The 72,089-nt window shown below is 35.6% G+C and overlaps 3 protein-coding genes across 5 annotated transcripts; 1 reads left to right on the top strand and 2 right to left on the bottom strand.

Annotated features, from left to right (window-relative positions):
• The first annotated feature begins 19,541 nt into the window (after positions 1 to 19,541).
• LOC139892212 (small ribosomal subunit protein uS7m) lies at positions 19,542 to 22,973 on the top strand. 3 transcript variants are annotated; one of them, XM_071875255.1, is made up of 3 exons: positions 19,542 to 19,733; positions 19,892 to 20,502; positions 22,564 to 22,973. In XM_071875255.1, exon 2 carries the CDS (start codon positions 19,905 to 19,907, stop codon positions 20,496 to 20,498), a length of 594 nt encoding a protein of 197 aa, XP_071731356.1. In that variant the 5' UTR covers positions 19,542 to 19,733; positions 19,892 to 19,904; the 3' UTR covers positions 20,499 to 20,502; positions 22,564 to 22,973. The 3 variants fall into 3 exon arrangements, with proteins under 3 accessions (XP_071731356.1, XP_071731355.1, XP_071731354.1); XM_071875254.1 differs by having other exon boundaries at positions 19,545 to 19,733; positions 19,895 to 20,530; XM_071875253.1 differs by having other exon boundaries at positions 19,545 to 19,733; positions 19,892 to 20,530.
• Positions 22,974 to 23,299: 326 nt separating this feature from the next.
• LOC139889089 (uncharacterized) lies at positions 23,300 to 25,276 on the bottom strand. Its single transcript, XM_071872059.1, has 6 exons — positions 25,141 to 25,276; positions 24,692 to 24,847; positions 24,018 to 24,092; positions 23,799 to 23,924; positions 23,615 to 23,710; positions 23,300 to 23,507 (listed from the first exon to the last, which is right to left on the bottom strand). Exons 1-6 carry the CDS (start codon positions 25,274 to 25,276, stop codon positions 23,431 to 23,433), a joined length of 666 nt encoding a protein of 221 aa, XP_071728160.1. The 3' UTR covers positions 23,300 to 23,430.
• A 6,259-nt stretch (positions 25,277 to 31,535) lies between these two features.
• LOC139892211 (cycloartenol Synthase-like) lies at positions 31,536 to 40,069 on the bottom strand. The gene is made up of 19 exons (XM_071875252.1): positions 40,014 to 40,069; positions 39,620 to 39,828; positions 38,287 to 38,472; positions 38,012 to 38,101; positions 37,711 to 37,905; positions 37,527 to 37,611; positions 37,222 to 37,388; positions 35,752 to 35,940; positions 34,518 to 34,631; positions 34,205 to 34,327; positions 33,982 to 34,104; positions 33,802 to 33,900; positions 33,557 to 33,613; positions 33,283 to 33,329; positions 33,056 to 33,199; positions 32,784 to 32,961; positions 32,599 to 32,679; positions 32,344 to 32,427; positions 31,536 to 32,000 (listed from the first exon to the last, which is right to left on the bottom strand). Exons 2-19 carry the CDS (start codon positions 39,815 to 39,817, stop codon positions 31,884 to 31,886), a joined length of 2,277 nt encoding a protein of 758 aa, XP_071731353.1. The 5' UTR covers positions 39,818 to 39,828; positions 40,014 to 40,069; the 3' UTR covers positions 31,536 to 31,883.
• Between the last annotated feature and the right edge of the window lie 32,020 nt (positions 40,070 to 72,089).

Genomic DNA, 72,089 nt, shown 5'->3' with positions numbered 1-72,089 from the left:
GTATTGAAGTCTTTCAAAAGTGTATAAATACATATTAAAACACTACATGTATATACATTTTAACTGAGTCGTTAAGTCATCGTTAGTCGTTACATGTAAGTGTTGTTTTGAAACCTTTCGGTTAACGATCTTGATAAATGTTGTTAACCCAATGTTTATAATATCAAATGAGATTTTAAATTATTATATTATCATGATATTATCATGTATGAATATCTCTTAATATGATATATATACATTAAATGTCTTTACAACGATAATCGTTACATATATGTCTCGTTTAAAAATCATTAAGTTAGTAGTCTTGTTTTTACATATGTAGTTCATTGTTAATATACTTAATGATATGTTTACTTATCATAGTATCATGGTAACTATATATATATATCCATATATATGTCATCATATAGTTTTTACAAGTTTTAACGTTCGTGAATCACCGGTCAACTTGGGTGGTCAATTGTCTATATGAAACACATTTCAATTAATCAAGTCTTAACAAGTTTGATTGCTTAACATGTTGGAAACATTTAATCATGTAAATATCAATCTCAATTAATATATATAAACATGGAAAATTTCGGGTCACTACAGACCCCGCCAGGGGTTGCCACCCCTTGGACCCCGCTTATTGGGGGCGCTGCCCCCGAACCCCCGTCATAATCAAGATAAGTTCAAACAAGTGTGCACTCCACACTTCCCCAAACTTGTTCGATATTTATCAAGATTATTTTGGTTACAAATTAATCCCATTACACTTAAATCATATTGGTGACATAAATCACAACACATTATAGATTGTAAGTATATATGTCAAAGAACGTTACATATAGTTATCGTTTTGAAAACTTAAGTTAGTGGTCTCAAAGTATACTTATAACTCATTGTTGTTAGTTCACAATGAAATGTTAAACCATCCTTAAATCATGTTAAATATGTATTGATATGTACATATACATAATCGTATAATTATCGTGTGTTATATAGTTCGTGATATCATCGGTCAAATTGGACGGTCAAACGTTGTGTAAAACTCTTTTCAAAAATATAAGTCTCGACAGTTTGGATTGCTTATCATGTTGGTAAGGTTTAATTTATGTAAATATTAATCTCATAAGTATAGAACGATCGGAAAATTCCGGGTCGTTACATTTGATTCTTCGAAATTTAAGGAAATTAAGATTTCCTTTGATTAAATGCGTAATCTGTCTCGATTGCTATGTCTGATATTTCGCTATAAATTGACCTCTTCCGTTTCATTTATTTTCACCACTCCTATAATCTTCTTTCTTATTTCATACTTTCAAAAGATTGTGAAAATGCTTCATCCAGTTCTGATTCTTGATATACTCCTAACTTTCATATCTGTCATTCTTCTTTTTCATTTACCACCAGAGGAAGTTATTTTCTTCTACCACTACCTTGGGGTTATATTATTTTTCATTCTCCTATGTCTTTATATTGCTATACACATTGATATACACGGTTTGTAATATATGTGTTGTTGTCAGGCTTTATATTTTTCCCTTATATTTAGGAGCTCCATTCTTTCGTTTTTCCTTCCCGACTTCAAGTCAAGCGAATAATGGTCCATAATTCATAGGTATGGAGTTTTGGATGAACATAGTTAATGTTTTGAGAAGGTAATCGTAATGGCACGATCTTGATTTGTCAAATTACCAGAATATCCGGAAAGATAGAACTATCAAGAAGATATGTTCTTATTATGTTTGGAGATTGGGTAGAATGTAAGAGTCGTGTAACATGGCACATGATGACGGTATGGAATGTGAATCATCATGTTTCATTAGAAACTCAGCATGACTTACTGTAATATAATTACGTTGATCAAGTGTCATTATATTATACTAACTCATGCTTCAGCTCCCAACACCACTTCAAAAATATTCATATTTTAAACTCGAAGGTTTCAAAATTTAGAAACTAAAATAGTTTCTTTTATGATGTTACACAGATATCGCAAGGAGAAAATTGATTTCTGATAAGAATGATTATGGAATTATCTCCAGAAATATGGAGGATATTTATAATAAAAGATACGATGATATCTTAGAATCATAGTGTGATGAAGAAATTCATTCACTATAATGTAGAGAAATTTAAGGAGTAAGGTATTTGCTAAAGACTTCATCAAAAACAGAATCATCAGGATTCTTACATACAGAGTTTGGTCCTTGTATTTGTCCTTGGTCTCCTTTATGCTCTGCTCAATCCGTTTTTTCAGTACCAAACTTTCTATTTTTCTGTGCTTTTCCAACACACTTCTCTTTATCATTAAACTTTTGACTGTTAAAGTCGTTTACAGTTTTTGCTGCTTCATCAGCATTTTTCCAAAATTTGGAGGACTATTTTCACAGTTTGGGGTATTTTTAAGAAACTTCACATTCAAAGTATGCGAGTCTAGGAGATAGACATTATATGTATATATATATAACTGTTGGCATAGAATTACTGCGAGATTCAAAATACTGATTGCTAATTCCCGGTAGTTGGTATGGCCATTCTTGCTACAAGATGCGGATGAGTATTTGTTAGGGTTTCAATGAATAATTATAGTGACTATTCGGAGAGACTTAAGTCACAGATTAATGAAGTTGCTGGTACGTTTACTGATAATGTGGTGGAATATAAACGGTTCCCCGGTAACAATAAAAGAGCACGCATATATATCAAGGTTATAATAAGGCTAATCTGAAAAGTCGAAGTTGACTGGTTGGAAGTGTGGTAAAACTGGATACTTTGAAAAGAGATTTCAAGATTATTTTCGGTAAAAACAACGCTAAAGGATCTTGCACAGTTTTGAAGTCAAAGTATAGCTTTGAAAGATGTAGAGATCTAATAATGATGTCACTGGTTAAATCTTGACTTGGATTCTGTTCTGTCAGAATATGTAATTTGAATTCGAATAAGAATGGTTTTTCAGATTTCTATGAACGAATGTATAGCGTTGTGAAAGTAGTGTAGTTAATGATTATTGAATAATCGAATGATGTACTGTGTAACATATTAATTGTGAACTCAAATATTTCTCAGGTATTACCTACCCGTTAAAAAAATTTCACAATTAATACTTTGTACAAAGAATTTTCATTACGGTCTTTATGAAAATATAGGTATGTATATTTTCTTCAGATGTAATACAGATTTAATGGGTTAATATCGTTTTAACCTCATTTAATTTTCGGATGGAATTAGAAATGAATAATCTCTTATAGCATTAGAGATTACATAATCTTTGCGGAGTATTTCACTAATGTAATCAATACTTCATTGTTTATTGATATCCATTGGTGAAGGATGTTGATGTTCGTTGATTTCTTGCAAACTTCGCAAGGTGCGAATGATGTTTTTCTAGAAAGTTTTGGATATATCGAAAGTGTAAAATCAAACATGTGATTGAATAATAAACTTGGTTTGTTATGGAATGAAATTCTTTGAGTTAAAATAGAGATTGTAGTTAACGATGGTTAAGTTGTTAACGAAGGATGTACATTATAGCATTTTAGTAATATGAATTAACCGAGTACTATTTACCCCTTAAAATTCATACGTAATAGCTTAGTACGAAAAGATTCATTTTGATTTCAAAATTCATATATATAAAATATACATATAATTTCTTCAGGGGAAATGAGTTAATACTTCGTAACTCGTTGATACGATATACGCGTTGTTGATTAGTGATGATGTTTGCGGTGATTATGAATCTGGCGGAGCTTGTGGTTGTTGTAGATGCTGCTGATGCTGATGATGCTGATGGTACTGACGGTGCTGCTGCTAACAGATCTAGCTTGTAAATCGTGCACCATTCCGATCAGGGTTTCTAATCTCCCTTCTATCTTCTCTACTTGTCTGATTTATGGTTAGAACTAGGATAAATAATCTATAAGATTTTAGAGATTACATAATCGCCGTTGGATATTTCTCCGATGAAGTTATGAATCCATACTTCATCGTTTGTTGTTGTTGGTACACCTTGGTATCTATGGTGCGTATGATGTTGATATCCGAGGTACAGATTGTGATGTTGAGGCGTGTGATGGGGATATTATTGTTGGTGGTGGTAATGGTACTGTTGGTGTTGTTATCGGTGGTACTGTTTATGTTGCTGGTGCTGCTGCCGGTGTTTGTAATCCTTGCACCATATTCTCCAAAGCCACTACCCGAGCACGAAGCTCGTTGACTTCTTCTATTATACTGGGATGATTGGCGGTTCGGACAAGCAGATGAATAATATTTACAATATTGGATATTACATAGTCGTTGTGAGCAGTTCTGGAAATAAGGGTGAAAATGGTGTTACGAACGGGTTCGCCGGTAAGTGCTTCAGGTTCTTCGCCAAGAGGTGAATGTGGTGGATGGAAGGGATCACCTTCTTCTTGTCTCCAATGATTAAGTAGATTACGAACCCATCCCCAATTCATCCAGAATAGATGATGGCTAATTGGTTGATCCATTCCGGTTACACTGTCTTCGGAATTCAGGTGAATATCCATATCGAAATAGCTGTCAGAGTTTAAGGAATTTGAACTAGATACGGGATCCATCTTGTATAATTAGGGAGATGATTTTTGATATGAATTAGATTATAGAACTTAGTTTGGTATTCTTCAATACATAATTTACATATGTATATATAATACCAAATTTCATAAATCACGGAGAAATTTTCGGAAGATGTTAGGAAAATTTACAGTAACAGATACGCTAAGATATGAATTTTGTCTATACACTATTCATGCTATCAATGCAGTAAAACGTGTCTAGACTAGGAATGATAAGTAGGTAATTTCTGACAAAAAATGATAAGCAAAACTTTTGACATGCAAACACGGTCGAAGTCCAGACTTACTAATGCATCCTAACAACTATCAGTTAGACACACTCATGCAAGACCTGGTTCACTAGGACCAACGCTCTGATACCAACTGTGACGATCGCTCCAAATCTATATGGACAATACGTCATTCATTGATTTCATTGCGAGGTATTTGACCTCTATATGATACGTTTTGTAAACATTGCATTCTTTTGAAAAGGCACACCATAAATGAATATTTAAATCAAATGTTTTCGACATCTGATGATTTCTACATATAAATAATCACCGTAAATAATAGTTTACAATAGTACTTCCGTTGACAATGCAGTCAAAATAAGATACATGATGATGATTTGGTGAATGCAACGTTTCCTTGAAAAATATGCCATGTACGACTCCATGCACATAGTTTGTCTAACATATAAGCAAACAGCCGAAGACTTCTAGGAAACCTGAGAATAAACATGCTAACAAGTGTCAGCACAAAGGTTGGTGAGTTCATAGTTTTAGTGTTTCGCATAATCTGTATATAAAGGTGGATCACAAGATTTCAGTTGTTTCATCCGAAACGTTTATCAAAATATTCTACAAAATTGAGCACCCTGGTAACTAAACTTAACGTATATATAATTTGTACCCTTTGTATAATCATCTTAATAATACATTCAAACTAACGTGTACGCTTCTCAAATAGCATACGTCCGTTAAAAGGCTAGTGCTCTAGCTCGGACGGGGATATCAAGCCCTATGGATCCATATACTACTACTCGCGCCCACCAGTTCTTATAACTGGCAGTTACTAGTTACCAAAGCTAAGGGATTTTCGGTTCAAACTCAGTGTAGAATTTAGTATGTACTTGTATCCATTGCGTTTAAAATAAAGTGCATGTATTCTCAGCCCAAAATATAGATTGCAAAAGCAATTAAAAAAGGAGCAAATGAAACTCACCTTAGCAGCATATAAAGTCGTTCACCAAAATGTGACTGAAACTCGGAATACCAAATATCCGTAGATCTCAACCTAGAGAGCATATGTTGGTCAATAAATGTCTACCAAGCTAGGTCTGGTCATAGTGTATCATAATCCTAATGCTCGAGATCGACATACAAAAGTTATCCAAAGTTGTTTCAAAAAGTCAATTTTGACAATAGTTCAACAAAATGAGACGTGCTTTATATAAGAATTCATTTACTCGGCTGGTAATATTTAAAAATCCATTTTATCAATCTCGTAAACAAGTTGTTTAAATCTTAATTGCAGATTCAAAAGTAATTTCAATTAACGTCAATCATAATTCAGTTGATCATATCTTTTAATCCGTTCATCGAAACTATTCGATATCTAAATGAAAAGTTATTGATTTTTCGTTAGCTTTCCAAAAACATGTATATTGTAGCGACCCGACCAAATCGTCATTGACGGCGCCGTCTACTTAGGTCCCGTTACGTGGTCATAAGTCTTTAAAACAACGTTTGACCAAAAGATATGTCGCATTCATTTCAAATGTAAAGGTTGTTCAAGTTTTACAAGAATAGTTCCACCACAAGTTACGATACAAAGTTTTAAGTACAAATGAAACTTATGCGACACAATTTTAAAAGTATCCAAAAGACGCTCCATGTATGCATGTATACTCGACATCCAATGCAAGTATCAAAATAATGAGCGGAAGCATGTATCATGTATCGTTCAAGGACCTGAGAAAAACATAGAAATCTGTCAACGAAAACGTTGGTGAAATCATAGGTTTAAGTAAGTAAGTACAAGTGAACCACAAGATTTGCATCAAAGAAATAATAGTAATACATTCCAAAAGTTTGTTTCACGAGCACCCAATTATCAAAGCTTAACATTCCATCCATTGTATACCCCATCCATAGTGCTAGAACAAACACTGATTCTCGAAAATATATTTCATCCGTAGACGGTAGCGAACCGTCAAAGATGAGGGTTGTCAACCCATATGGCCATATAACATAAGTTCTCGCTTACACCCGGCAAGTGTAACTAATGATAATCGAATTGAGGATTTTTGTTCTAAACTCGTATGTAGAATGTTTGTTTTCCCGTTCTTGTGTTCACTTAGTTCAAAAGAATCGTTTATGTTTTCTCATCCCAAATATAAGTTCAAAAAGAGTAAAAGTAGGACTATGATCTCACCTTTGATTGCAAGAGTGAAATAGTACTTCAACAAGTAAACATGCAAAGAACAATGCTAGTCTCGACCTAAACAATTAGGTTGTATCAATAACGATAGTCATGAAGGGTCAAAGATGTTCAATTAGTCCTATGGCTCGTTACGACTCGATTATTTAGCATGTGAAATCAAATTGTCAAGTTTCATGCAAGATACAAGTATATAAACAAGTTAGGAAGATTGCATAATTAATTGGTTAAGTTTGACAAAAAGTCAAACTTTGGTCGGTCAAAGTCAACGAAAAAGTCAACACGTTCGGGTCGTGTCCCGAACTATTTTTCTGAGGTTTTTAATCATGTATGAGCATGTTAGGACAAGTTACATGTGAATCGGAGGTGCGTAGCATAGCAAACATTATTCAAAAATTGACCAAGTTGGACAGACCGAAATGGCGCGCCGCGCGGGTATATGGCGCGCCGCGCCATTACCTGTGCAGAGAATTCTGGCAGTTTTTAAGTTTTATGCACGAACCTAACTTCAAACAATCACCATTTATGATCCGCAAACAATCAAGACAAGTATCTTATACCGTTGGGAAGGTAATTTGACGAGGAAAACAACTAAACACATTTCATCAATCAATCTACCTATTACAACAACCAAAACCGCATCTAATGCTTAACATTAACCGCATACAAGTTCATAAATGCAATTCAATGATTCGGGCAACCAATTTACATGAATGATATGCCGTTTCGAAGGTAATCAAGCATACAATCCAACTAAACACTTACCAATAATAATCCATGGCATTCAATGCATCAAAAGTCCATTTCAAGTTCATCAAACCCTAACCCAAATTCACCAAAATCAATAATCAAGTTCATGAAGTTTTCTAAGGCAACCTACACATCAAATTGAAGCTAGTGATACAAGGAACACAATTAAAACATGAACTTTTAACATCTAACAACATATGATCATCCAAAATTCAAGAACAACACACCAAAATTCAAGTTCATGCTAGTTACACTAAAACAACGAGATCGAGCATATAAATCATATATTCATGTTAGACTTGAGCCATAGACACTAATTAACACTTTTATAAGTTAAAAACATCAAGAACACAAAATCTAGTAATTTTAGAAAGTTACCCAAATGAGATGAAGTTGGTACCAAAATGAAGAGGATGAAGAGAGGATCACGAATATGTAACTTATTTGGTTGCTAGCTCCCTAATCCGGATTTAGATGATGAATGAATGAATTTGGAAATTGGGTGTGTTCTTGCTAGAGAGAAAGAGAGAGAGTGTGAGAGATGGTTGAATGGTGGTAATTGGGGTAGACTAGGTGACCTAGTCAACTAGTTTGCCCCGTGTCAATTTTAGTCCCTCGAGTTTGTAGTCGGGTGCGGAAAATACCTAAACGAGATAATTTAAAACGCGTATCAACGGGAGATGTTATAAACATATAACGGACTTTATATTAGTATAACGGAAAAGTAAATGGAAAAAGGCGGGATGTTACATTACCTACTCCTTAAAAGAAATTTCATCCCGAAATTTATGTAGGCGTAGTAGTCGTTGTTTCTTCCTCGAGATCTTGCGTTTCCGAATTCACGAATAGATGAGGATACTTCCTTTGCATTTAATCTTGTCTTTCCCAAGTAAACTCGGGTCCTCTTTTGGCATTCCAACGAACCTTGACAATCGGGATTCGGCTTTGTTTCAATGTCTTGACGGAGGTGTCCACAATTTCAACCGGTTCCTCCACAAAATGAAGTTTGTCATCAATAGTAAGTTCTTCGAGAGGAATGACGATACCGGGTTCGGCAAGACACTTTTTCAAGTTAGATACATGGAAGGTAGGATGAACGGAGTTCAATTGAGGCAGAAGATCTAAACGATAAGCAACGGTTCCAATACGCTCCAAGATTTCGAAAGGACCAATATACAGCGGATTTAGCTTCCCGCGTTTCCCAAAACGGATTACACCCTTCCAAGGTGCGACTTTTAACATTACTCGGTCACCGACTTGAAATTCAAGATCGTTGCGTCGTTTGTCGGTATAGCTCTTTTGACGACTTCGGGCCGTCCTAAGCCTATCTCGGATTTGAACGATTTTCTCGGTGGTTTCGTGAATGAGTTCGGGTCCGGTGATTTGCACGTCGCCTACCTCGGCCCAACAAAGAGGTGAACGACATTTGCGGCCATATAGTGCTTCAAAAGGTGCGGCTTTAATACTCGCGTGATAACTATTGTTGTAAGAGAACTCGGCGAGAGGTAAGTGCTTGTCCCAAGCTTTTTCGAAATCAACCACGCAAGCTCGTAACATGTCCTCTAAGGTTTGAATTGTACGTTCGCTTTGTCCATCGGTTTGAGGATGATATGCGGTGCTCATGTCTAAACGCGTTCCCAACGCTTCTTGCAATGTACGCCAAAATCTAGAAACGAAACGACCATCTCGGTCGGAGATAATCGATAAAGGTACACCGTGTCGGGCTACGATCTCCTTAATGTAAAGTTGTGCAAGTTTCTCCATTTTGTCCGTTTCTTTCATGGCAAGGAAGTGTGCGGATTTGGTGAGACGGTCAACAATAACCCAAATGGTATCATAACCGCCCGTCGTTTTTGGTAGTTTGGTGATAAAATCCATCGTTATCCTTTCCCACTTCCATTGCGGGATCTCGGGTTGTCGAAGTAGTCCGGACGGTCTTTGGTGTTCGGCTTTGACTTTGGAACATGTCAAACACTTGGAAACATAAGTAGCTACGTCCCTTTTGATGTTCGGCCACCAATATAGTTGTTTAAGGTCGTGGTACATCTTATTGGCACCGGGGTGAATCGAGTATCGTGACTTATGGGCTTCATCTAAAATAAGGCTTCGTAGATCCCCATAACTAGGCACCTAAATTCTTCCGGCGAAATATCGGAGTCCGGTTTCTTTAACTTCGAATCGAGAGGTGAGGACGTTCAAGTGTTCGAGAGAGATGTTTTCATCCTTGAGAGCCTCATCTTGGGCTACCCGAATTTGGCTATTAAGGTTGGTGTGAATGGTGATGTTTAAAGCTCGGACACGGAGAGGCACCGCTCTTTCTTTTCGACTTAAGGCATCGGCTACTACGTTTGCCTTCCCGGGATGGTAACGAAGCTCGCAATCGTAATCGTTCAAAGTTTCAATCCACCGTCGTTGTCTCATGTTTAGTTGCTTTTGATCGAAGATGTGTTGAAGGCTTTTGTGATCGGTGAAGATAGTACTCTTGGTTCCATAAAGATAGTGTCTCCACATTTTAAGTGCAAAGACAACAGCTCCGAGTTCGAGATCATGTGTCGTATAGTTTCGTTCGTGAATTTTGAGTTGTCGAGAAGCATAAGCAATGACTTTCGTTCGTTGCATCAATACACACCCAAAACCATGTTTCGAGGCATCACAATATACAACAAAGTCATCATTGCCTTCGGGAAGTGACAAGATAGGAGCGGTGGTTAGCTTCGTTTTCAAGATTTGAAACGCGGATTCTTGTTCGGTCGCCCAAATGAATTTCTTTCCCTTGTGAGTCAATGCGGTTAGAGGACGTGTAACCAAAGAGAAATTTTCGATGAATCTACGATAGTACCCGGCGAGACCCAAGAATTGACGAATGTGAGTAGGAGTAGTAGGAGTCTCCCATTTACTAATAGCTTCGATTTTCGTTGGATCGACTTTAATACCTTGGTCACTTACAACATGACCAAGAAATTGAACTTCCTTTAACCAAAATTCACACTTGGAGAATTTGGCATAGAGTTGTTCTTGTCTTAAAAGTTCAAGCACAAGTCGGAGGTGTTCCTCGTGTTCTTCTTCGCTTTTTGAATAGACTAAAATATCATCGATGAACACGATAACGAATTTGTCAAGATACGGTTTGCACACGCGGTTCATAAGATCCATGAACACCGCCGGTGCGTTAGTGAGACCAAATGGCATTACAAGAAATTCATAACTACCATAGCGAGTTCGGAAAGCGGTTTTGGAGACATCTTCCCCCTTAACCCTTAATTGATGATAACCCGAGCGGAGATCGATTTTCGAATATACACAAGACCCTTGTAGTTGATCAAAGAGGTCATCGATGCGAGGAAGAGGATATCGGTTCTTAACCGTCAATTTATTTAGTTCACGATAATCAATGCACATTCGTAGGGATCCGTCTTTCTTTTTAACAAACAAAATCGGAGCGTCCCAAGGTGAATGGCTAGGTTGGATAAAACCACGATCAAGTAGTTCTTGGATTTGACTTTGCAATTCTTGCATTTCAGATGGAGCGAGTCTATATGGTGCACGTGCTACGGGTGCGGCTCCCGGAATAAGATCGATTTGGAATTCAACCGGTCGATGAGGCGGAAGACCCGGCAATTCGTCGGGAAATACATCGGTATAGTCACTAACAATTGGCACATCATCGATGTGCTTCTCATCGGACTCGACTTTCTTAACGTGAGCAAGGATCGCAAAACAACCCTTACGGAGTAGTTTTCTAACTTTAATACACGAAACGAGGTTGAGTCCGGTGCAACTCTTATCGCCATAGACGATCAAAGGTTCACCATTCTCGATAGGAATTCGGATTGCGTTAAGATCACAAAGAATGTGAGATTTCGTTTTGACTAACCAATTCATACCGATTATTACATCAAAGCTTCCTAGTTCCATGGGTATCAAGTCAATTTCAAATTCCTTACCCAAAATGTTCAAAGTACACCCCCGGTAATATGTGTCGGCACTTAAGAGTTTTCCGTCGGCCACTTCGATGGAATAAGTAGTATCTAAAGGGTGTGGTGGAGTGCAAAGGGTAGGAGCTAAAGTCTTGGACACAAAACATTTATCGGCACCCGAATCGAATAAGCAAGTAACATAAGAGTTGTTGAGAAGAAACGTACCCGTGACTAGTTCATTGTCATCTCGGGCTTCCTCGGTGTTGATGTTAAAGGCTCGGCCTCGGTTGTTGGGGTTATCTTTCTTCTTTGGGCATGCATTTCTATAATGACCTGTTTGACCACATTCGAAACAAGTGCCCGTCTTTGGTGCATTGGGCCACTTTCGAGCGACGGGAGTGGCACTTTTACAATCGTTGGCCTTATGACCAACTCCTTGGCACCGGTGGCAAATTAACTTACTACATTCGCCAAAGTGATGTTTGTTGCATTTGTTGCAAAGAGGTAGGTTCCCGGCATAACCTTTCTTGCCGTCGGAGGTGTAAGGCTTCTTAGCAAAGTTGTTGTTGCTTGATTGGGAGGGTTCCCACTTTCTTTTGTTGCCGCCCGATTTATCCTCGGCCTTAGGTGCCGGAACTACGATTTCGTCAACCGTTTCAATTAGTTGGCGAGCCATGTTCATAGCGGCTTGATGAGTAGTGGGTTTGGATGACATCACCCCTTGTTTGATGCTTTTTGGAAGACCGAGCATGTAGAGCTCAATCCTTTGAGATTCGGGGTTAACAAGATTAGGACACATCAAGGATAGTTCGGCGAAGCGTTGATTATAAGCTTTAAGATCGTTTCCGACCGCTTTCAAAGCTCTTAGTTCTTCCTCAAGCTTTCGGGTTTCTTCGCGCGGAAAATATTCAACAATCATCTTTTCCTTTAGATCGGCCCAAGAGAGGGCATGAGCTTCATCGGTACCCACCGATTGAACATAGGTGTTCCACCATGTTAGAGCAATTCCGGAGAAAGTGTGAGTGGAGTATTTGACCTTGTCTTGATCCCGGCAACCGCTTATGCTAAAGACGGCCTCGGTTTGTTCAAACCAACGAGTAAGCACAACCGGTCCCCCGGTTCCTTCATAAGTGTGGGGTTTGCACCCCATGAAAGCTTTGTAGGAGCACCCTTCGCTAGAGTTACCGGCTCCTTGGTTGTTGTTGTTGTTGTTGTGGTTGTTATTATTATTGTTGTTGGATGAGTGACCGGCCATGGCCGCATCTACGGCGGTGGCTATCATCCGTTCGAGAGCTTGTTCGGGAGTTTCATTGCGGCGTACACGACGAGGAGCCATTGTTCCTTCAAGACACAAGAATATCATTGATTAGTATTCTCAATAATACTAACCGTGATATAGAATAAAGATAAAGAGAAGTTTTTCCTCGACTCGCCTTAAATTCTTTATGCCATAATGTCGGAACGTTCATATGAGTCACCGTAATATAATCCCGGAAATTATATTACCCTGATTCATATGTGCATTCGACATTATTCTATAAAGTCAAGGTGGCGTGTCAATAAAATTAAACAACGTGAGATTAAGATGAACTAAGAGTAGATATGAGTAGAAGCGTTCGAGTATAAATGCACAAGTAGTCAAGTAATTCCTACTTCAAGTCTATATGCCGGTTGTAGTCTAGACTCATCAATGTACCCTATGACTCGAGGTTGACACCAATGAACTCTAAATCCCTACAACCAACGCTCTGATACCATCTGTAGCGACCCGACCAAATCGTCATTGACGGCGCCGTCTACTTAGGTCCCGTTACGTGGTCATAAGTCTTTAAAACAACGTTTGACCAAAAGATATGTCGCATTCATTTCAAATGTAAAGGTTGTTCAAGTTTTACAAGAATAGTTCCACCACAAGTTACGATACAAAGTTTTAAGTACAAATGAAACTTATGCGACACAATTTTAAAAGTATCCAAAAGACGCTCCATGTATGCATGTATACTCGACATCCAATGCAAGTATCAAAATAATGAGCGGAAGCATGTATCATGTATCGTTCAAGGACCTGAGAAAAACATAGAAATCTGTCAACGAAAACGTTGGTGAAATCATAGGTTTAAGTAAGTAAGTACAAGTGAACCACAAGATTTGCATCAAAGAAATAATAGTAATACATTCCAAAAGTTTGTTTCACGAGCACCCAATTATCAAAGCTTAACATTCCATCCATTGTATACCCCATCCATAGTGCTAGAACAAACACTGATTCTCGAAAATATATTTCATCCGTAGACGGTAGCGAACCGTCAAAGATGAGGGTTGTCAACCCATATGGCCATATAACATAAGTTCTCGCTTACACCCGGCAAGTGTAACTAATGATAATCGAATTGAGGATTTTTGTTCTAAACTCGTATGTAGAATGTTTGTTTTCCCGTTCTTGTGTTCACTTAGTTCAAAAGAATCGTTTATGTTTTCTCATCCCAAATATAAGTTCAAAAAGGGTAAAAGTGGGACTATGATCTCACCTTTGATTGCAAGAGTGAAATAGTACTTCAACAAGTAAACGTGCAAAGAACAATGCTAGTCTCGACCTAAACAATTAGGTTGTATCAATAACGATAGTCACGAAGGGTCAAAGATGTTCAATTAGTCCTATGGCTCGTTACGACTCGATTATTTAGCATGTGAAATCAAATTGTCAAGTTTCATGCAAGATACAAGTATATAAACAAGTTAGGAAGATTGCATAATTAATTGGTTAAGTTTGACAAAAAGTCAAACTTTGGTCGGTCAAAGTCAACGAAAAAGTCAACACGTTCGGGTCGTGTCCCGAACTATTTTTCTGAGGTTTTTAATCATGTATGAGCATGTTAGGACAAGTTACATGTGAATCGGAGGTGCGTAGCATAGCAAACATTATTCAAAAATTGACCAAGTTGGACAGACCGAAATGGCGCGCCGCGCGGGTATATGGCGCGCCGCGCCATTACCTGTGCAGAGAATTCTGGCAGTTTTTAAGTTTTATGCACGAACCTAACTTCAAACAATCACCATTTATGATCCGCAAACAATCAAGACAAGTATCTTATACCGTTGGGAAGGTAATTTGACGAGGAAAACAACTAAACACATTTCATCAATCAATCTACCTATTACAACAACCAAAACCGCATCTAATGCTTAACATTAACCGCATACAAGTTCATAAATGCAATTCAATGATTCGGGCAACCAATTTACATGAATGATATGCCGTTTCGAAGGTAATCAAGCATACAATCCAACTAAACACTTACCAATAATAATCCATGGCATTCAATGCATCAAAAGTCCATTTCAAGTTCATCAAACCCTAACCCAAATTCACCAAAATCAATAATCAAGTTCATGAAGTTTTCTAAGGCAACCTACACATCAAATTGAAGCTAGTGATACAAGGAACACAATTAGAACATGAACTTTTAACATCTAACAACATATGATCATCCAAAATTCAAGAACAACACACCAAAATTCAAGTTCATGCTAGTTACACTAAAACAACGAGATCGAGCATATAAATCATATATTCATGTTAGACTTGAGCCATAGACACTAATTAACACTTTTATAAGTTAAAAACATCAAGAACACAAAATCTAGTGATTTTAGAAAGTTACCCAAATGAGATGAAGTTGGTACCAAAATGAAGAGGATGAAGAGAGGATCACGAATATGTAACTTATTTGGTTGCTAGCTCCCTAATCCGGATTTAGATGATGAATGAATGAATTTGGAAATTGGGTGTGTTCTTGCTAGAGAGAAAGAGAGAGAGAGTGAGAGATGGTTGAATGGTGGTAATTGGGGTAGACTAGGTGACCTAGTCAACTAGTTTGCCCCGTGTCAATTTTAGTCCCTCGAGTTTGTAGTCGGGTGCGGAAAATACCTAAACGAGATAATTTAAAACGCGTATCAACGGGAGATGTTATAAACATATAACGGACTTTATATTAGTATAACGGAAAAGTAAATGGAAAAAGGCGGGATGTTACATATATCATATACCTTTTACTAGTAATATATGTATTTAATTCGTGATTCATTATAAACTGTTTAACGATGAAATTTAGTATACAAGCATGCATAAACATATATACTCGAGCACTAGACATGGATACACTATTAATATATAGAAGATAAGATATGAATGCTCACGTATCAATATTGTGATTCAATATTGCAGGAAAGTACGTAGACGCAACAGAGATGATAAACATTAGGTTTGATTTGCAAACAATACCCATGAACCTCCATAGTTATAACCCATAATTTCTTTAGCTCTATCCCGCTCGAAAACCCATTTCAAAAGTGACCCGCTCATGGCCTCATCGTAATATTTTATGTATATTACTAATACTACTAATAATAATATTAAGATTAATAATAATATTAATCTTAATAATAATAATAATAATAATAATAATTATAATAATAATAATAATAATAATAATAATAATAATAATAATAATAATAATAATAATATAAATAATAATATAAATAATAATAATAAGATTACAGAGGGAGTGATATATGTGTGTGAATTATTAAACTGAACTCGCGAGCTTTTATAATGTTTTCTGAATCTGATGCCCATGCGATCGCATGGGTTTTATGCCTATTTCTCATGCGATCGCATGGCCCCAAAATCCAGCTCACAATTTTTTAACTTTTAGCTTGTCGACATATTTTTATATAATATATATATAATATATTTAATTTAAATAATTAATTATATATTATATTAAATTCACGTGCATAGTTGACTTGTAATTTTTGTTCCGATAAGTCGTACGTCATCACTCGACTCATGTCCCGGTTCTGGTTTCTCGATCGCATTTTTGTACGCTTAGAAAACTTGCATTTTACATTTCGTGTCACGTACCCTTGTCAAAATATAACTTTAAATTATCCCTAAACTATACCACTCAAAGTATATATTAAACTTTCGAGTGTTTTGGTCATTCACTTCTATAAATCATTGTCTCGCTATTTGTTAATATATATATATATATATATATATATATATATATAATAACAATTCGTTTTATGACCAGTTTAATATTATATTTTATATATTTTCAATATTAATATATACGTTTTAAAATACATATCACAAGTTATTCATATATCTAATTCCAACAGTTAATATTCCTTATTATTGTATGTCTCCAAATTACGTTATTTAAACAAACACTTTACCATTTATTTCGAATATCGTTAAAAATGAACGATTTCCCAAATCAACGTGGACCTCACAACAGAGACTCATAATAATATCATAATCTTTAAGGGACTCAATAAATATCTTTTAATTCAATCGTTTGGCATTATCTTTTATCTCCGTAGTTAAATATATCAATCAGATAATCAAACCAATAAGTTTAATGCATAGTATCATATATTCAACACTTTGTTACGCTTTCAAGTTATAGTATATGTATCTATTTATATATAATTGTTCGCGAATCGTTGAGAACAATCGAAGGATATTTGAATAGTTCAAGAATTTTAGGATTCAACTTCATAGACTTTGCTTATCGTGTCAGAAATATTAATTCATTTATAGAATTTGGTTCAAAATAAGTCGAAATTTTCTGGGTCATCACATCGATTAATAGAGAGTAAAGGGGTAAGACAAAGTAGTAAAGTAATTGTTGACCAAATCATGTGGCTACCAAATACGAAGTCCAGTTGGCCGTTGCATCTTCCAACTTTTATCATTTCATTTTTCATATATTTTGCTCTAAAAAACATAATAAAAATAAATGTCTATAAATTTATAGTGGGGATAAATGAGTAAATAATCAACGCTAAATGCGTACAACAAATGTTTTGTCAAAACACGTTATTGCAAAAACGTTATGACAAAAACATTGAGAACCACAGCAACGCGCGGGCTTCCGAATCTAGTTTCAACTAATTCAATTCCTTATATTTGATTAATTTAAACTTCTGCAAAACCAAAATCAATATATAAAGAAAAAAGTATATATTAAAAAATCATGTAGATGAAAAATATTGGAAGATAGTTGAAGATGAAGATGAAAAATGAAGATCGAGATGATGGAGTTAAAAAAAGAAGGGAATATGTAGAGTGACAAAAATATTCTTATGTGCTTGTCTTGTGATCTCATTTAACGGGATAAATTTAACGTTGTTAAGTCCATAGTCATCCGTGAAATATCTTAATATTTCGAGATCAACTAAGTCAAAAAGAAAAATTTTGGTCACCTACGTTGTTTATTATAAAGTTTAGGAATCAACCGTAAAATTTTGTCAATTAAAAATAAAGAAAAGTGATTCTTACATCATCACACATTTTTGCTTTGCCATGCATTATTAAAACAATTATGTGGTGCCATACACCATTAAACCATTTTTATTGACCATTTACCTTGATGAAAACTAGTCCGGGTTCGGCCTGCGCGTTGCGGCGGGAACTTTCGGCCGGCGTATTCATATTTAACGCAGTTTTATTTACAGAAGGGAAAACGGCCGATGTGTTATGCGTCATTGTTGGTGTCGTTGTCTTTAGTGTTTTTTAAAATCTGTCTGGTTCGAACGTAGTTAGTTTTGTTTTGTTGATAAAATTATTTCTAGCCTAATGGTGCTGGCGAAAAAATTTAACTCCCGGCGAGTAGGAAGATATGGGCTGTCATTGTGTTTAGTGTTTTTTAAAATCTGTCCGTTTTGAACGTAGTTAATATCGTTTTGTTCATAAAATTATTTCGAGTCTGACGTTGCTGTCGGAAAAATTTAACTCGAGGCGAACGGGAAGATACGGGTTGTCGTTGTGTTTAGCGTTTTTTAACAAGTGTCCGTTTTGAATGTAGTTAGTATCGTTTTGTTCATAAAATTATTTCGAGTTTAACGGAGTGATTGGTGAAATTTAAATCGGAGCGAGGCGGAAGATACGGGCTGTCGAAGGGTTTGGGTGGAGTTTTTATTTTAGTTTAGGGAATTTACATTTTACTCCCTGAACTTTGGTGTAATTTTCGCAAGTTGAGTATAAGTGAGGGGGAAGAATGAAAATTGAAGTGTGAAAAGGGCCTACTACTGTTGTCATTTTGGTATTGTGAAAACGACCATGAATCCCACGGTGTTTAGGGTATAACTAGAAAATGGGCCCGCGCGATGCCGCGGGGCTTTTGGGTTGCGTATTCATAGTTAACGGAGCGTATTATAGGTGTGTATATGTATTGAATATAGTTCGAGGTATTGAGTGTTTTTTTTAGAAGTATCCGTTTCGCGTATAGTTAGTCCCGTTGGGTTCGTAAGATTTTTCTGAGTTAAACGGTGGGTTCGAAAAAATTTAACGTGAGGCGAGCGGGAAGATGTGTTCCGTTGAAAATATGGATGAAGTTTAATTAAGTTTTTTAATTAAAATAATAAATTTACGCTTTACACCCCTGATTGAAGGGCTAAACTTAAAAGTTGGGTGAAGTTGTGGGGGAAAATTGTTTTTTTTTCCTGTTGTCGTTTGGACAGCGTGGGGGGTCAAACGACCAAACCCTTCACGTGTTTTAGTATGTAGGGGAAAGGAAAATATATAATATAATATAATATAATATAATAAAGGATTGTGAAAACGACCATGAATCCCACGGTGTTATAATATAATATAATATAATATAATATAATATAATAAAGGAGTGTGAAAACGACCCACGGTGTTTAGATATAAAGGATTAATTAATAATTAATAGCTACGAGTATTAAAAAGAATATAATGGTCAAAAACATAAAATAAATCTTGGTAGTATTATATAATAAAAAAACATAGGTTCCCAAAATAAAAATTTGCATCCAAACACCCCTAACCTAATTTTACTTTTGCCGTGGCCCGTGTGCCTAGCCACACCTCGGAACTAAACGTCATCTATCAATTCCTAAACCCCAAATCCAAACACTCCCTTATTATACTGCCGCTTATTGCTAGGGTTTCGATATTCTTCCATTTCAATTTCACAATCAAAGCTTCCAATTCAATCATTCTCAATTTCATCACCAGCAGGTATACTATCTTCTTGTTACATAATACTAAATAACAAACTTTCATAAATAATATGTACGGATCGGTTCTTTGAACATTTGATTCTATATTAGCCCTAATTTCAACGTATTCCTAAATTGCCAATCAACATTGTTAATCTTATTAATTTATTTCTGCAGAAGTGTAGGAAAGATGATTCGAGTTCTTGGTAAGCAGTGGAATGGTGTTGCAAAACAACTTAATGATTCGTGTTATCGTGCGTTTCCACTTTCGGTACATCATTATTCAAGTACTAGCAGCTCGAAAAAAGCTTACACTGGATCTGAAATCCTTAACTATATGGGGGGATTAGATAATGATAAAAAGGAATTGGTCCACAAATTGGTCAATTTTCGCATGAAACAAGGTAAAAAGACGAGAGTTCGGGCGATTTTTCATGAAACGCTTCATCGTTTGGCTCGTACTGATCGTGATGGGGTCCAGGTTATATCTGATGCTTTGGACAATGTGAAACCTATATGTGAAATAGCAAAAGTTAGAAAATCTGGCAATGTTCTTGATGTTCCTGGGGTTGTTGCTAAAGATCGTCAACAAACGTTAGCTGTTCGCTGGATTCTTGATGCAGCGTTTAAGAGAAGGACTAATCACAGTTCGAAGTTGGAGGAATGTTTGTTTTCTGAGATAATGGATGCGTATAGGAAGAGGGGAGCTGCTCGTAAGAAAAGGGAGGTTCTTCATGGAATTGCGTCTGCAAATCGGAGTTACGCACATTTCAGATGGTGGTAAAATGGTACCACAAAAGAGCTACTTTTCGTTAAGTAAGACATTGCTCTTTTTTAGTTTATATTTCAAGCTTCATAAAGTTTTTTTTATTCGCATACTGCTACTTTTATTATATTCGAAGAACCTTCCATGCTTACTTGCAAGATGACATCACTTAATCCTATATCAATTCAGATGTTAGTTATTTTTCCCCTTAAATTTGGAACTCTCACTTGTGATGTTGAACCCTTGAGCTGTGGTTAAACTGGTTGCTAGTTAGGTCCCAAGCCTTTGAAAATCGGAAAAGAATCTGTATGTGCGTCGTGCCTTTTTTAGTTCTCACAAATGTGTTGATACTCTCTCTGGCACTTTAAGTTACATCTAAGGATATAACATTTATGTTTATGATAGTGCTTAAAAGAAGGTTAGAGTTTCATAGATGATCAGCAAATGTGTTGATTCTCTCTCTGGCACTTTAAGTTACATCTAAGGATATTTGGACCCTTTACTTTTCTCATCATAATGGTATAATTGCTTACAGCAAACAAGACACACATATTCATTTCACATATCAATCTGCACGATTTTGATATTCATAAAATCATTACACGCACAAGTTGCATTTGAAACTTGAACTTACAAATAGTTTCTTTTCTTATTTTAAATGTTTCCTTCTTCTGGAGCATTCGAATCTCTAGTCAAAATGAGTTCTCGTCTTTCACGATGCTTGTAGCATGAGCTGTAAAATTAGCAAAGCACATTCCTTTTCTTGTCTATGATATTCACCACCAAGAGTCGTTTTAATGCCCTTCGTCATGGTTTGATTAGTTAAGGCTTCTTAAATAGCTGTCTATGATTAAACGTATCTACCAACCTTCGTTAGTCACTAGGTGTTGAATCTAATGTTCTATAAAGTTGAGAAAAATCAACTGACATTTCCAAACTTATATCAGTTTCTTTTAACTTTGAGTGAATTTTACTGATCATTGATTATTAAATAAGTAGTTTGTTCGGAACTATTATGTTTTGTCATATGCTACAACTACTAAATATCTACAGTCGATATACTAAAATTGTTTAAAATTCTGTTATCTGCTTATCCCCATGTGGAAGATAAATTGCTAAAAGGTCCTCAAACACCTGGCATTTATATTGTGTTCAGAACAGTACACTACTAGAAGACTTCTTTATAAGACCTCCATTTCCAGCCCTAAAAGGAAATTGATAGTGTATACTAATAGCTACCAGGTAATCGAGGCTATGTATAGCCTGTAAATACAGATCTAAACCTACTTTTGGAGCAAATGGTCTATGACTCATTGGGGTTCAACATAATGTGCCTAGTAAGTTGTTCCACGTCTAAGATTTTAAGACCAAACGTCACACCATAGCCATTTAAGGTTTTTCTTTTCTACTCACCCTTACATATTATTACATGGGAAGAAGCTAGGAACCCTTAATCAAGTCCAACAATTGACATGCTATTCAGTTGTCTATTCCATCTCTATGTTTTAGTTTTGTTATTTACGCAATTTCAGTGGTTCTGTTGTATTTTGTTATGATCTATTATTTGTTTGTAAAACTCTTTGTGATTATGTATAGAATGTATGTGTGGGGCTGGGAAACATAGCTATTATATGATTGTAAAAATCTTAGGATTCGCAAGACGTGTAAGAAGTTACGAAACTCACTTGCATTAAAGGGGGGTTATACCATGTGTGCTAATTAGGTGATTTTATGGGGTACACATACAAAATTTGATGTATATATATCATATTCCTAATTACTAATTAGGTGCTAGTTAGGTGTTATATGGCTGCCACGAAAGTGTTTGGAAACGGTCACCGAGTAATCCGGTTAGGCTATGTACAATGGAGTAAAAAATATTCACCCTCCCGGGTAACCTCAACAACCTCAGCAGGGAAAACCGAAAACCTTATCACTCAGTATCGTATTTCTAATGCTTCGTTGAGATGTCCATTTCAACTAATGCATTAACTAAAACTTGAAAAGGATTAGAATATCTGGCATCTTGGGTACTATTTAGTCAATTCTACTTATTTTATTCTTATTGTTTCAAATTTTGCAGGTAATTTTGTCACTTTATTATCCCTTTCTTGAACTGCTAATTTTAAGCGTGAAGATTAATGATGCTAGACAATTGAAATGGCAAAAATAAGTCAAGTGTTCACCGCTTGTAGTAGAACTAGCGTATGTAATGGATGCTATTATTTCTTGTCTCAAAGTAATGAAGCAATATTCTCCTTTTAAAGTAAAATGGGTGATTACTAAAAACTTGATTTGGTTGTGATCATATAGCCATGTGCAAGCTTCGTGTCTTGAACCTTTAAAATTCTTATAAACGATGCTGGGAATGCTTGTATGAACTTTTTTTTATCCGGCCAAAAACAAGAAAATATATCGATTTGGGTTTAAAATTGCAGTTACACTTGATTGAGATAAAAGTCTGCCATAATTGATAAATATCAGCATCAATGTCCTTAAATGTATCCAACTATAGATGGTTATGAGGGTCATCATGACCTATTGGATCGTGACAAGTGTACATTGTTTGTATCCAAACTTTATCTTAATTTGTTGTGTGCATCGAACTTTTAGATATTGCTAATTTATGCAACCAACTTCTTGATACGCTGAGGTGTTATGTTTTTTTTTTTTGTTTGTTTGATAATTTGATGATGTGTTAGATGGCGTATCGACTTAGTAAAAGAAATATATTGCTGCTGACATATACATTGTACTGAATGGTTTTTCATATACATGAAGGTATGTATATACATGTATGTATTTCTTAAGCTACAATACAATGATCAATCACATAATGATTATAATCTTATTTTATACACAAAAACATAAAATCAAAAACATGTCCTACAAAACATGAATGTATCATAAGACCCCTCAAACAAAACAATCAACAAATCAATTACATGTCCTAATTCCACAGAGCCATGGCCACTGACATCACTGTTATTCCAATCCAATAGAATCCTCCATGAAGAATTTTGTTACCTGCAAAATCAAAAGTCAACATAAACAAAAAGTCAAAGTCAAAACTGATGACTTTTTATAGTTTACATTTCACATTAACTTTTGCTAAGATTGATTATCAGCCATACCTTGATTGCTATCACCACCTTGATTGCTACCACCAGTAGGAGAATTTGTGTCTAGTACTCGTACTCCAAGGCTACTGCAATCGCTTCCAATAGCGCCTGTTTCGAAATTTCTTCAAACATCAATATAACTATGATTTATTTGGTTATATTTATAAGTTAATAAAGATCAATGATCGATGCGTACAACTGCTCATGCATGGGAAATGGGAGATGTTCATGATATTTGAATATCCAGGATTGCAATCACATGTATGCCTATACGTATGATTCATGTTGCAGGTACCTTCTCCACAGTAAGCCCAGTAACAAGCTACAAAGTACCATAAGAAGTAACTTTAAAATACGATTGATAGCTATCGGACGAGATAAAATTCAAGAAAAATAACGATCAATGATTACATACGATCAAAGAACGAAATATTGTAAGGGATTGGAGGAGCTGGGGGAGGAGCTGGCATGCACGAGTAGTCGAGGGAACCTGCAATCAAAATTTAAACAAATATTAATGTCACATGCAGTTGTGTAAACGAGCGAGCCCAAGCTCAATCTATTGAGCTCGGCTAGTTTTGTGCTTAACATATTAAGCCCGAGTTCGGAGTGTTTGAGAATAAACACGCTTGAAATCGGCTAGAGTTCAACAATTTTTTTATATAATACTTATTCCTATATATATTGAATTATTATTATAATTAAAATAATTACTATTATTATTTATTTTTATTATAATTATTATAACAAAAACAAAATTAATGTATATATAAATGAAAGACTCGTTTAGGCTTGTGAGTTTGTTCGAGCTCCATATAAGAAGCTCAGACTAGGGCTCATTAACTAAACGACCTTCAGTTATGTTCAAGCATGAGTTCGATATCGTTTAAGCTCGGCTCGAGTTGAGCTCCTAACTATTCTAGATCGATTAACTCGCTAATAGTTCAGTTGATCTTTCCCTAGTCAATAGTCATACGATGTTGAAAATGGCTAAGTGTTGCTATAACTTAAAAAAACCAGTACGTACAATTCTAAGGTTGTACAAAGTTTATGTGAACCAGCAATTGTATATATAAATAATGAACTTACAATTGGGAATGACACAAGGAAGAAATTGAAGATCATCTTCCTTGTCAAAACGAGTTTGTCGCCATCCTGAGTCGCACTGGCAGACGAAATTAAATGGTTTAGCTCGATCAACCGAGCATTTTCCTTTTCCACAATTCACATCATCACAGAGGTTATCTGTTTAATCACGGAGAAATGTTTACATGTGTGTCATAAACATCATAGTAAGTTTACCAAATCATATTATACGCAATTCGGATGCATATTTTGGATTAAAACACATCTAGTATATGAAATCCGAATGCATATTTAGTCATATACTTATTCTTATCAAATCTTAAAATAAGAACGTTCTTACAAAAGTGTCACCCTGTTATACCCTGTACCTTGGTATAAGATTACGACCCACAATTAACAAATAATGTACAAATCTTTTTTGACTCCGCTATAAATATGAATCGATGATTTACCGATGAAAGGAGAAAGCCCGGGTGGTATACTGTAGTTGAAGTTGAAGTCTGCTTTAACTATGGAAGATTGGAATACAAGAACAAGCATGATTGCAAAAGTAGAAGCAACAACTGAAAACTTGAAGCAAGCCATCATGTTTACTCTTTTGCAAATGGTTGAATGTTTACCAAGTAGTAATGAGTGACTTGGTATGCTTTTATATGAATTTTCATATTGAATTTTCAAATTAAAAATTGAATTTTCATATTTTAATATGCCGTGTAAAGTGAAATAATAACCACAATTATATGAAACTCATTTGTTTAGGTAGCATACGTTATGTTATGTTCAAATTCTATTCATTTGACTTTGTCTTTGTTGAAAATTTAATATTTAATAATTGAGGTTACGTTAGAACTTTCCTAATTAAAAAACAAGCTAGGTAGTTAAATCAGTTTGTATACTTACAGTGAAGCTGTGTTTGAGGATAAAATTAAACACGACATACGACAATAAAGCTTGAGAAAAGATTTTTCTGAGTAGTTTGAAACGGATCTTTTTCCTTTTACATGTTTATACATATTCTAATCATAGGTCTACAGGATATCTTTAAAATTTTAAGAAATACTTAATTAACTTAAAATCAATTGTGTGTAAATTATGTGTAAATCAATTTTAAACACGACATCCTACTAATTTCTTACTAACCTTTTTTTTACAATCAAATATGTGCAAATTACTTTCTTAAACATATAGCCTTTAGGGTCTGTTCTCAGTTTATTTTTGGAGAGAAGGGGAAAGAAAGAGAAGGAAGTTAGAATGAGATTGGTGTTCCTGAGTTCTTCATTAAAAGAAAGGGAAGGAAGTGGAAAGATGGATTTGCACTAATTTTCCTTCCCATCCTTCCTTCCAAATTGGAAGGATTCCAAATCCTTCCCCTTCATTCACCTCACTCTCATTTCATTTTTTCTATAGAAAATCTATGGAACACACCTTTAGAGCTATGATCAGAAACATTACTTTAAGACTGACTGTGACGTCTAAGGTAAGTACATGAAGTACTTTTTGGTGACGTGACAAGGTCAAGTACTGAAGTTGTTTAAAGGGGAAGGTCAAATTTGAGGGTTAAATTTGTGATGAGTGATGTGGTAAAATATTATTGGTAGTTGGGTATAAAATTTATTAATTAATAATATATAAAAATATGTGGCAAGTTTGGATTGGCTGGAAAAAAATTTGACACAACTTTTGAATCCGTCACATTTTCGACTGACGCCCGAGCATCAAATTTTGACGCCGCGTTAGGGGCGTCAAGGGCGTCAAACAAGTTGCTATGTGGGATGACTGAGGAAAAGTCACGTCGGGTTAGAATCAGCAAAATATCTAAGGCTATATATGATTTATACTGCGCTATTAAATTTATGTAATTTTCTAACAATAGCCGTTAAAAGTAATGTTGTCAACACGCATAAAAAAATGTACAATCAAGTACCCGCCATCACGAAATTGATAACTAATCGCTATGTACAATTAATTTAAACATCAGTCTATCCTTGAAACTTATCGTTATAAAAATTATTTATTTTTGTATTAACGTAGTATAGAAAGTCAAATGCAAAACTAGATTAACCGACCGTGTTAAATTGTTCAATTCGTCATATCTTGTCACCATTCAACAGATTAGGTGTTGATTTGTTATGTTATTCAATTAATAACTTGACTTTGTAAAGTCGTATTCAGTGAAAGGGGAGAATTCGAATTGACATATTAATAATTAATAATTATAATTTTTAATATAATTATATAATAAAAAAATTCTAATATGTCATTTACAAATCCACTACTGATAAAAAGAAAAATGATTACTCCTTTTTTTTTTTTTTTTTTTTTTTTGTTTTTTTTTATGAAAAGCAACGCCCCAAAGTGAAGTTGGTGAAGATTGAACCTGGATCTCCTTTGGAGAATCCTAAGCAAGTATAGGGGTGTTCATCGGTTCGGTTTTTGGTTTTTCGGTTTATTCGGTTTATTCGGTTTTGAAACTTATAAAATCAAAACCGAAAACCAAACCGAAACCAAATTTAAATATCAAAACCATAACCATAACCGAACCGAAAACCAAATTTGATTTCGATTTGGTTTCGGTTAAAACCGAAAATCATTAAAAATAAAAATCATAACCAACATAAACTTACATATAAATTATGAATTACGGTTGTGGAATTAATTTAAGCATACATGGTATATAACATGTTTATTGTTTAATAAAAATGTAATAATACATCAAATATAATATAAATATATAAATATTATAAATATAAATATGTTTTAATATGTTATTAATTTGAATTTGTTTTTAATTTGGTTTTCTATTAACCAGATTTAAAATTTTCAAAACCAAAAACCGAATTACGAATTCGGTTTCAGTTTCGGTCGATCCGAAAATCGTTTAAAAAATTCGGTTTGATTTTTTTTGGTTTGGATTCGATTCGATATTCGGTTCGGTTTGAAACCAAATGGTGCATACCCATACAAGCAAATAACCACTCAACCAACCCTTTGGGGTTAAAATGATTATTCCTTCTACTATTTCAATCTGATAATTCTTTTAATATATTAGGATTATTACAAATGTCATTTACAAATCCACTCTATAGGACATGATTTTTTTTATGGGAAATTGTTCAAAATACACCTTTTTTAATGCTTCAAACAAAATACACTTTTTTAAAAAAATTGTCTTTTTACACCATTCGGTAGACGGAATTTCTGTCTACCACCTTTATCTGTCGTCTACTACCATTTTTACAAAGTAGTAGACAATAACAACAAGGTAGTAGACAATGAGAACAAAGCAGTAGACAACCAATTACAAGGTAGCTGACCGTCTACTGCCTTGTTGTTATTGTCTACTACCTTGTTGTAGGTGTCGACACCAATAATACATATCAGTCGACACCTACAACAAGGTAGTAGACAGTAACAACAAGGCAGTAGACGGTCAGCTGGCTGTCTACTGCTTTGTTCTCACTGTCTACTACCTTGTTGTCACTGTCTACTACTTTGTAAAAATGGTAGTAGACGACAGATAAAGGTGGTAGACAGAAATTCCGTCTACCGAATGGTGTAAAAAGGCAGTTTTTTTTAAAAAAGTGTATTTTGTTTGAAGCCTTAAAAAAATGTATTTTCATCAATTTCCCTTTTTTTATTCTTCTACATTATTTTTTTGTAGAATGATTGATAGTTATAAAATGTACATTAAATCATTACGGAGTATTTTAAAAGGAAAAATAAAATACAAAAGGATGTCCAATAGACAGTAGTCTAGTAATGGAGAGAGAATGAGAGATACACCACAAAGCAATTAAAATGAATCTTAAGTTTAGAATGAATGAATCTTTTGATTATTACTCTGTATAAACGTTGAATATGCAATTAGAATGAATCTTAAGTTTATAAGTAAATGTAAGACCATCTTTATCCCTGAAGGGGATGATGGGCGTGTTGCTGGGTGTGGTGGGGTGTTTGATGAGCGTGCTGCCATGTTGCTGGGTAATGGATGGCGTGTTGAGTGGCGTGTTAAGGGTATTTTTTATTTCTTTTTCATTTTTCTTTTAATTTTATTGATTTATTAATTACTTTATACTATTATTTTATTAATTAAAAAGAAAACAAATACGATTAAAATTAAATAAAAACGATACGATTACATCAATAAAAACGATACGATTATATAATAAAGACGATACGATAGACGATACGAAAAATAAAAGTCATAAACTAATATATAGAATCCTGACTCACGTAACCTTCTTCAAGGCTACTCGAATCGGAGGGCTCCCGATTAACCGGAGTAACGCCCATGTTTACAAGATACAAGACAATTCGACATGGTCGTGTCCTGGCTCGCTCTTTTTGCTCATCCCATTGCTCATCCGTAAACAGAAACATCAACGATTGATGCTCTTCGTCAAAATACACAATTTGCGTAAATACGTATGGTGTTTCTTTTTGGAGAAACTTGGACAGCTTCGTCCAATCTTCAATATCGGAAACGTCAACATCTTCAAATGATTTTTTTTCCCCGTCTACGTACGATTTCAAGTCTTACTCAACTCGGCCCCCGTAGTGAACGTCAAGAGAAAGTTTGGTGGAAGACATTCTGTTTTGATAAAATATAGAAGTGTATATGTTTGTGTTGTGTGAATATGTTTGTGTGTATCTATGTATATATATAGAAGAAGAAGAAGAAGAAACCGTTGCATGAATTATATCCGTTACAAATCGAATACGTGTACATTATTACCCAAACACGCCTACGATTTTCACGTGTTAACTTGGAGCACGCGGCCCCAATCTCCACCCAACACGCCGCGCTACTACGTGTACGCCGGCGTGTTGGTGCAGCACACTACCGAGCACGCTCGGCTAAAGAAGGTCTAAGGATATTACCCAAATATGTACACATTAAAGGATGTCTTCGACGGTAGCCTAGTAACCGAGAGACATACACCAGCATAAGTCATGGGTTCAATTTCAGCCTCAATTTCTTTAATAATAAGTTATTTGATTTCCTTTTCTCATGTTGACCGGTCGATATAGGTCAGTTTTTCTTTTTTGTTTAAGTTTGAGGGTTGAATATATGTATTTAAAAACCAATTTGCATATTCTACGTTTATATATAGGAGTAATAATCAAAAGACTCTTAATCAAACGCTTAAAAAGTTAATAATGACATTAATCTTCTAGAAATAGAAAGACTAAAAACTCATTTACATTGAGGGCCAATCTACTTGTGATGGAACTTGGAATAAAATAACAGAAATTTAAGACTTATGTGTAAGTAGCTTTTATTAAAAGAAATGAACCGAATGTTATCATACGGAACCTTCTTTTTGAAATATATAAGCAAAAGTAGTTATTAAAACGTCAAAGGTTAAACACAAATGGTTAAATAAAGTGTTAAAACATAATTTAAACATCAGTGACAATGTCACGTAGGGATCACGTAGGGATGATAATGAATCAGATATGAATCGGGTGATGCCCTATACATATTCATTTAACTTTTTTTCATCCATATTCATATTCATATCCATTTAAATTCAGTTCATCCATCTATATCCACTAAATTAAGCGGGTTAATGAATATCTATTAAATATTAAAAGAATGTTATAATATTTTCTAATATGCGATGAAAACAAACACGTATTATAATAAAAATAAATATAACACAACATAATTAATGTTTATTCACAAGAATGTGTAATTTTTGTCGAAGATAGAATAAAATTTGTTAAATTTACTGTTAATCAAAGATTATGAAAATTTAAATATGTAATTTTTATGTTTATTTTGTTAGATATACGTGTTCTATTTTAATATATCATTATTATTTCATTATAAGGTTGAAAGCAAAATGTATATCTAACCGAAGATGTATTTATAATAGTAAATATGATCAATATTTATGTATATGTTTATGTATTTCGGGTGTTAATGGATATATTCATAGATGAAACTTTTCATCCATATCCATATCCATTAAGGTTCATCTATATCCGTATTCATATCCATTTAGATTCATCTATATCCATCACAAAACGAGTGAATAAAGTGAATATCCATGGATTGGATGACCAATGTCCTCCCTAATGTCACATCAACGCCATCAAATTTCCTCCCAAAACTAAATGAAAATTTAATCACCGTCATACATGACTCAAATAAAATGTTACCCAATATATTATATATTAAAAATATAAAACTAGAGTATAGACCTCAAAGCTAAAAGCAAGTAAAACAAAAAATACTAAACTTTCGTTTTAAAACATCTCAAATAAGCACGAAGTTGAGGAAGGGTGAGAACGAAATGAGAGACAATGATACTATTGGTTTCCTCAAGGGCCAAGTTAAGAGACTTAAGAGCGAATGGGGTGATCACCGATGAGAGTGGTCAAAGCCTTCATTATTTTGTGTTACCAGTGACCAAGACCCGTCACTCTAAATTTACATATATTGAGTTTAATTATAAATAATGCAAGCATTATGTAATAATAGGTACAAGATGATAGTCATAGTAGCAACACCTCACATACTGAGCCACTGAGGGTACCACTTAGTGGCTCCTTATTTTTATATTATATTATGTGTTGTTTCCATATACATCTGTTTTGGAAGGAATCTCTTATTTTAGGTCTCATAGAAATAGCTATTATTCAGTTAAAGTGCCAACGAAACAACAATTTTATTTATTGAATTAAGAGTCGTACAAAAAGTAAACATGCCCTTACTACAGCTACAGGACGTTCTATTGATAGCCTATAGTTGATGTACACTACACACGCACACGTACAAGTATAATATGCGTATCGGAGTAAGCAAAATATCCTTCTCCGGGTAGCATGAACAGGAGAAAACCTTGTCCATTTATGCATATCCGAGTCCAGGAAGCTTACCCTTTTTATAAATGCAGGTGCATCCAAATGTTCCATGCATGCTTTTTACACCAATTTGTCCGCATTGGTGTAAAAAGCATACATTGAAATATAGCATCATCAAGTCAACAAAGCCTGGCCCACAAAAACCACAAAACTAAGATACCACTGAAATACAAACTATTCTCATTATCTTTACAGAACTACTAGTTCAGTTGCACAAAACATTAGAGTTGAAAAAAGATTTCACTAAAAGTACTGCATTTGATTCCTTTTTGTTGAAAGATTTAAATGAATTGATGGCTAATAGAGCCGCATACAAGGGAAGTTAAGATGATGCCTGAAGTACACGGCAACGGTATTCTCCCAACGCCCAAATTGGGAAGATGTTTCTGTATGCTGCATATGTGATCATGCAGTTCCTGTTAAAAACCCCCATAATTTCCTGCATATATTAAAGAAGACTGTTATTATAATCATAATAGGAGTATATCTACAATTCAAATGGCATCTTAGGATTTACATTATGTTAATTTTTTTAGATCTCACTATGTTCAAAAGTGTTCATGCACAATATAATTATAATATGTTTTTATAATGCAATTATTAAGAGAACAGTTGAATGAAGCTTGAATTTAAGTGAATGTTTGTAAGGTACTTGGCCTCTGAGAGCAAAATATAATGAATTTTACTAATCTACGCACACCATATTACATTCCAAATGTGCGATCACATGCATATATCTTTAAGTAATTCACATAAAGATGATGAAAATGACATGAGATTACCTGTTGTGGGAAATCCCCATTTTCCATCTGAGAATTAATCAATACTCTTGCCGCACGATGCAACGGAGTTGGATCTCTCTTGGCCTAAAAAATTAAGTATGCAACTCGATTAACTATTGAGACAGGTTTATGAGAAAACAAACCATCAATTTATTAATAATTTATTGCTGTACTTTTTCCCAGTGAAACGGGGCCTACAAACTAAAAAGCATGTGACAGAAAAAACTATAATGGTAGAATTAGTTGGACGCATACCTGGTCAGCATCAATCAGAGCTAGCATAGCCCATCCTGTATTTACTACGTGAGAACGATTTCCCTCAAGGTTAGTATACACCTGTAGTAAATAAAATTCAACACATCTACAGAAATAAGTGATCAGATTTGGTACATGAGGTTCACTTAAACACACAAGTTATTAAACAAAATTACAATTTTAACCTTATTCTGACAAGAGAGGTAGCTCTCTCCCCATCCACCCGAAGCAAGTTGTTTAGACAACAAAAAGTTACAAGCTTTGCGAATGCTAGAACAGTTCGAGTAGTTTTTTCCAGCAGCCACTAACCCTTTTACTCCAAACCATGTCCCATAGGTGAAGCAAACCGCCCATGAACCGTACCTAGTCAACATTTGGCACTATGTTCAGCTCTAATTCTAGATATAAATGGATACTTATAGGAACATCTCAATGCAATATAAGGTGAAAAACAAACCATGAACCATCTGATTCTTGGATTGTTTCAAGGAAAGCAGCAGCTTTATTAACACAACGTTGTATATCTTCTCTCCTATGCTCAGGGTATAGCTTTTTGAACGCTACCAGAGCTTGAATTGCAGCTGAAGTACACTCTACATATCTGAAAAATCATACCCCGTTTGTAAAAATCATAAAGATCAAAACTTGATGAAAGTTTAGAAAAAAGGGGTCTTGATATCTTACGGGTAGTCAATAACGATGTCACCAAAAGTTTCGGCAGGATTGATCAACTGAAAGTGGGATTGTAAAGACCAGTAGCAAAAGTCAGGTTAGATTGATATATAGAAACTTGTTGCAACACACACACACACACACACATATATATATATATATATATATATATATATATATATATATATAAGCAGCATGATATAGAATAAAAACAAAGTACATTATTATGATGAGTATGTTAATAGACTGATTACGGTGAATTGTCTAATAGTAATTGAAAGGATACCTCTAACCAGCTGTAAGATCTTGTCAGTTCATATGTTGCAAAACCACCATTAGCATTCTGCAATAATAACATTCAGATTGATTTAGATCCATGTTATGGTAAAAAAGTTTAACAGCTAACAAAAAAAAAAAATATGCAGATAGCCAAGCAAGATTGAACATACAGAGCATGCATACTCACATTATGGAGCAGAAAAGATTACCAGATTATAGATGTGAAAGGATGATTACAACAACCAACATTACCTGTAAAGATAGAATAACATTAACAGCATCATACAGGCGATTTGCATCCAGTGGCTCATCAACAATTTCCGAGGGCAATTTTGAAAGCAGGAGTGCAGCCTAATATAATACAAAAGTAAGTGTGTTAAATAACAAACAGGAGTCATTAATATGGATAGCTTTAATATGATAAAGAATAACCTTTAACCCTTCTGCAGTACAATCTGAAATGGGCCACCCGTGATCTGCAGTTGAGAAAGGCCAAGCACCTTTTGAAATATGACGATACCAATAATCAAGATTTCCAGTGCAGTTATCTAACACCTTTAAAGGAAAAGGAAGCAATTAAAAGAAGTTAAGGTGACTGAAGTTAAAGGTGAAGTGACCAAAACATATGTTTACTACTAAGCGAAAGTGCAAGCACCTGTGACTTCTTTATGAACATGTGTCCTTTTTTTAGTGTAGGGCCAAATTCGTCGATGAGGTTTGTAGAAATAATTGCTTGCATGGCGAATGCAGTATCCCACAGTTGACTACCATTATAACCCTGCATCAGGTATAATTATTTGAGGTATAGATGTCATACAAATGGTGTTGTGATGTAAAGTCACCAAGAGGTCAACATACATACATACATACATACATGCATGCATGCATGTATTAGATTTATTTATCTATTTGTATAAAAGAAAACCAGAAAGTGTAAGGGTATATAATATATAGTGTCATCTCAATACCTGCATTTTCATGCCATCTTCAGCAAGCCACAGATAATCAGGTATTCTAGGGAGGTGCAACTTGAAAGCCTCTGAGTTTGGATCATCGACCCAGCAGCAGAGCATATTTAACACCTGAACTAGAGATTCGAATTTAGAACAAGAACACTTCGGATATCAAAATCATGAATACACGAATTATTTTGAAAATAAGGTTTAGAGTATCATTATAGTATATACCAGCATATGTAATTTTCACTATCTTGCTTTATTGGAAACTATAGTGAAATTCCCAATGGTGTGTTCATATACACACATGAATTGTAATTAACTTCAGTTACATAAAAATACTTAAGGTGAGATATATATATATATATATATATATATATATATATATATATATATATAGGGCAGGATCAATGGGGAAGTAACCAATCGGGGGGAAGCGGGGGGAAGCAAAATTTTTTATTTTTTTGAAATTTTTTTTTTCCGGCATCAAGATCACACGAAAATATGAACATTAGAAGAGACACTTCGTGATGAATGTTATTATTTAGGCGGGAAAACGATCGACAAAAATAACATTCAAGATAATATTGTTCGTGAAGAATATGAACGTTTTTTTTCTTCATGTTTTGTGAAGTAAAATTTAGCCCGATTTAGAGTTTAGGTTTTAGGGTTTAGGGTTTAGGGTTTGGTGTTTTGGGTTTATTCCATAAACCCAAAACACCAAACCCAAAACACCAAACCCTAAACCCTAAACCGTTCGTGTTAAAAACTCAATCTAAATCCTAAATCTAAACCCTAAACCCTAAATTTCTAAACCCTAATATCTAAACCCTATAAACCCTAATATCTAAACCCTAATATCTAAACCCCAATAGCTAAAACCTCAAAATACGCTCCAAAAACACGATAATTGTTATATATTACTTCTTCGAGCGTTTTCCCTCCAAAATAAAAACATTTATCACAAAGTGTCTCTACTAAATGTTCATATATTCATCTCATCTATAATGTTCGTGAACAAAGTTTTTTCAAAAAACGAAAAAGAAAAAAAAAGTTTTTGCTTCCCCCCGCTTCCCCCCGAATGGTTACTTCCCTCTTGATCCTACCACTATATATATATATATATATATATATATATATATATATATATATATATATATATATATATATATATATATATATCTGATGCCAACATGCTACAAAACGATAAAAATCTACAAACACAAAGAGCGTAAGAGCTAATTACCTTGTTTACTGGCCCTATGCATATATATCGAGTATTTTCATCTTCATAATGAATATGTTCCATCGCCGTACGAAGAGCCTTCTCTCTCAACTTCTTACCAGGCCACCTCATGAGTATGGGCTCCACAAATTTGTCAAGAGTTGCCCAAAGTACGTCCTGGATGACTGGATGCGGGTAATAAAGATCTTCCTGTAATGAGTAAAATACATTATTATAAAATAGCATAACTGAAAAAAGTGAGCATAAATGATCGTCCTTATTGAGATGTTGAACAAAATAAATAAACACATACGAACAGCATTGGAATTAATCATGACAGTCTCTCATTGACAAAAAATTGCAAAACGCAAATCTTCTGAGAATTCACTGCATGAAGCACACAGAAATATACTAAAATTAAATGTGGCCTCATAATTCTTTTTCATATTTTTGAGGGTATATTCAAGGCTATGATAGTCTTTTTTCGGTAAACAAGTCTAGAACACCTAGCGAATACAACAAAATTATGTCACACACTATTTCAAAACTCGAGTGTACAGATGGCTAGAGACAACAAACGCTTGCATCAAGAATGGAAATCAAGGCTAATAGATGGAACAAACAGTGAATCTAGCTAGATCTAAACTCAAGCAAAAAGGAAAAACAAGGTTAGTTTGTTAATAACTATGTCAAAGTTACAAACTTAAGATAAAGTGGGCTTGTAGACATGCATTGTAATCCCATCATTCAAAGCACCAACGTGTTTAGATGTACATCATAGTCTCGTGAATGTGATATAGTTTAACTTTCGTAGTTTTGTACATCCATTACATCTCCCTTAACCCTTAAAATGGTCTCCATCATGTAAACAAAACCTGACATTAGAAATTATCATGGACTCATCTACACAACTGCCAAATATACCTACCTTTGCAAGTTTGTCAAGAAAATTATATTAATAAATCCTTGCACGATCTGGGAACCTTAATGCCCAAGATTATTAGGAAATCGGTAAGTCTTCAGATGAAATTCCTTCGGGTGAAAAACTTTAAAACTATCGTCTTTCACAACATCTCATTCGATAGAAATTTAGTTGAATATACAAACTATCCAGTTCCTATTTCCATACATTAGCTATAAGATTACCTATAAGATTTGTGGTTGCGCTGAGAAAGATTAATGTACTTCTCTCAGCTGGCAACAGATTTACCACATTTTATGGCATTTACTAAAAGGGCTTGAGTAATATAACTACATCTAAAGCCAGCTCTATTCACTCTTTCACTACATGTTACATCGTGGCAAGAAAGAACAACAAGTTATTTAACAGATCATGAGCAACTCATAGTCTTACTGAAAAGAAATAACCAGGGATATTTAAATTCATCAGTATGTAGCATGTGTTAATGGTGAACCAAATATTAAAGTATTCAAGGAACCCATGTAAATGTATCTGAAATGTCAGAACAAAAGTGGAAAATGTATACAAACCTTTGCACAAAGGTTTCGTGCAATATTCCAATCTATCTCATGATAAGGGACAGTAAACAGCTCCTTTCTCAATGCTAAAACCGTGGATGTAATTGGTCCAACATACCTCTTCCCATATAAATACGACATAGGCAGGTACACCATTCTACAATGACACCACATCCTACCTGAAATGCCAGGTTCAAAGTTTAGCTGGATGGTAATTACTCCGTATTATTTTGCATCTAAATGGATGAGATTAAAAGTAGGTCGTACTAAAAAAAATCTGTTAATAATAATTGTTAAATACCAGGCACAGCACTCACCTGGATGCATAGGAAGAAAATAGGGAAGGATCCACATCTCAGGAGGCAACGGATTATTTCCAGACCACTCAAATACACCAAGTACCTGTTTTAGGCAACATATAAGATAATTAGATTGGTAACATAATGTCAAAAAAAAAAAAAAAAAAAAAAAGGAAGAAGGATCAAGAGAAAGTTGTTATACTGAAAGCCAGAATTTTCCCCAGGATGTTATCCAAGTGGCACCACCATGGTCCAAAATCCACTTCCGCCCTTTCTCCATCGCCCCGTCACCATCATTAGCTCCTTCACCAAGTAATCTTAAAGCGACATAGTTCAATGCACTACCAAACATGGTGCTATAACCCTCAATGTGTAGGCCCCATCCACCATCTATATTCTGTAGGTACAATATCTTTTACTATAATTTCAATGACTCTTGAAAGAATAGATGATAAAGAATCCCTTTACAAGTGTAAAGTCCATAATATGTTTTTATCACATGCCTGATGATTGTAGAGGTAACGGCACATCTCCCGTTTATGTTCTTTGGATAAGACTGCATTCAGTGCCCCGGTAATAGTTAGAGTAATAACCTGATACAGTTGATTAACTTGTATTGTCAGCATTTACATCGGTTATGAATCTGCTGCAGAAGGTAGTACCTACAAATATAACAAAAGGCCTTCCATTCTGACAGCTGGCGGCACACTCATATAAAAAGATATATTCTTTTATATATGAGAAAATGTAGTACAAGTGGAAGAACGATAAAACTAACCAAGCCAGGCAACAAAAACATAGGGCCCCCGTAGTCTCCTGGCCAATGTCCATCATCTGCCTGGAGAATTGAGTGGAAATCAATAGCCCTTCTTAGTACATTTGTTACTTTATCCTCGGTAATATCCTCGGCATCTTTAATATTGACTTTCGGTGGGTAAACAGAGAGGGATTTCTCCTTTGCAAACTACAAACAAAAAACATCAGATGTCAAAGGATACATTAGAAGCGAAATAAGGCTTATGAAATAAAGGCGTTTTAATTTCTGTATTTCCGCACCAACAAAGATACACAATGAAAAATGGTTTACGCCACTCATCAGCATTTACTAGCATCGGAAGTATCATGAAAATCCCTAAGGAGGCACCAAAATTTATATCCTGTAAGTATGGGCGGATAAAGTATGTCTATATACTTAACGCCAGAGAAATCAAATGAAGCTGTGATTTTCACCAAATAAAAAATTAAGTTTTTTTCAGCCTTTTTACAACAATCCAACAAAATATGCCTCCTATCAGAAGATACGAGGATTTCACAGATCTAACTATAATTAAACTAATCTGGTCAACGAATACAGGAAATCATATAATTTCAGTTATACAAATCACCCTTTAGCTTTGGTTGTTTTTAGTCATAGTCATGCAATGCAATACAAAAACATGCTAGCCAGTCATATTCAATCCATGGGCCCACACCAGATCATTAACAACTAGATATGATGTTGAAAGCACGTAAGACTGCAATTAGAGCTAGGCCCATATCATTCATCACACGGTCTTCCAGTTCAGCCATATGGCCAATATCTCTCATCATTATACCATATTTGGTTATGTATTGCAACCAGCCTACTTTAAGGCAACATAACTTCTATCTGTCCACGTATAGCTTAGGGACCATAAGCATTAAAGGTGAACATGTACAAAAAGTCCAGTCCAGCAAATGTAACACAAACAAATAATAAAGAATACGAAAGTGTCACTTTGCAACTTGTACATCAAAATTATGTAATTCAAGCCGATGTACAGTTTTCTTTTTTAACAGCAGTACGAGATCACCCAGGGTACTTAACCACCCACGCGTTCATCTCTCGCAGTTGCATAACCCGCCCCCAACTGCTGCCCAGGAGGAAACCAGGCCCAATCTGATGTACATTGATTCATAACTTAGGCTTCTTTTACGATATCTACACCTATGCACATTATATACATTTATCTATGTATGTATGTTTCAAATAAACCCTTGCAAATCAATTAGAAACAAAATGTTAATTACACGTCAATAAAATAACTTCAAATTCAAATTTCATAAGGCGTTAATAAATATCTTAAATGTACCTGACTACGCATAATCAGATCTGAGCTATGTTTCTTTTCAAACCGATTTTCATGAAATGTTTGGCGAAGTTTTTCGATATCTGCGAGTTCATCAAGGGACCCCGCCGTCGGATCAAACTCCCAAAATTGCCGGCCGACGTGATCATTATTTGATCGGAGCCACGGATTTTGTCCCTCTGAGATCTTCAATTTCCACATTCTTCACTTCACTATCAATTTCACAAAAATCAGTTTCAAATCGGAACAAATTCAGACTACACAGTTTACATGCTAAACAACTGTAACAGAAATAGGAAAAAATGCACAAATTTAAACTGAAACGCATAATTTATTAGAGCACAATCGCATGTCAAAATTAATAATATAACTGAATTTCGGATTGCATTTAAATTACCGATTTTATAGTGGGCGATTTGTAGCTCACTACGTGTGTATGTGTTTTTGTTTGTGTGAGCAGAACAAGTCCTTCAAAGAAACTGCTACAAGCTTCAGCTAATAAATACTGAGTAACAATTTTTATTTTAAAAAGTCCCTGAATAACCCTATTATTACAAAATTGGTCCCTATAACTCTTATTAATCCTCTAAAGGACCCTAACAATATTATGAGTTACATATATCATAGATAGTCATTTCTTTCTAATTATTACTCTCTCCGTCCCATTACAAGTGTCCACTTGCTTTTTGCATACAGTTTTAGGAAAAATTCCACTAACTTCATTCTCCACCAATCAGAAATCTTCTCTCTCCAGAATAACTTTTTCTCATTAATTGAAACACAAAGTGGACACTTGAAATGAGACATCCCAAAATAGAAATGTGGACACTTGTGGTGGGACGGAGATAGTAATTTATTAATAATTAATAATTATAATAGCGGAGCTCGAGGAATAGTAAGAGGCTGACGGCGCCATGTTGACATAATTAATAAGTATAACAGCGGAGCTGGAGGAATAGTAACGGGCTGATGTCATGCTGACGTCAGCATGAATTCAACAATTTTGTCTTTTAGTGAATTTTTTTAAGAAATGTTTAGCGGAGCTGGAGGAATATGATATGGCCAAAACGGACGGTTTTATTTGTACGGTGTCGTTAGGTCGCAACACGTCAGAATCAGCTACCAAAAGAGAGTAAGGGTTTTATCATTTATATTTAGCTGGGGTTTCCTAGCTATAACTCACCTACTTGTCTTTCTTTTAACGAGTAAGTGGTAAATATAACTCATGTTCGTATTTTTGTATGTTTGCACAGTAATGTGGGACAAAAGTGTCTATGTAGTTAACCCTAGTGACAAGAGGTGATAGAGTTAACATTAACTAATAAAATGATAATTCAAATTGTAAAGATAACGATAGATAGGTATGGAGAATAGAATTCTGATGGGGAATTATCACAAGAGTTCAACTTCCTAGAATAAACAATAAACCTCAATCAACTGGGCTATGAACCTAACTGATTTGTCACTAAGAGTTTAGGCTTTGAAGATTCTGGCTAAGACGGATATCCCTACTCCCAACGTTAACCTAAATGGATTTAAACGACCTTATGGATAGAATCCTAGGTACATGAACAAAGTGGTATACCCATAAAGGAAAGTCTCAGCTTTTCTTAATCCTAGTTGGTCTAACTAAAGCAATATTTCACCGCTTAACACTACACTATGCCTTAACATTAACAGACGTGCAATCTTAGATATTTTAATGTACTGCTAATTGGATTAGAGGTCTCTCCTTTGCGATCACTTATTCAACCCCGGATCATCTTACAACATCTCAAGAACGTTGCTTTTGACGCGAATCATGCTTTTGAGTAAGCCAGTGTTCACTGAACTCTACGCTGCCTACTCTAATCACAACCTAAATGGGCAGCTTTTCTTTGACGAATAAATGGTTATTCCTACGTAGGTACTATATCCCTATTGTGACGTTAAGCACACATAACTACTTACCTTGTATCCTAGGGTTGATCAGGTCCTAATACTAGGTTATAGCCACGTGAATAAGCGGAAAGGGTGATCCGTAAATTAAACTTCTAAACCGTCAGGGTTTCAGCATAATAATAGGATAAGTTTCAGATAAAGTATTCAACATATAATAAACATTTGTAACAGATAGATAGGCATGTAAGATGAAATCAACTTAAGATAACAAGATAACTTCATTAAATTAAGGAAAGCGTTCACCGTTTACAGGCGAGATATGGACCATTACAAGTGCTGACATCCTCTAGACCGCTCCTATTACAATCTTCGGCGTTCGCCTCCGGGTACTTAATTTCCCGCTCGGAGGTGAGAAGGCCTTGAAAGCTCTAGTGAGAGAATGTGTATTGTAGTGAGAGAGTGAGGAGAGGTGTGTTGAAATTGGATGACAAAAAGCCTTTAAATAGACTTGGATTTTGCCTGCAAACGGCTGGCAGGCTGTTTGGCAGGCTGTTTACAGGGCCGTTTGCCAGACCAGCCCGTTTGCAGGGGCCGTTTGCCCTGGCCGTTTGGCAGGCCGTTTGTTAGCCAGGCAAGCCATTTGGCAGGCCGTTTGGGTTTGCCTGGTCAGCTGATTTTCCTGGATCGTAACTTGATTTCTTGTCTTTCACCGTTTTTGCTCTAGAATCTTCGTTTTAGCTCCGTTTCTCTTGATTCCTTTTGCATCGTCTTCGTAATTACTTTATCTACAAATTTAAACAAAAAATAATTATTTTTCCGACAAAGTTTTGAACTTTATGCTTTTGAGACTCAATATCGGGGGTAAAAACATGACTTTTTAGCCGATATCAAATATCCCACACTTAGACTTTGCTTGCCCTCAAGCAAACTTTCGAACCTTAAACACTGAAGACTTTTATTCGTAGTGATCAAGTGGTCTTTGTTTTGCAAGACGGAGGAGCTGTGACGCCCCGTACAAAATTAACGTGTACGGATCATCAACAACAGGATCATTACACGGTTACAACACTATATGCTATTTAAAAACAAATTTTGCATTCATGAAAAGATAACATTTTTACCAACATCAAATGTTTTACAAAAGATAACGTGCTTCTACGAATAGAGAGCATTAACATAAGTACGTGAAACAATGGTCATTACAAAACCATAGCTCGTAAATAACATAAGTTGTGAATGCAAAATAAAAGTTCCATGATTGAGACATCTCTAAACAATGCAGCAGAAGTCTAACACAGCGAGTCTATAACAGCGAAAGCAAATCGTCTAAGCACCTGAGAAATAACATGCTTAAAAGTCAACACGAATGTTGGTGAGCTATAGTTTGATTGTAAACAACAATGTAATGTAGACTACGAGATTTCGTATTCAAAACAGTATCTCAAATCCTTATGATAAAGTATATGCTTATCCGTGGGCACTCGGTAACTAACTTAACGTAAAAATAATATATCACCCCCTAAAAGTACACTTGGCGAGTGCGTTAAAACATACGAAGTATTAAACACCCGTTAAATGCTAGCGCGACTAGCCCGAGTGGGGATGTCAAACCCTATGGATCCATATCTAAGATTCGCGTCTACCGGTTCATAAACCAATAGTTAAACGTTACCGAGTTAAGGGGAAAGTTTGTGCCGTTATATCACCCACACATATATAAAGTTTAAGTACTCGTGTCTAGTAAGTAAAACATAAAAAGCGCATGTATTCTCAGTCCCAAAAATAGTTAAAGTAAAAAGGGAGCTATAACTCACAGTGAGTGTGTGATAAAATCGATACGAAAATGTAAGCAAGTAGTAAGTCGGTCCAAACAAGTAAGTTGGTCGATCCAAAAGGTCCTCAACCTAAGTCAATGGTTACTAAGTCAGTAAATCGTCCCCAAAAGTTTAAAAGTAAATAAGTTAAGTCTTAAGTATCATCATCATCATCATACGTAAAGGATAAGGTAAGTTTTTAACAAGAATAGAGATCGAAACAAAGGGCTGACTTCAGACAGCTACTACGACCTCTATACAAACTGAAAATATGTGTGGTCAGTGGCCAAGGCTCGGTATGTGAGTCCTCTTACCACTGTCCAATTTTTAGATCCTAACTCAATGTCGTTTGACCGTGGCGACGGTTCAAGGGCGAGTAGGTCAGAATTTTCAGCACGTCATTACAAAGGCGTAGTGATTTTCGGAAGGCTATAAATCCTAAACCGTATATCGGATTTAGGCGAGTCTTAAACAAAAAGTCATCTACTCAAACCGAATTATCTGAAAATAAACTTTCTAGAAGTCCTAGGAGTCTGATCAGACCCAGAAAAATAGAAAACAAGTGCTCCGGTGAGTTTCTTGGTGCTTGATGCTCATCACGGTTCTCATCCTTGATGCGTGTAAGCTTCAAGTGTACAACTCTTTGATGTTTTAGCATCACTTTGACCAAGTTTCAACCATCAACACACCATGTCAAGACTAAGGAGAAATACAACTCACTTAAGAATTTTAGATGGATGATGAACCAAGGTTACATCATGTTCTTAGTCTCAACACAAATACAAGTTCTAAAATTTAAAGCTACAAACTTTGACTCAATCAAACAAGCAAGACCTTAAGTTGCATAAATTAGATCAAACAAAGTAATGAAAACCTAAGCTAGAAAGCTTGGATCTCTTAACAATAATTATGAGATTTCAAAGCTAGAAAGCTTGAATCTTTTATGTCCTTGTAGATCTTTAAAGCAAAAAGCTAGATCTTCAAGTTTCATGAAGATCATAAACAAAAGTTTTGATTTTTTTAACAAAAATAGAGTGATCTTAAGCTACAAAACTTAGATCCAACAAAGTAATGAAGATCCAAAGCTAGAAAGCTTGAATCTTTTATGTTCTTGAAGATCTTTAAAGTAAAAAGCTAGATCTTCAAGTTTCATGAAGATTATAAACACAAGTTTTGATCTTTTAACAAAAACAAAGTGATCTTAAGCTATAAAGCTTAGATCCAATAAAGTAATGAAGATCCAAAGCTAGAAAGCTTGAATCTTTTATGTTCTTGAAGGATTCAAATCAAAGTTTAAATCTACAAGATATAACAAGATCAAAAAGCTAAAAAGCTTGATCTCATGATGATGATGATGATGTCGTGATTAAGAAGGAAAAGAGAAGAAGAAGAAAATTCAAGAACTTACAATTTTAGTGTGAGAAAGACTAGAGTGAAAATTAGAGAGCAAGTGTGTGTAAAAATGAGAATGACATGAAGTGGAAAATGAAGAATGAGGCTTGATATTTATAGTGGTGTAGGCGGTGGTGGGTGTCTCCAAACCGTAGGCATCATGGGGGACAACTTTTTTCTTTTGCATGGTGGTGGTACAAAGGTGGTGCTTGTTGTTAGGATCTCATGCAACATGTGTAGTAATGGCTAACAAAAATGCTAGTATGTTGGCTCATCTTAATGGGTTTTTGTCCTACATCTTAATGGATCATAAATCCATTAAAGTTGGGCTAATTTAATGGTCCATTAACTAGAGTAGGGTGGGTCTAAGTCCATGAAGGTAAAAAGTCTAATAAGACTAACTAGTGTGCATTAGTAAATTACTAAGCGTAATTAAGCAACCAATAAGCCAAGTAATTGTCATTAGAAAATAACAATTAGTTTTACGTAGTCATAATATTCCAATTATGAAAAAAGTTTAAAGTGTACAAAGTACATAGCTCATTCTAAACATCAAGTAACACTAATGGTCATAAAAGCATTCGAGGATCAAGTTAAGTGATTAAACACTTAATAGCACGTTTTAAGACATTAACGAAAGTAATTATCATGAATTAAGATCCCAGAGCATAAACTAGCTCAGTACGCACATATACGCAGATTCGTGAAAGTATAGAGCATAAAAATATAAGTCGAAAAATTCGGGTCGTTACAGGAGCGAAAACTTAGTTTTATTCTTTTTGTTATTCTCAAACCCTTTTCCGCAAGCATGAGAGGAGGTTACATAACTGAGGCTATTTCACTCGGATCACTCGTTTCACTAAAGTGTTTAGGGTGTCCTATAGCTCTAAGAAATGAAATCGCTCTTAGCCAATCATGCTCACATTCTTCGTCATAGGCTTAATCAAGACTCAAATCTCTATCACTCATTTGAGAGAATTTTCGATTATTAACTCAGCTTGGATTGTGAAGAGGTGGTGATTTGGAGGTTTCTGTGGTGCGAAGGTTTTGATAGATAGGAGTTTCTTTTAAAAGATCGAATTTCAGTGACCCTTTCAGCTTTTTGTCAGGAGTTTCACGGTGAGCATCCTTCTTTTTGACTGCAATGAGTTCTTTTTCTCGAATCTTTTCAGAACCTTTATTCATCGAATAATTTTTTTTTGGCAAGCATCTTTCGCTTTTCTCTTCGAGGTATCCTTTCATTGGCGGTCTTCTTTGATAGTTGGTTCGGATGCTCGCATTTTTTTTTCTAATGCGGTTTTATAGAGGGTTTCCCGAAAGGAATGATTTTGTTGGGAATTATTTCTTTATTTATGAAGCGAATAGAATAGATAAGTAGTGGTGGATGGAATTGTGGAATGAAGATGGAAATGAAGGTGTGTAATGGGGATGTTTTTGTCTTCACGAATAGCCGAGGTTCTATCTTAGTCATCCTTGTCAAAATGTGTGATTCCGAAATATAGATCAAGAGCAAGTTCTGATTCTGAGATGTTAACATCGGCGCGCTCAACGGAAGTATAGCGAAGCACTAAAAATGAGTGCTTATAAAGCCTTATTTGGGGGTGCCTCACAACATTTATAATGGGTCGAATCGCGCCTTTCGTTATGCAATGCTCTTTTGGAAAATTTGGTTTGATTTTTGTAAAAAGTTTTAACCTTGTTTTACTATTTGGTCTATTTTGTAGCAAAATTTTTTTGATCTTTTATAGAATTTTATAATCCTTAGTGCTTATAGTCCGGAACGTTTTAAATTTTGTGAAAAATTTAGTTTTACCAACACTTGAGGGTTTTACAAGAATCGTTATGTGCAACATTTGCTATCCCACACTTTAAAATAACATTGTCCTCAATACTAAGGATACGGCGTATCCCACACTTAGGTTTTAAAAGAGGCGTTTTGTCATTAAAAGTTTATGTTGATGGGGTTGCCAATCCTACACTTAGTTTTTAAAGTGGTATAATAATTTGCGTATATTCTATTTGAAAAAGTGGTGAAGACGTAGTACTTCCCTATGGTTGCTAGGCGTGCAGTCGAATGGTGTGCCAATTATGGTTTCTTCAGTTCTCGTGTTGGCATCATCCTTGTTCAGCGCGTCCTTGCTCCAAGTTGTGCTTCCATCTCGTATGGTCTCGATCGTCGTTTGTTTGTGATGTTTTATTCATGCAATTTTATTCTAAATATTATGCATACTCAAAAACATAAAGTAGTTATGCCTGAGATCGGGCGTACAAACATAGAGTAATAAAGTATCATAAGTAATTAAAATAGTTCAGAAATAAGGACAGTTATGGCTGAGGTGGAGGGTACGGAAGGGAGTAAGATACACTGGTGCGCGGCCTCGTCGGGTTCCTCAAAGCGGACTGTCCCTCGTCAGTCATCTCCTCGCCTGTTGTGAATTGTTGTGCCAATTCTACCATGTTCATACCCGAGGATATCCTGAGCTGTATCTCATCCGATCTCACGATCAGTCCTGTGAGCGATGAGGTGCTCGTGTGAATCATAGGCCCTGTACACCAACCCATATCATCCTGCAGATCCCTACCCCACTGTGGGTCACACCCATACCATATATACCATGCATGACCCCCTCAGTAGTATATCCGTTTGCAGCCTGATCCCATACGGAAGCCTGCGCGTCGGTGGATGTATATCAATGAGTGCTCATGTGGGATGTGTAGAACAGGTTGTCGACGAAACCCGCAGCCCCTGTGCTCTGTTCCCTAGGAGGAGATGGAATGACTGTACGCTGCGTGTAGTGATGCCGAGGTGGAGATGGGGTTCCTGTATACTGATGGCTCGGGCCTGCGCCTCTGAGGTCCCTATGGGATACTAGTACCTGATACTCATGCGGATATGGCGGAACATTGAGTTGTCTGCCCGCATAATGTGTAAAGTGATCCAGATTCTGAAAGATCGCATGCCGAGCAAACCAACTCTCATGTCCGGGTAGATCTCCCATGTGATAGTGGTACGGTGGAAAGCGCGACCTATCCCCTTCCCCAACCGATGAGTGTCGGCGGGTGTCAGTGGGCCGTCCCTGTGTGGTGGGATCATCCTCATTCCCGTGGTTCATGAGAACCTCGCCGTCTCCGACCATCTCTCGTCCTCGTATCAGGCCTAAACCCTGTTAATCTTACCCTGGTACTGTCCGGTCCCCTGAGTCAGGTATTGCCGGATTAGCTGCAATGATTAACTGTTCACCCTCGATACGAATGTACTCCTAAGTGTTCAGTAGCCTATACCCTATCTCTTCTGACTCGGCTCCGATCCTATACCCAAATCTCTCAACACTCCCCAAAGCATGCATCCTATGAAGGAGCTTGGTAACAACAGTTCCCAAAACCGGCACAACTGTTCTCGCAGCATTCCTTTCATTGGTGAATGCCTGGGCTAGAAGGTGTTCAACTTGCATATTCTGGTTGTGGATCATGGCGTGCATCAAGCGCATATCATTAATGGTGATGGCACCACCATGTTGGCTTTTCGGATGAAGGGTTTTGGTGATGAGGTGGTGAAGAATGCGGTGTATGGGTTTAGTGAATTTTGAAGCCTTTTTACTTGACCTCCATGGTTCATTATCGGAGGTGTAGGCGCGCCAAAAAGCTTGATGATCTATGTTGTCCAGGGTGGTATACCCTCTCTTGAATACAGAACGGTTAAGGGGTGATGTCTTGTACAGTTCCAGATGCCTTGCGAACTGCGCAAGAGATAGGTGATACGTCTGATTTTGATGGCGAAAATGGATGCACTCGTGATCGTTGTAATCCTCCTGATCAACGTTCGACTCGAATCTCCAAGTTGCTATAAATTCTGCGTATGGCTCCTCATACACCTTTTCATTTATTTCAAACAGCTTTTGCCAGGCTCTGTTTGTTTTCCCGTATGCTGTAACGTTCAAAATTGCTCTAAGCTCATCGGCTCATCCACACTGTTCCATTATTACCCAGTTAATATATTAGTTGGCCCATTTTTGCCGATTAATCCAGTTTCTCATAGACGGTTCATTGTCTGCTGGATCATCTTGCCCGAGAAGGTAATGAGGCAACTCATATTCTGCTGGAATATAATTTGCCATCTGCAAAGGTCAAGTAACATAGGCTATGTTCCAAAATATTAAGACTTAAAATAATACTTAGAATTTAAAAATGCATATATTTTTCGAAAAAATTCGAAATGAGGGCTTTAAAAATGGCATTTTCCAAATTCCTGTTATAGTCAATTATAGCCATAATTACCACAAACAATATCTAATCTTACTACAAACTTATTTTCAAGCAAAATTCAAAGCGTAACCGTGATTGCAATAAATAGCTAAAAATAATAATTATAGTAAGTTAGTCATAATAGGCAATTTTGATTAAAAATTGATGATTTTTAAGAATATAATGATTATAATAACCATTTTTGATTACCTTAAATATTTTTAATCATCGAACTTGAGTTATAACATTCTTAAGTCAAGGATTAAGACCGTTTTACCGAAAAATAATCATTTTGTTAAAAACGTATAAAATAAGAAAAATCAAAGACTAAGCTACATTTTCACTAGCAAGTCAATGATATCTTCATTTGGGCTAGCTTTAAGGCAATCCTAAGTTTTAAAAACGTTTTAACTATAGGAATAACCCTTATCCCAATTAAGTGTAATTTTACCAAAACGTCCAATTCAAGCAAACAAGCCTACATTGTTCCAAAATTAGTTTCTAAGCATCCTAAATGAATCACTAAGCTTAAATAAGCTAGCAAAACATCAAGTTTCCAAAAATTTCACCAATTCCTAGCCTAAAACCTCAACTAACGAATCGAGAGCTCAAAACTATCCAAAATGCTTCAATCGAACCTAAAAACTAACACATAACAATCACATTATCTAACTAAGCATAAAGGAATCCAAAATTGGGCATAAAACACAATTTTTCTCAAAAGTCAAAAATTTGACTTTAAGTAAAAACTAGAATTTTAACCGTGAAAGAGTACCTTTTACACCAAATTGATGATGAAAACGTGTTTAGGAGGCACGAGAGAGTTGGATCTGAGCTTTGATTTGTCAAAAATGGTCAAGATTTGAGTTTGGTGTGGTGGTGATGGTGTCGTCGGCCGTAGGTCACAGGGAGAAGAAGAAAAAAGAGAAAAAATGCAAGAGAAAAGGAAAGGAGGAGAGAAAAAAAGAAGAAAAAGATGGGCCCGTGCGGCTCACGGGCTTATTTCCCAGACACGACTCGCGAATTTTTCTTTAACTTTTTAAAATTTAAAATTTTTAACTAAGTTAATAAAAGATAAATAAAATTTTGCTTCGAATTTTAATCCGGTTATTTTATTAAATACACTAAAATTTAAAAGAAAAAGACAAATGGACGGAGTAAAATTAATTTTTTTTATTTTATAAAAAACACAAATTACACAGGTTCCACAACTAAGTTCCAGAAATGACGCGAAAAGAAAGAAAAGTTTAAAGATTCTTTGACCATCCACAGTAGATCAGCGGAGTGTACTGAAAATATTTCAAAATCACTTAGCATTTTGCGCTCACGCTTTTGTAAATCTTTGATATCGTCCATAAGTATAACCAAAGCCCTTCTAACTTTTTTAATGTTCGAAATTCCATCCCTTGGTCCAGTATCTCGATAATTAAGTTCAAAGAGAAGTTTTGACACCGTGTATTGAAATAAAAGATCTTTCGCGCAATCAGGATCACCGATAGTAAATTTAACATTTTCAGATATTTCCTGAATGATCCTACTCTGTGGAGTTGTAAATGGAAATTTTGACATAGTGAGAATTTGTACGAGTTCAGAATATATTTCCTTTCTTTTTGCGAAGAAATTCTGATGTATTCTTTCCTCGGTAGAATCCGGAAAAACTTCAATTAATCTTTTGATGAGAAATGAGGCTGGATCAAAGTAGAAGAAATCTCGATTTTCATATTTTGAAATAGGGTTAGGTGTCTTGCTTTCAATCCAAAATTCTAATTTAGAAATCATCGCGGCGACATAACGGTTATATGGATTGGAGAGACTTCCTTATTGCTGAAGTGAGGGAGAAAACTAACGAATGACTCTGGATCGAATTTGAAATCAGTTTCTGCATCTGATACTTGACAAAAATATCATCTCCACATCCTTTTAACAGTTTGTGAAGAGAACGAACTTGAGAACGCAGCTCTTTTAACAGATTGATTTGAAATGTTGAGAACGGGAAGTCTGAGGAATAAAGGTGCCTAATGAATTCTCTATAGACGTCTAACCTTCTACTAGGATTTAACATATTTCCAGTAAACGGAGCTTTTGTTTTATCAATGTGTCGTTTCTCTTTGGGATTAAATTCAAATAAGTCTGGATAATTGAAAATAGTTAGATATTCTTCCCGTATTTCATCTTCCATAATCAGGAGTTCGTTAAGACTGAGCCTCCCTTTTGGGTCGTGAAGAGGGTTGAGTCCTGGTTCATTTGAGTAAAACTTATCTAAAAGCAATGAAATCTCTAAGTCAGATGAAATTTTCCGACTTCTTGGACTACAAGGATCAAGAACTAATTCTTGATGTGATTCATCAGGGTTTAGATTTGTTTTGGTTTTATAAAGGAAAACTTCGCCGGTTTCCGAAGTCGTGGGAGAGCAACTGCCTTTCGAACTTTCTTCGTAGTCGGTTAAGTTTGAACTGGAATCTACAGAAATTAATACCATAATTAATATTTTGTTTTTATAGTTTTAAAAAGGGTTTTACTATAATGGCGACTTTAAATCCTATACCGACAAACTCCCTGTTTGTTAAGCTTGTGTGTTTCTTATCAATTTATCTTTGAAACAAGTGGCCAGGCCGACAACGGAGAGGCAGGATCCTTTTGGTTCCAATATAATTGGAGACTGTTCGGAAAATCCAACAACTAAGTCCGTGTATAATTTTCTTTCTTAGACACCACTCAAGAGTCTCAGATATTTTGACAGAACCAACGATTACCTTAACAGACAGAAAATAAGTTCCCCGGCAGCGGCGCCAAAAACTTTACTTCTACTTATGATATGGCCAAAACAGACGATTTTATTTGTGCAGTGTCGTTAGGTCGCAAAACGTCAGAATCAGCTACCAAAAGAGAGGAAGGGTTTTATCATTTATATTTAGCTGGGGTTTCCTAGCTATAACTCACCTACGTGTCTTCCTTTTAACGAGTAAGTGGTAAATATAACTCAGGTTCGTATTTTTGTATGTTTGCTCAGTAATGTGGGACAAAAGTGCCTATGTAGTTAACCCTAGTGACAAGAGGTGATAGAGTTAAGATTAACTAATAAAATGATAATTCAACTTGTAAAGATAACGATAGATAGGTATGGAGAATAGAATTCTGATGGGGAATTATCACAAGAGTTCAACTTCCTAGAATAAACACTAAACCTCAATCAACTGGGCTATGAACCTAACTGATTTATCACTAAGAGTTTAGGCTTTGAAGATTCTGGCTAAGATAAATATCCCTACTCCCAACGTTAACCTAAAAGGGTTTAAACGACCTTATGGATAGAATCCTAGTGTAACGACCTGTAGCGACCCCGACAAATCGTCAAGTGACGGCGTCGGCTACGTGGGTCCCATTACCTGATTATAAGTCTTTAAGATAACGTTTGACCAAAATATGTCGCCTTCATTTCAAAATAAAGATTGTTTCAAAGTTTACAAGAATTGTTCAACCAAAAGTAAGTTACAACGTTATAGATACGATTGAAATCTAGGCGACACGGTTTAAAGTAAAGTCAAAAGACGCTCCATGAAATGCATGTATACTCGACATCGGATGCAAGTATCAAATAGTAAGCAGAAGCATGTTTCACATATCGTGCAAGACCTGAGAAAAACATAGAAATCTGTCAACGAAAACGTTGGTGAAATCATAGGTTTAAGTAAGTAAGTACAAGTGAACCACAAGATTTGCATCAATGAAATAATAGTAATACATTCCAAAAGTTTGTTTCACGAGCACCCAATTATCAAAGCTTAACATTCCTTCCATTGTATACCCCATCACTTAGTGCTAGAACAAACACTGATTCTCGAAAATATATTTCATCCGTAGACGGTAGCGAACCGTCAAGGATGAGGGTTGTCAACCCATATGGCCATATAACATAAGTTCTCGCTTACACCCGGCAAGTGTAACTAATGATAATCGAATTGAGGATTTTGTTCTAAACTCGTATGTAGAATGTTTGTTTTCCCGTTCTTGTGTTCACTTAGTTCAAAAGAATCGTTTATGTTTTCTCATCCCAATATAAGTTCAAAAAGAGTAAAAGGGGACTATGATCTCACCTTTGATTGCACGAGTATAAATGTACTTCACAAAGTAAACGTGTGCATGAATGTTGCTTAGCCTTGACCTAAACAAATAAGTTGTATCAATTAACCGGTTACGACACAAGGTCGGGTGAAATGTGTTCAATTAGTCCTATGGCTCGTTACGACTCGATTAAGTATAGCATGTGAATCACGTTGTCAAGTTTCATACAAGAAACAAGTATAAAAGCATGTTAGAATGATTGTATAAAAGTTTGGTTAAGTTTGACTAAAAGTCAAACTTGGTCAAAGTCAACGAAAAAGTCAACACGTTCGGGTCGGGTCCCGAACTATTTTTCTAAGCTTAGAAATCATATATGAGCATGTTGGCCAAGTTACATGTTAATCGGAGGTGCGTAGCATAGCAAACATTTTTCGAATTTTGACCATGTAGGTCAGAACCTGGACACGCCTTATGTCGCGCCGCGACAAAGGCTGGCCGCGCCGCGGCATTACACGCGAGCTGATACCTGGCCAGTTTCAGTTTTCTAAGTCTCAACCCAAAACCTTTTTATGCATAAAACACAAACCGCAAACACTTAGAACTCGCATCTTATATCGTTGGAAAGCTCTTTTGATAAGGAATACAATTAACTACCTTTCACAAGCAAAAACATCAATTACAATAACCGAAAACTCGTCAATTGATCAAGAAAGGTTTATTTTCAAAGTTTCAAGTTCGTAAAACGTATTTTATGATTCGGGAATCCAATTTACACATACGATATGCCGTTTTGAAGGTAATCAAACACACATTGCAACTAAACACTTATCAACAACAATTCATAGCATTTGATGCACCAAAAGTTCATATAAAGCTTATCAACCCTAATCCAAAATCACCAAAATCACTAATCAAGTTTATGAAGTTTTACAATTCAACCTACGCATCAAAACGAAGCTAGTGATACTAGTAACACAATTAAAACATGAACTTTAACAATCAAACAACATTTAATCTTCCAAAATGCAAGATTAAGCAAACCCATTTCAATTGTTCAAACTAGTTATTCAAAACAACAAATCGAGCAAGTAAATCATATATTCATGCTAGACACGAGCCATAGACACTAACTAACACCATTTCAAATCAAAAACACGAATTTAGAGAAATCTAGAGTTTTAGAAATGTTACCCAAAATCGATGAAGTTAGTATCAAATCGTAGAGAATGAAGAGAGGATCACGAAAATGTAATCGGATTTGTTGTGAGCTTCCAAGATTGAATTTAGATGATGAATGAATGGAATGGGTTTGTGTGTGTGTTCTTGAGATGGAGAGAAAAGAGATGAGGGAGATGATGGAATGGATGAAATGGGTTGACTAGTTGACCTAGTCAACTAGTTTGCCCATTTGGCAACTCCGGTCCCTCGAGTTTCAAAGCGGGTGCGGGATTTAACCGATCGAATATTTTTAAAACGCAAGTTAACGAGAGATGTTATAATTAAATGACGGAATTATTATGAACGTTAGTCAACGGAAACTACGAATTTAAATAACGAAAGGTATTATTTAAAAGAAAAGACAGTGTTAAAAATAAATTTAACGGAAAAACGCGGGATGTTACATTATCCACAACTCAAAAGAAATTTCGTCCCGAAATTTAGTTGGAAGTAGTAGTCGATATCTCTTACTCGAGACTTTACGTTGTCAATGCTATGAATAAGTGAAAGTACGTTCTTGAGGGTTCTCATGAATTTGGATAGTCAGGGTTTTACGTTGCATTAAGGTTCGGTTTTTTTTTTTACGATCCCCGGTTGCAACTGGTTTTCCTATGAAGAGAAGTTTGTCATCGATACTTGATGTATCCAGCAGGATTGCACGTTCCTGTTCCGCAGGACACGTTTCTAAGTTTGTTACACGAAATGTAGGGTAAACGGAAACTTAATTGAGTCGGAAGTTCTAAACGGTAGGGAGCGGTTCCAATACGCCCCAAGGTTTCAAAAGGTTCGATATTGCGGATATAGCCTTTCTCGATTTCCCAAATTGGATTACACCTTTCCAAGGTGCGGTTTCTCAATATTACGCAGTTACACACTGGGATTTGTGAGGTTTTCATCTAAGTTTGGTATGACTCTTTTGGGCGACTACGGGTCGTCTCGAGCCCTTCTCGGACTTGGATTATCTCAATTGTTGTTTCTTGGATGAGTTAAGATTCGGTGTTTTGTTTGCCACATGCTTTGGTCCAACGAATAGGGGTATGACATTAGCGGTCATATAGGGTTTCGGAAAGTGCGTGTGAACACACGAGTGGTAACTACTGTTGTAAGAGGGATCTACTAAAAGCGACCATGCAAGTTTGAAACATGTCTTTTGAAGACGTAAATCGTTCGTTTGTTCGGTTCGTCTGTTTGTGGGTGGTACACGGTACTCATGTCTAAGCGGGTCTTCAAGGTTTCTTGTAAAACTAGAGGCGAAACGAGTAATTCGATACGGGATATTTGACAAAGATACTCCGTGTTGGAATAGAATCTCTTAAGATATGTTTGAACAAGTCAGTTAGGGTTCGAGAAATGTTCGTTAGGACTATTCACCCTCGTGGCGAATACTTATGTAATATGAGGAGTTTCTCTATCCATGGAGAAATGTTACAAGGAGTTTCTTTAAACGAAAATGCGAACGGTAAAGGTAGTAGTGAAATGAGGACTTAGAATAGGATGAGTTTACATCTCGAGGTTGCTATAACGTGCCTCTAGTTGTCAAAAGTTGAAGTCTGGAAGAGAAACGAGGTAGTACACGTAGTTGTATAGTTCGGGGTTGAATAATAGTTGACCGATTATCAGAAACACAAGGGCGTTAAGTCAAAGAAGAGTGAAGTATCGTTGGATTGTGTGTTATCTTAATTTCCAGTAATATCAGACGGTAACGGTGAAATAACAGAGGTATGTAGTGTGGTACGTGATGACAAGAATATTGATCGGATCCACAATTTAGTATTCGAATTCTTCGTGCAAAATAACGAATTTCCGTCCCGTTGATTTCGAGTCGAGGGAGTATGCCTTTCGGCGTCCAAGTAGAAATATTTCCATATTTGAGTCCCATCTGGTGTTGTACGAATTTAGCTAGAAATGTTGGTGTGAAGAATCACGCTCAAGGTTCGATCGCGGAGAGATTAAAGTCGTGTAATACGAGAAAAGTCAGAAATGAATCTTCGGTAACAACCGGTGAGATCTAAGATTTTTACGAATACAAGTCTGAGTTGGGAGAGTTTCCTGATTACATGTGGCTTGATTTCGAGATTGATTGTAATGCCTTGACCATTAACTTCATGGTCTAGAAAATTGGACTTCGTTCAACAGAAATTCTCACTCGGAGAATTTGGTATAAAGTTGCTCTTTTCTCAAAAGTTCGAGCGTAAGATGGTGATGTTGTTCGTTTTCCTTCTTTACTTAAATAAGTTAAGATGTCATCTATAAATACGATAACAGATTAGTCTATATGAATTTGCATACGCGGTTCAAGAGGTTTATGGATACGGGCGAGCCCTAAATAAATCAAGCGGTACTAAGAGGGATTTACAACTAACGTTGCGAGTTCGGAAAGTGGCTTAGGAGACATCGTCTCACTTAACCCCCAATTGATGATAACCGGAACGGAGGTCGATTTGGAACATACGGGATTCGTGCAAATAATCATGAGGTCATGGATGCGAGGGAGAGGGTATCGGTTTCCAACCGAAAATTACTCAGTTCACAATAATCTATACAAGATGATGGGGAAACATTTTTTTTTTTTTTTTTTTTTTTTTTTTTTTTTTTTTTTTTTTTTAGGTGTCAAGTCAAAAGTCTTAACGAATATCCTCCAATAAAATTTATAGGCACACAATATTTTCCGTCGGTCACTTAAATCGTCTAAGTAGTATCTGGGGAAAAGAGGTGGAATATAAAGAGCACGAGTCAAATCCTTGGTTATAAAACGTCTAACGGTACTCGAATCGAATAAGTATGAAATATACGGTTTGTTGTGAAGAAACGTACCCGTTACTAGTCCATCGTCGTTCCGGGCATCCTTGGTGTCGATGTCGAAGGTTCAACGGCGTGCGTTGGGGTTGATTTTCTTATTTGGGCACACATTCCTAAAATGTCCCAGTTGGCCACATTCGAAGCAAGCACCCGTTCTGTGTGCGTTGGGCATCTTTCGAGCGACGGGTCCTTGGCGCCGGTGGCGAAACCTGCCACATCCTTCAAAGTGATGCTTGTGGCATTCGTCACAAAAAGGCAGTTTTCCGGCATAGCCTTTCTTGTCGTTGGAGGTAAAAGGCTTCTTGGCGGGGTTGTTGTTATTGTTGTGGTTGCTTGATTGAGAGGCTTCCCATGTTCTTTTGTTGTTACTCGGGTGGTTCTCGACCATTGGTGCCGGTGCTTCCATTTCATTCACCGTTTCTAAGGCTTGGCGGGCCATTGTTAAAGCCTCTTGTAGGTTAGTGGGTTGAGATGTTTTTACCTTGTGTTGAATGCTCTTAGGGAGGCCATCCATGTAAAGTTCGACTCTTAGGGATTCGGGAGTCATGAGAATTTGACACATCGAGACTAGTTCGGTAAACCGTTGATTATAAGCCTTGAGGTCATTTTCGGCCGTTTTTAAATTCCTTAGACCCTGTTCGAGCCTTCGAGTCTCGTCGCGCGGGAAGTATTCGGTGATCATTCTTTCTCTCAATTCGGTCCAAGAGAGTGTGTGGGCTTCATCGCTTCCCACTAATTGTACATACGTGTTCCACCATGAGAGAGCAATACCGGTGAAAGTGAGGGTGGAAAACTTGACCTTATCTTGGTCTCGACAACCGCTTGTGTTAAAAACGGTCTCCATTTGTTCAAACCATCGGGTGAGAGTAACCGGTCCCCCGGTCCCATCGAAAGTGGGAGGATTGTACTTCATGAAGTTCTTGTAGGAGCAACCTTCGATTGAATTACCGGCTCCATGATTGTTGTTGTTAGAAAAGTGATCGGCCACGGCCGTACCCACGGCGGTGGTTATCATTCGTTGAAGAGCTTGTTCTAGAGTTTCGAGAGGAGTATTGTGTTGACCTTGGTGAGCCATTGTTCCTTCATGAGACAAGAATATCGTTGGTTAGTATTTTCAACAATACTAACCGTGGCATGGAATAAGGATAGAGAGAAAATTTTCCTTGACTCGCCTTAAATTCTCTATGTCATAATGTCGGAACGTCCATGTGAATCACCGTAATATAATCCCGGAAATTATATTACCCTGATCCTCATGTGCATTTAACATTACTTCATAAAGTCAAGGTGGCGCACCAACAAAATTTATCAACGTAAGATCAAGATCGAATACGAGTTAGATATGATAGAAGAGTTCGAGTATAAATGCACAATTAGTCAAATAATTCCTACTTCAGTCTATATGCCGGTTGTAGTCTAGATTCACCTATGTACCCTATGACTCGGGGTGAACACAAATGAACTCTAAATCCCTACAACCAAGGCTCTGATACCACCTGTAGCGACCCCGACAAATCGTCAAGTGACGGCGTCGGCTACGTGGGTCCCATTACCTGATTATAAGTCTTTAAGATAACGTTTGACCAAAATATGTCGCCTTCATTTCAAAATAAAGATTGTTTCAAAGTTTACAAGAATTGTTCAACCAAAAGTAAGTTACAACGTTATAGATACGATTGAAATCTAGGCGACACGGTTTAAAGTAAAGTCAAAAGACGCTCCATGAAATGCATGTATACTCGACATCGGATGCAAGTATCAAATAGTAAGCGGAAGCATGTTTCACATATCTTGCAAGACCTGAGAAAAACATAGAAATCTGTCAACGAAAACGTTGGTGAAATCATAGGTTTAAGTAAGTAAGTACAAGTGAACCACAAGATTTGCATCAATGAAATAATAGTAATACATTCCAAAAGTTTGTTTCACGAGCACCCAATTATCAAAGCTTAACATTCCTTCCATTGTATACCCCATCACTTAGTGCTAGAACAAACACTGATTCTCGAAAATATATTTCATCCGTAGACGGTAGCGAACCGTCAAGGATGAGGGTTGTCAACCCATATGGCCATATAACATAAGTTCTCGCTTACACCCGGCAAGTGTAACTAATGATAATCGAATTGAGGATTTTGTTCTAAACTCGTATGTAGAATGTTTGTTTTCCCGTTCTTGTGTTCACTTAGTTCAAAAGAATCGTTTATGTTTTCTCATCCCAATATAAGTTCAAAAAGAGTAAAAGTGGGACTATGATCTCACCTTTGATTGCACGAGTATAAATGTACTTCACAAAGTAAACGTGTGCATGAATGTTGCTTAGCCTTGACCTAAACAAATAAGTTGTATCAATTAACCGGTTACGACACAAGGTCGGGTGAAATGTGTTCAATTAGTCCTATGGCTCGTTACGACTCGATTAAGTATAGCATGTGAATCACGTTGTCAAGTTTCATACAAGAAACAAGTATAAAAGCATGTTAGAATGATTGTATAAAAGTTTGGTTAAGTTTGACTAAAAGTCAAACTTGGTCAAAGTCAACGAAAAAGTCAACACGTTCGGGTCGGGTCCCGAACTATTTTTCTAAGCTTAGAAATCATATATGAGCATGTTGGCCAAGTTACATGTTAATCGGAGGTGCGTAGCATAGCAAACATTTTTCGAATTTTGACCATGTAGGTCAGAACCTGGACACGCCTTATGTCGCGCCGCGACAAAGGCTGGCCGCGCCGCGGCATTACACGCGAGCTGATACCTGGCCAGTTTCAGTTTTCTAAGTCTCAACCCAAAACCTTTTTATGCATAAAACACAAACCGCAAACACTTAGAACTCGCATCTTATATCGTTGGAAAGCTCTTTTGATAAGGAATACAATTAACTACCTTTCACAAGCAAAAACATCAATTACAATAACCGAAAACTCGTCAATTGATCAAGAAAGGTTTATTTTCAAAGTTTCAAGTTCGTAAAACGTATTTTATGATTCGGGAATCCAATTTACACATACGATATGCCGTTTTGAAGGTAATCAAACACACATTGCAACTAAACACTTATCAACAACAATTCATAGCATTTGATGCACCAAAAGTTCATATAAAGCTTATCAACCCTAATCCAAAATCACCAAAATCACTAATCAAGTTTATGAAGTTTTACAATTCAACCTACGCATCAAAACGAAGCTAGTGATACTAGTAACACAATTAAAACATGAACTTTAACAATCAAACAACATTTAATCTTCCAAAATGCAAGATTAAGCAAACCCATTTCAATTGTTCAAACTAGTTATTCAAAACAACAAATCGAGCAAGTAAATCATATATTCATGCTAGACACGAGCCATAGACACTAACTAACACCATTTCAAATCAAAAACACGAATTTAGAGAAATCTAGAGTTTTAGAAATGTTACCCAAAATCGATGAAGTTAGTATCAAATCGTAGAGAATGAAGAGAGGATCACGAAAATGTAATCGGATTTGTTGTGAGCTTCCAAGATTGAATTTAGATGATGAATGAATGGAATGGGTTTGTGTGTGTGTTCTTGAGATGGAGAGAAAAGAGATGAGGGAGATGATGGAATGGATGAAATGGGTTGACTAGTTGACCTAGTCAACTAGTTTGCCCATTTGGCAACTCCGGTCCCTCGAGTTTCAAAGCGGGTGCGGGATTTAACCGATCGAATATTTTTAAAACGCAAGTTAACGAGAGATGTTATAATTAAATGACAGAATTATTATGAACGTTAGTCAACGGAAACTACGAATTTAAATAACGAAAGGTATTATTTAAAAGAAAAGACGGTGTTAAAAATAAATTTAACGGAAAAACGCGGGATGTTACACGACCCGTCTTTTTCGACTTATATTTTTGTGCTCTATACTTTCACGAAACTGCGTATTTGTGCGTACTGAGCTAATTTATGCTCTGGGATCTTTATTCATGATTAATTATTTTCGTTAATGTCTTAAAACGTGATATTAAGTGTTTAATCACTTAACTTGATGCTCGAATGCTTTTACGACCGATAGTGTCACTTGTCGTTTTGAACGAGCTACGTACTTTGTGCACGTTTAACTTTTGTCATAATTGGAATATTATGTCTACGTAATACTAATTGTTATTTTATAATGACAATTACTTGACATATTGGTTGCTTAATTACGCTTAGTAATTACTAACGCACACTAGTTAGTCTTGTTGGACTTTCTACCGTATCGGACTTAAGCCCACCCTACTTTAGTTATTGGACTTTTAAGTTAGCCCAATTTTAAATGGATTATGACCCATTAAGAAGTAGGACAAAAACCCATTAATATGAGCCAACATACTAGTATTTTTGTTAACCATTACCATACATGTTGCATGAGATCCCAACAATAAGCACCACCTTTAGACCACCACTAAGCAAAAAGCAAAAGTTGTCCCCCAGTTGTCCCCCCATACCCACGGCCTAAACCACCCTCCACCACTATAAATACCAAGCTTATTTCACCCATTTCAAACTTGATCTCATTCACATTTTACACACACTTGCTCTCTAATTCTCTCTAGTCTTTCTCACACTAAAAATTGTAAGTTTAAATTTTCTTCTTCTTCTTCTTCTCTTCTTCTACACGACATCATCATCATCATTAAAGGATCAAGCTTTTTAGCTTCTTGATCTTGTTATATCTTGAAGATTTAAACTTTAATTTGAATCCTTCAAGAACATGAAAGATTCAAGCTTTCTAGCTTTGAATCTTCATTTTTTTGTTGGATCTAAGTTTTCTAGCTTATGATCCCTTTATTTTGTTAAAAAGATCAAAACTTGTGTTTATGATCTTCATGAAACTTGAAGATCCAGCCTATTGCTTTAAGGATCTTCAAGAACATTAAAGATCCAAGCTTTCTAGCTTAGGGTTTTATTATTTTTTTAAGATCTAAGCTTTTTAGCTTATGGTTTCGTTACTTTTACTAGATCTTAGCTTTCTAGCTTATGGTCTCATTAATCTTGTAAAGATCCAAGCTTTCTAGCTTAGGGTTTCTTAATACTTGAAGATCTAAACTATTATTGTAGATCTCACTTACTTGGAACCTTTTTATGATTTTTATGGTGATAAAAATCAAGTCTTCATCAACTCATATGATGAAGATGCATAAACTTGTGTCAAAAGGACAAAGGTTGAAGCTTTATTGTGTTTATGTAATAAAGAGACAACCTTGATGTTCAAAACTTGTAGAATGTTAGCTTTTACTCTTAGTTGTGTGTTAATGGTTGAAACTTGGTCAAAGTGATGCTAAAACATTAAAGAGTTGTACACTTGAAGCTTACACACATCAAGGATGAGAACCGTGATGAGCATCAAACACCAAGAAACCCACCGGAGCACTTGTTTTCTGTTATTCGGGGTCTGATCATACTCCTGGGACTTCTGGAAAGTTAATTTTCAGATATTTCAGTTCGAGTAGATGACTTTTCATTTAAGACTCGCCTAAATCCAATATACGGTTTAGGATTTATAGCCTTCCGAAAATCACTACGCCTTCGTAACGACGTGCTGAAATTTCTGACCTACTCACGCTTGAACCGTCGCCACGGTCAAACGACATCGAGTTAGGATCTGAAAATTGGACAGCGATATGAGGACTCACAAACGGAGGCTTGGCCACTGGTCGCGCCTCATTTAAGTTTGTATAGAGGTTGTAGCAGCTGTCCGAAGTCAGCCCTTTGTTTCGATCTCTATTCTTGTTGAAAACTTACTTTATCTTTTACGAATGATGATGATGATGATGATGATGATGATACTTAAGACTTAACTTATTCACTTTTAAACTTTTGGGGACAATATACTGACCTAGTAACCTTTGACTTAGATTGAGGACCTTTCGGACCGACTTACTACCTGCATACTTTTCATATCGACCTTTACCGCACATTCACTGTGAGTTATAGCTTCCCTTTTTTACTTTAACTATTTTTAGGACTGAGAATACATGCGATTTTTATGTTTTACATACTAGACACGAGTACTTAAACTTTATATATGTGTGGGTGACATAACGACACAAAGATTCCCCTTAGCTCGGTAACGTTTAGTCATTGGTTTATGAACCGGTGAACGCGAATCTTAGATATGGATCCATAGGGTTTAACATCCCCACTCGGGCTAGTCGCGCTAGCATTCAATGGGTGTTTAATACTTCGTAAACTTACGCACTTGCCATGTGTACTTTTAGGGGGTGATATTACTTGTTAAGTTAGTTACCGGGTGCCCACGGATAAGTATATACTTTTCATACTGATTTGAAACGCTGGTTGAAGCACTAGAATCTCGTGGTCTACATTACATTACTGATTACAAACAAACTATAGCTCACCAACATTCGTGTTGACTTTTTAAGCATGTATTTCTCAGGTGCTTAGACGTTGTTGCTTCCGCTGTTAGACTTGCCATTATAGTCTTGGTGCTATAGACTTGCTGTTACAAACTCGATGTGTTAGACTTCCACTGCATTGTTTAGAGATGTCTCAAGCATGGAACTTTTACTTTGCATTCACAACTTATGTTACATTTGAACAATGGCTTTGTAATGACCTTTGTGTCACGTAATTATGTTAATGCTTTCTATTTGTAGAAGCACGCTATCTTTGTAAAACATTTGACGTTGGTAAAGACGTCACCTTTTCATGAATGCAAAACTTGTTTTAAAACAGCATGTAGTATTGTACCGTGTAATGGACCTGTTGTTGATGATCCATACACGTTGATTTTGTACGGGGTGTCACATTTGGTATCAGAGCATTGGTTTTAGGGAATTAGGTTGCATTAGTGCGTCTTGACCGAGTCGAGTAGGATTCACTAATAGGACTAATCTACAATTTGCTCGTTTACTTGTTTCTGCGGAACTGCTGCATGCTACTGCTTACTTTTGCTGCTACATGAACTGCTGCATGCTACTGCTTACTTTTACTGCTATATGATCTTACTGTATGCTATTGCTTATTCTCGCTACTGCATGCTACTACATGCTTTTGATTGCATGTTACTTCTGTTTGATACTATTATTATTGCCATGCTATGTACTGCTGTAGACGATCTAGGCTGTTGTAGTTATTATACCTGATTACGTTCTTGCTACATGTCTGCTATTCGCTGTACCGACTTGGAAAATTTATCTTTTCTAGTTCAGATGTTTTTCTGAACCCTCTTCCCACTCGTCTAACCCTAAGAACTAGTAATGTAATCCACCTGTTACTACCGTCCCACCGTCCCAGAGATCGAAACATTACTTCACACAATCTAGGAAGAGTACCCCTCGGATTGCATGCCCACTAAAGTTGATTCTCGAAGGAGGAGATATGTGAGGACTTGTAGGAGTAACCGCACCTCGCCCCCCCCGGAACTCACCCTAATTAGCCACGTACAACGTATGAACATTAGAAGGTTGTTCAGTTTTCGCAAGTTGACATGTATCCCTTTGATAATGCTAAAAACGAACATATATTTCATAGCATTATTCCTCAAGAAAGACAAACTTTTAGTTGCAATTGTTCTATTTACAAGTGATATTCGTTTAAATAATAAAAGGTGAAGACAAAAGACAGATTCGACGAATTGAAGACGCAAACGACCAAAAAGCTCAAAAGTACAAAATACAATCAAAGAGGTTCCAATTATTGATAAGAAACGTCTCGAAATTACAAGAGTATAAGATTCAAAACGCAAAGTACAAGATAATAAATTGTACGCAAGGACGTTCGAAAATCCGGAACCGGGACCAGAGTCAACTCTCAACGCTCGACGCAACGGACTAAAAATTACAAGTCAACTATGCACATAAATATAATATAATATTTAAATAATTCTTATATTTATTTATATATTATATAAATAATAAAAATCGTCGACAAGAAAGACTCCAAAGTTTGTGAGCTGTAATTTCAAACTCCGCGACTCGCGGAGTTTGAAGGCAAAAAATGCCGCGAGTCGCGGAGTATACCTGAACTCAAATCCCTATAAAGCCAACCGAATTCTGATCATTTTTATCATCATTTTTCTTCTTCTCTCATAATACGTAAATATTTATATTTATATTTATATTTTAATTTTAATTTTAATTTTAATCCTAATAATAAGGGTATGTTAGCGAATATTGTAAGGGTGTAAGTCGAAATTCTGTCCGTGTAACGCTACGCTATTTTTAATCATTGTAAGTTATGTTCAACCTTTTTAATTTAATGTCTCGTAGCTAAGTTATTATTATGCTTATTTAATCCGAAGTAATCATGATGTTGGGCTAATTACTAAAATTGGGTAATTGGGCTTTGTACCATAATTGGGGTTTGGACAAAAGAACGACACTTGTGGAAATTAGACTATGGGCTATTAATGGGCTTTATATTTGTTTAACTAAATGATAGTTTGTTAATGTTAATATAAAGATTTACAATTGGGCGTCCCTATAAATTACCATATACACTCAATCGGACACGATGGGCGGGGTATTTATATGTACGAATAATCGTTCATTTAACCGGACACGGGAATGGATTAATAGCCACTAGAATAATTAAAACAGGGGTGAAATTATGTACAAGGACACTTGGTATAATTGATAACAAAATATTAAAACCTTGGGTTACACTCAGTCGACATCCTGGTGTGTAATTATTAAACAAAGTATTAAAATCTTGTTACAGTTTAAGTCCCCAATTAGTTGGAATATTTAACTTCAGGTATAAGGATAATTTGACGAGGACACTCGCACTTTATATTTATGACTGATGGACTGTTATGGGCAAAAACCAGACGGACATATTAAATAATCCAGGACAAAGGACAATTAACCCATGGGCATAAAACTAAAATCAACACGTCAAACATCATGATTACGGAAGTTTAAATAAGCATAATTCTTTTATTTCATATTTAATTTCCTTTATTTTATATTTAATTGCACTTCTAATTATCGCATTTTTATTGTTATTGTATTTAATTGCACTTTTAATTATCGTACTTTTTAATTATCGCAAGTTTATTTTATCGCACTTTTATTAATCGCAATTTCATTATCGTTATTTACTTTATGCTTTAATTTAAGTCTTGTATTTATTTTTATTATTTTACATTTGGTTTTAACTGCGACTAAAGTTTTAAAATCGACAAACCGGTCATTAAACGGTAAAAACCCCCCTTTATAATAATAATATTACTTATATATATATTTGTATTTTTATAAAAGTAAACTAATATAGCGTTAAGCTTTGTTTAAATATTTCCCTGTGGAACGAACCGGACTTACTAAAAACTACACTACAGTACGATTAGGTACACTGCCTATAAGTGTTGTAGCAAGGTTTAAGTATATCCATTCTATAAATAAATAAATATCTTGTGTAAAATTGTATCGTATTTAATAGTATTTCCTGCTAAAATTAATAGCTATTTTATATACACCTCGCGAAACATAAAGTTATTTTTGGCGCCGCTGCCGGGGACTTCTTAAACGCCGGAAGCGCAACGCTAATATAAAGAAGAAAAAAAAAGATTTTTAGTTTTCTTTTATTAAAATTCGTTTTTATAAAAATACGTTTTAAATATTCGAAAATATAAAAAGAAAAATAAAAATATAAGTATTTTTAAGATTTTGTTAAATATTTAAGTTTTATAAAGTTTCTTTATTTTTATATAAGTTTTATTTAAGTATTTTGTTTTTATTTAAAACATATAAAAAAAAATTTAATATATATAAATCTATTTTTAAGATATTTTTAAATTTATAAAGTAGTTCTATTTTTATTTAAGTTTTTAAATATAAGTTTTTATTATATAAATATTTTGATATAAACATAAAATATTAAACAGAAAATATAAATAAAAAAAAAAACGCGTCAATTAAAAAACTGTACCAAAGTTGAATTTTGGAACCCCGCGACTCGCGGGGTTTGCTGCTTGGAATACCGCGACTCGCGGAGACACTCTGACACGCGCCTGACAGAACCCTAATCTGCATTAAATACGGAGTATTATTAATTATTATTAATTAATTTGTATTTAGGGTTAAATATTTAATTAATTTAGTATTTAATTTAAGTTTTAATTAATTTATGTATTTAGTTTAATTAGTTTTATTAAATTATAAAATTAATAGTTTTATAAAATAAATAATATAAAAATAATATTTTTATAAAATTTGTACTTTTTACAACTTTTTGTATATTTTTATATTTTGTCCCTTTTTAATCGTTTTAGCATAATATTTGTATTTTTAGCTCATATTTAGTTTTAAACTTAGTTTTTGCCATAGTTATTTTTACTTCTAGATTTTTAGGCTTTGCCGTAGAATTCCTTAAGTGCTTTTTCTTTAGACTAAGATTTAGGTGCTTTAGAATTTTGCGACGCCTTTTTAAGTTTTAGTTTCTTTTTAAGTTATTTCCATTTGGGATTTAGTTTTTCCTGTAAGCTTTAATATTTTTAGACGCCTTTTACCTATGTATCAATTATCATTCCAATTAGTAATCTCAATTTGCGATTATAATTTTAAGTTAGTTGTAGTAATAAGGTTAGGTTAGTCAAGTGTTTTTAAGTTTTATAAGTTTCTTTTATTTTTCCGTCACCTTTTATTTTTCAACCATTTTTCTTTTTCGACCTTTTTCGACGAACTCTTTTTCTTTCTTATTTCTCGCTATTCTAGTTTTAGGACATAGATTTTTATTCTACTTCTTATCTAAATTTCTTAAAATTACGAAAATTTATTTTAAGTGGTTAAATTGATAGACATCAAAATTTTCTGGTTCGTAGTAATAGTTGGATTTGTACGTGGACCGGGTTATTGGAGCCAAACAGTCCTCAATTATATTGAGACCAAACGAATCCTGCCCCTCTGCTGCATCTTTTGGCTATTCGAAACGTGGTCAAAATCAGAAAAGTCTATTGATTGGATAACTTATTATAATTTTTCTTTCCTTTTAAAAACTAATAGGATATTCAGTGAATGCACCGAGCAAGACGTTCACCACCTTTTGTACGTTCACCACCTGTAACTAGATCAAGACATTTAGAAAATATTACCGCCGCTGATTTTTCTTTAGAATCGTCATCCAGTCGACCAAGTACTTCGGTTCAAATTTTCGATAATCCATTTTTTGAACCCGACCTCACAATTGAGAATCCGGAGAATATTCAGGAACGATTCATAGATCCTGAACCACTAAATTTTCCTCCGGAACCACCAATCATACAAACAGAGATTGTTGAGGAACGAACCATAAAATCAGAATCCTCTAGTGATTCCGATTCAACAAATTCAATTATGGAGAATCTGGAACCTTTAAGTATGGAAGACCGAATGAGAGCTAAACGCACTGGTCAAGGTCACACAATTACTCATCCAGACATTAATGCGCCAGATTATGAAATCAAAGGACAAATTCTACACATGGTAACTAATCAATGCCAATTTAGTGGTGCGCCGAAGGAAGATCCAAATGAACATCTACGTACCTTTAATAGGATCTGCACACTATTTAAAATCCGAGAAGTGGAGGATGAACATATATATCTCATGTTATTTCCCTGGACTTTAAAGGGAGAAGCCAAAGATTGGTTGGAATCGTTACCTGAAGGGGCGATTGATACATGGGACGTTTTAGTTGAAAAATTTCTTAAACAATTTTTTCCTGCATCTAAAGCCGTAAGACTTCAAGGAGAAATTGTTACGTTTACACAAAAGCCGAATGAAACTCTATATGAGGCGTGGACAAGATTTGGAAAGTTATTAAGAGGATGTCCGCAACATGGTTTAGACACCTGTCAAATAGTACAAATATTCTACCAAGGATGCGACATCACTACAAGGAAAGACATAGATATAGCAGCTGGTGGTCCTATTATGAAGAAAACCGAAACTGATGCTTATAAAATTATTGATAAAACTGCTTCCCACTCACATGAGTGGCACCAAGAAAAAGATATCGTTAGATCATCTAAAGCAGCTAGAGCCGATTCTAGCCATGACTTAGATTCCATTTCCGCAAAGATAGATGCTGTCGAGAGACGAATGGAAAAGATGACTAAAGATATTCATTCAATACGAATTAGTTGTGAGCAGTGTGGAGGACCACATTTGACAAAAGATTGTCTCAGTATTGAATTAACAATGGAACAAAGAGAGAATATTTCATACATAAACCAAAGGCCTGGAAATAATTATCAGAATAATTATCAACCGCCAAGACCAATTTACAATCAAAACCATAATTATAACCGAAATATTCCATACAACAACCAACAAGGTCCTAGCAATCAACAAGTATCCAATAATACTTACAATCAGCAAAGACCTAATTTTCAAAACAAACCACCACAACAAATCGATGATAAAAAGCCGAATTTAGAAGATATGATGATGAAGCTAGTTGAAACTCAAACGCAATTTTTCACATCTCATAAACAAACTAATGAACAAAATGCTCAAGCATTTAGAAATCAACAAGCTTCTATTCAAAATCTGGAACAAGAAGTAAGTAACCTAGCAAGGTTAATAGGTGAAAGAAAACCGGGAAGTCTACCTAGTGATACAAATGCTAACCCCCTGAATGAAACAGCTAAAGCCATTACCACAAGAAGTGGTACAACACTTAAACCACCTGAAATACCTGTAACTTCTGATGAAGCTATTCCTACTCCAAAGAACCACAACCTGATCAAGATAAGGAAAAAGAACCGGTAGTTGAAAAGGTTAATGAAGATAACACAGTTAAGGCTAAACCTTATGTTAAACCATACCAACCACCACTTCCTTATCCGAGTAAAATGAAGAAAGAGAAACTTGAAGCCGAGCAATCCAAATTCTTGGATATGTTTAAACAGATAAATGTAAATCTTCCTTTCATTGATGTGATTTCAGGAATGCCTAGATATGCTAAATTCTTGAAAGATCTAATCTCAAATAGAAAGAAAATGGAAGAACTCTCGGCTGTTACTATGAATGCTAATTGTTCAGCAGTACTGTTGAATAAGATACCAGAAAAACTATCTGATCCAGGAAGTTTCACAATTCCATGTTTTCTGGGTAGTCTTAGTTCAATAGAAGCATTGGCAGACTTAGGTGCTAGTATAAATCTAATGCCATATTCACTATACGCTAAACTAGACCTTGGAGAATTGAAACCAACTAGAATAAGCATATAACTAGCCGATAGATCAATAAAATATCCTAGAGGGATAATGGAGAACATGCTAGTTAAAGTTGATACTTTAGTATTTTCAGTAGATTTTGTTGTTTTGGACATGGAAGAATATTCTCAAGTTCCTCTCATATTAGGAAGACCATTCTTAAACACGGCTAAAGCAATGATAGACGTGTTCGGTAAGAAATTGACCCTAAGTATAGAGGATGAGAGTGTTACCTTTTCAGTTGATAGAGCAATGCAACAACCACAATCTGCAGATGATACATGTTATTATATTCAAACTATAGATGCACATGCAGAATTATTAGAAGAATTTCCAGAATTACAAGGAACAGGAGAATGTTCTTTAGGATAAGGTAATGAACCAATTGATGAAGCTGAAATGTTAGCTACACTTATAGCTAATGGATATGAACCAACAACAGAAGAAATTCAAATGCTAAAAGAAGAAGACAGATATCGATACAAATCATCGATAGAAGAACCTCCGAAATTAGAGTTAAAGCCACTTCCAAACCATTTGGAATACGCTTATTTACATGGTGAATCTGAATTACCTGTAATAATATCGTCTTCTCTTACTGAAAATGAGAAATCACAACTCATTTCTGTGTTGAAAGCTCATAAACCAGCCATTGCATGGAAGATTCATGATATTAAAGGAATAAGTCCTTCGTATTGCACACATAAAATCCTTATGGAAGAAGGTCATAAAACGTATGTGCAACGGCAACGAAGACTAAATCCTAATATGCAAGATGTAGTTAAGAAAGAGATTATTAAACTGCTAGATGCAGGTCTAATTTATCCAATTTCTGATAGTCCATGGGTAAGCCCAGTTCAATGCGTGCCTAAGAAGGGTGGCATGACTGTCATTACAAATGAGAAAAATGAGCTTATTCCTACTAGGACTGTAACAGGATGGCGTGTATGTATTGATTATAGAAAATTAAATGACGCCACCAGAAAAGATCACTTTCCCTTACCTTTCATTGATCAAATGTTGGAAAGATTAGCCGAAAATAGTTACTATTGTTTTCTAGATGGATTTTTCGGATATTTTCAAATTCCAATAGCACCCGAGGACCAAGAGAAAACCACATTCACGTGCCCTTATGGTACTTTTGCTTACAAACGCATGCCATTTGGACTTTGTAACGCCCCTGCAACCTTTCAAAGGTGTATGATGGCGATTTTTCATGACATGATAGAAGAATGCATGAAAGTTTTCATGGATGACTTTTCAGTCTTCGGTGATACATTTGAATCATGTCTAGTTAATCTGGAACGAATGCTAATTAGATGCGAAAAATCAAATCTAGTTCTTAATTGGGAGAAATGCCATTTTATGGTTAAAGAAGGTATCGTTCTTGGACATAAAATTTCAAAAGAAGGAATTGAAGTGGATAGAGCTAAAGTAGATGTAATTGCTAAACTTCCACATCCCACCAATGTTAGAGGAGTTAGGAGTTTTCTAGGGCATGCCGGTTTTTACCGACGTTTCATAAAAGATTTTTCTAAAATTGCCACTCCTATGAATAAACTCCTAGAAAAGGATGCTCCATTCATCTTTTCAGATGAGTGTATCAAATCTTTTAATATTCTTAAAGAAAAACTCACTAATGCGCCGATCATGATAACACCAAATTGGAATCTACCATTTGAACTAATGTGCGATGCAAGTGATTTTGCAATGGGAGCCGTTTTAGGACAAAGGATTGAAAAACGATTTCAACCTATATATTATGCTAGTAAGATGTTACAAGGAGCACAAACGAACTATACAACTACTGAAAAAGAACTCCTTGCTATTGTCTTTGCTTTTGACAAATTTCGATCATATCTTGTTCTAGCAAAAATGGTGGTCTATACCGACCAT

Source organism: Rutidosis leptorrhynchoides, chromosome 2, assembly GCF_046630445.1.
Source record: "Rutidosis leptorrhynchoides isolate AG116_Rl617_1_P2 chromosome 2, CSIRO_AGI_Rlap_v1, whole genome shotgun sequence".
Lineage (NCBI taxonomy): Eukaryota > Viridiplantae > Streptophyta > Magnoliopsida > Asterales > Asteraceae > Rutidosis > Rutidosis leptorrhynchoides.
The sequence above is the reverse complement of the archived record's forward strand: the minus strand, read 5'-3'. Positions and strand labels throughout refer to the sequence as shown.

What these genes read in the sequence shown, in the direction of transcription:
- LOC139892212 (XM_071875255.1), top strand. Translation starts at nt 19,905, where the DNA reads ATGATTCGAGTTCTTGGTAAGCAGTGGAATGGTGTTGCAAAACAACTT.
- LOC139892211 (XM_071875252.1), bottom strand. Translation starts at nt 39,817, where the DNA reads ATGTGGAAATTGAAGATCTCAGAGGGACAAAATCCGTGGCTCCGATCA. An exon ending in TGTTCATAAAGAAGTCACAG is followed by an intron (nt 34,105 to 34,204) that starts GTGCTTGCACTT and finishes TTTCCTTTAAAG; the next exon opens with GTGTTAGATAACTGCACTGG. An exon ending in ATGTTATTCTATCTTTACAG is followed by an intron (nt 33,614 to 33,801) that starts GTAATGTTGGTT and finishes TTATTATTGCAG; the next exon opens with AATGCTAATGGTGGTTTTGC.
- LOC139889089 (XM_071872059.1), bottom strand. Translation starts at nt 25,276, where the DNA reads ATGATGGCTTGCTTCAAGTTTTCAGTTGTTGCTTCTACTTTTGCAATC. An exon ending in CAATATTTCGTTCTTTGATC is followed by an intron (nt 23,925 to 24,017) that starts GTATGTAATCAT and finishes GGTACTTTGTAG; the next exon opens with CTTGTTACTGGGCTTACTGT. An exon ending in AGGTGGTGATAGCAATCAAG is followed by an intron (nt 23,508 to 23,614) that starts GTATGGCTGATA and finishes TTGATTTTGCAG; the next exon opens with GTAACAAAATTCTTCATGGA.